The sequence below is a fragment of the Vigna unguiculata genome, chromosome 7 (assembly GCF_004118075.2).
Source record: "Vigna unguiculata cultivar IT97K-499-35 chromosome 7, ASM411807v1, whole genome shotgun sequence".
NCBI lineage: Eukaryota > Viridiplantae > Streptophyta > Magnoliopsida > Fabales > Fabaceae > Vigna > Vigna unguiculata.
Window position 1 is genome coordinate 8,152,704 of NC_040285.1, and position 72,089 is coordinate 8,224,792.

The 72,089-nt window shown below is 30.3% G+C and overlaps 3 protein-coding genes across 3 annotated transcripts; 1 reads left to right on the forward strand and 2 right to left on the reverse strand.

Annotated features, from left to right (window-relative positions):
* Positions 1-6,305: 6,305 nt before the first annotated feature.
* On the forward strand, positions 6,306-7,605 carry LOC114192703 (ethylene-responsive transcription factor ERF024-like). The gene is made up of 2 exons (XM_028082489.1): positions 6,306-6,570; positions 7,033-7,605. Exons 1-2 carry the CDS (start codon positions 6,372-6,374, stop codon positions 7,380-7,382), a joined length of 549 nt encoding a protein of 182 aa, XP_027938290.1. The 5' UTR covers positions 6,306-6,371; the 3' UTR covers positions 7,383-7,605.
* A 39,936-nt stretch (positions 7,606-47,541) lies between these two features.
* Positions 47,542-48,379, reverse strand: LOC114192600 (dehydration-responsive element-binding protein 1B-like). The gene has a single exon (XM_028082377.1). It carries the CDS (start codon positions 48,265-48,267, stop codon positions 47,692-47,694), a length of 576 nt encoding a protein of 191 aa, XP_027938178.1. The 5' UTR covers positions 48,268-48,379; the 3' UTR covers positions 47,542-47,691.
* A 16,094-nt stretch (positions 48,380-64,473) lies between these two features.
* On the reverse strand, positions 64,474-68,326 carry LOC114192820. Its single transcript, XM_028082642.1, has 3 exons — positions 67,361-68,326; positions 65,906-66,065; positions 64,474-65,155 (listed from the first exon to the last, which is right to left on the reverse strand). Exons 1-3 carry the CDS (start codon positions 68,054-68,056, stop codon positions 64,686-64,688), a joined length of 1,326 nt encoding a protein of 441 aa, XP_027938443.1. The 5' UTR covers positions 68,057-68,326; the 3' UTR covers positions 64,474-64,685.
* Positions 68,327-72,089: the final 3,763 nt, after the last annotated feature.

A 72,089-nucleotide genomic window follows, 5' to 3' on the forward strand; every position in this document is an offset into this window, starting at 1 on the left:
GGGTGTTCTAACTCTCGCACGATCCATTGAACGTATCCACTTGTTTCTTCAAAGATAGTTAACAACTCAATTAAATTCCTCCTATCGCTTTCAGCAGCAAAATTCCCTGTCTAATGTAGCTAAAACACAAAAAGAAGAAAAAAAAAACACTTCCTTAGTGTAAAACTAGTAATGATGCGAAATAAAATCGCACATAGAAATCCCTAATATAAAAAATCTAGACAAACTTAAACCATACACGAAAATTTGTGGAGAAGCTAATAATTTGGTATTGATTTCCATGTTGCTGACGAAACAAAACTAGCCTCGTACTGTGCTGTCTCTGAACGAAAATTATACTCATGGATGATCACTTGCGACAACATCAGAAAACCCTACCTAATCAAATGGTTGGAGAATAAAACATGTCTTCTCGTAAATTTGATGGGAGAGAATCTACGTCAGTAATAATCCTATGTGCTATCTCCAACACATGTCACTGCTGCTGCACAACACTGCATAAATAAGAAGAAATATCCATGTTTTATGTTCTCGAAAATCATTGTTGGAAATAATTGAAAAAGGAAAACAGGGTTTTAGTGATGTTGTACACTATTGACAAAGTGCACTATCACTGTGGACAAAATTTGATGTTGGATAAGTTATGCGAATTTGATGGGGAAAACAACAACAAACAATATACCAGAGAATGCAGCGGATATAATTTCCCCTAACTTGCAAGAATCTATGAGGAGCAATAATCAAAGAGCAGCAATAATAAATCACCAAAAGCACAAATAAAGGCACCAAGATTTTTAACGTGGAAAACCCCTCAAATCAAGGGTAAAAACCACGAGTCGTCCAGACCAAAGAAATAGCTTCACTATGATCAACAAGAGTACAAAAGAGTCTTAATCAATAGCACAAATTAGTGCCAACACCCAACCAAATAACAAAGCAACAAAGCTTTCAAATAGAGAAGAACAAGAGAGGAAAACCTCTACAAATCACTGCTGCAGTGCGAAATTAATATCTCCCAACTCAGACCTCGTATCAAAGATCCGACCGGTCAGAATGAAGAGCAATGAGTTCCGAACCTGCTGTAAAAATTTCAGCCCGATCCAACGGTGAACGAATCCGCAGCGCCGAATTTACTGCGACAGCTCTATGAAAAACGTGAACAGAATTTTCCCTCTACCTCTCCCTCTATGTGTTAGGGCTTTCAGTGTATTCTGACTCTATTGTTCTGCCTCTCTCTTTATTTTATAGCCTCCTCTCCACTAGGTTTAAGTGAGACATGGGCCTCTCAAATTTTGGGCCTTTTCTCCACATAGGAAGGGAGCCCAATACCCAACAAATCTCCCCCTCACAACTATGTGGAGATAACCGCCAAACCGGCGATCTCACAACAAACTTCAAACTTTCCTCTTGGCAATGCTTTAGTCATCATATCAGCACCATTATCATCTGTATGAACCTTTTTCAACTCCAACAACTTAGCATCCAAAGCATCACGTATCCAATGATACCTCACATCAATATGTTTGGATCTAGAATGAAAAGTTGGATTCTTACCAAGATGGATAGCACTTTGGCTATCAACAAACAATGAATAGTTATCTTGCCTAAAACCAAGCTCCTGCAAGAATTTCTTCAACCATAACACCTCCTTGCATGCTTCAGTAATAGCAATGAACTCTGCTTCTGTAGTAGACAACGCTACACACCTTTGTAGTCTTGATTGCCAAGCCACAGCTCCCCCTGCAAACTTTATCAAATAGCCCGAAGTGGACTTTCTGGAATCAATATCCCCAGCCAAATCTGAGTCTGAGTAACCCATCAAAGTAGGTTTATCACCTCCAAAACAAAGCTTCATATCAACTGTACCATGAAGATACCTCAAAATCCATTTCACAGCATTCCAATGCTCTCTACCTGGGTTTGACAAAAATCGACTAACTGTACCAACAGCATGTGCAATATCTGGTCTTGTACACACCATCGCATACATCAAACTGCCCACCGCAGATGCATAAGGAACTCTACTCATATTGGTCTTCTCAACTTCATTTGAAGGACTCTGTTTAACACTCAGTTTAAAATGAGTAGCAAGAGGAGTACTCACAGCTTTAGCATTTTCCATCTGGAATCTCTGCAACACCTTCCTAATGTATTGCTCTTGTGATAGATAAATCTTCTTTTCTCTCCTATCACGTGAGATATGTATGCCAAGAATCCTTTTAGCAGCTCCCAAGTCTTTCATGGCAAAAGACTCGCCAAGTGTCTTCTTTAACCTGTCAATTCTGGAAATATCTTTCCCAACAATAAGCATGTCATCAACATATAATAACAGGATAATAAAGTCATCATTAGAAAACCTTTTAACAAAGACACAATGATCAGAAGTAGTCTTCATGTAACCCTGCTCACACATAAAAGACTCAAACTTCTTATACCACTGCCTTGGAGCCTGCTTCAAACCGTATAGACTCTTTCTTAGTCTACACACATAATCTTCCTTGCCTTTAACAAGAAAACCATCAGGTTGCTTCATGTATATCTCTTCCTCCAAATTACCATGAAGGAAAGCTGTCTTCACATCCATCTGCTCAACCTCCAAATCAAGAGTAGCAGCTAAACTTAGCACAGTTCTGATGGATGACATTTTCACCACAGGTGAGAAAATCTCATTGAAATCAACACCCTTTTTCTGTCTGAAACCTTTCACCACTAATCTGGCCTTGTACCTTGGAAGTGTAGAATTTGAATCTTGTTTCACCCTGAAAATCCACCTAGTTTCCAATGCCCTTTTGCCCTTAGGCAATTTCACCAAGTCGTAAGTGTGATTATCATGCAAAGATTTCATCTCATCTTGCATTGCATCCAGCCACTGTTTCTTCTCTTCACTATCCAAAGCCTCTTCAAAACACTCAGGTTCTCCACCGTCAGTCAAGGTTATGTACTCATCACAGGAATACCTTGTAGAAGGTTGTTTTTGTCTATTAGACCTCCTGAGTTGGACTTGAGGTGATTCAGGTATATCACCAAGATCGTCATCATCATCATGTTCCTCTTGAGCATCATCAATTGGAACCTCTACTCCACTTCCAAACTGTTGATCATCAACATCACCATGTTGCTCATTGTCTTGAGCTTCCGTTTCAACATTCTCCAAATTGTGAGTGGGCAACCTCATCGGATTACCATCAGTGAGATTACTGTCTTTCTCGGGTGTGGTCTTCTTCACCTTATCAATGTCTTCAATGGTCTGGTCTTCCATGAATTGTACATCACGACTTCTAACAAGCTTCTTCTCAACAGGATCATAAAACCTGTAGCCAAATTCATCCTCACCATAGCCAATAAAGATACATTGCCTTGTCTTTTTATCTAACTTGGATCTTTCATCCTTAGGAACATGAACAAATGCCCTGCAACCAAAGACACGCAAATGATCATAGCTAACATTCTTACCAAACCAAATTTTGTCTGGCACCTCAGTATTCAAAGCAACTGCGGGACTGAGATTAATAACATGCACAGCTGCAAGCAATGCCTCTCCCCAAAAGTGCTTAGGCAACTTTGCTTCTGAAAGCATACATGTAACCCTTTCAGCCAAGGTCCTGTTCATCCTCTCCGCTAGACCATTCAACTGAGGAGTTTTAGGAGGAGTCTTCTCGTGTCTAATACCATGCTGCCTGCAATAAACATCAAAAGGTCCACGGTACTCACCACCATTATCACTACGGATGCATTTCAGCTTCTTACCTGATTGCCTCTCAACCATAGCATGAAATTCCTTGAACTTTTCAAGTACTTGACCTTTCCGCTGAAGAGCATAGACCCATAGCTTCCTGGAACAATCATCAATAAAAGTAACAAAGTAAAGTGCACCACTAAATGACTTTACCTTTAATGGGCCACAAACGTCAGAATGCACCAATTCAAGCAATTCTGACTTCCTTGAGGGAGGATGCTTCTTAAAAGATACTCTGGTTTGTTTACCAGCCATGCAATGAGAACATTTCTCCAATTCTGCATTTCTCAATCCCATAAGCACATCCTTTTTAGCTAAGCAGTTAAGCCCTTTCTCACTTATATGACCAAGCCTCCGGTGCCACAAAGATGCCTCCATATACATAGCATTCACACTGTCTTTAGCAACCAAAGCTTTAGTCCAATACAATTTAGATTGTCTCTCCCCTCTGGCCATAACCAAGTTACCTTTAGTGAGCTTCCATTTACTAGAACCAAAGTGATTGTCATAACCACAATCATCAAGCAACTGCACAGAGATTAAATTAAAACGAACATCTGGAGCATGTTTGACTCCTTTAAGCAACAACTGCACTCCCATGTTGGTTTGCAGGCAAACATCACCAACACCAATCACTTTAGACTCACCATCATTACCCATCTTCAACACTCCAAAATCACCAGAAGTGTAAGATGTGAAGAACTCCTTCCTAGGTGTAACATGCAGTGTAGCACCACTATCAATAATCCACATGCTCTCATCAGATACAAGATTAACGGACTCAAAGTCACGAAGAAGAACAAGATCACCATCTGTAGCAGTAGTGACACGATCATCATCATCATGATCATTCTCTCTCTGTTTGCCCTTCTTGTCTTTGTTCTCCTTTTTCCACTTAAAACAGTATTTCTGAATGTGTCCAGTTTTATGACAAAAATGGCACTCTAAATTCTTGTATCTTGACTTGGACTTGCTCCTACTCTTCTCTCTACCACCTTTATGTTCCTTTTTCTGACTTCTCCCCCTAGCTTCTGTAACAAGCATCTCAGACTGAGATGAAGAACCATGTGCCTTCCTTCTCATCTCTTCATTAAGAGCACCGCTCTTTGCCATCTGAAAAGAAACAACACCGTTCGAGGCAGAGTTCGTAATTGAAACCCGAAATACCTCCCAAGACTCTGGTAGAGTATTAAGCAACCATAATCCCATAACTTCGTCATCAAACTTTATGCTCATTCCTGACAATTGATCTAGGAGCCCTTGAAACTCATTTAAGTGATCAGAAATAGAAGAATTCTCCATGTACCTCAAATTCATCAAGCAATTTAACAAATACAATTTATTATTGCCCGACTTAGAAGCATACAAAGACTCAATCTTCTCCCACAAAGCTCTGGCATGTGTCTCATTAGCAATATGATTATAAACATTATCTTCAACATATTGCCGAATAAAACCACATACCTGTTGGTGCTCAAAGTCCCATTCTTCTTCAGACATAGAATCTGGCTTCTGTGTAGCAAAGACCGGAAGATGCAATTTCTTGACAAATAATAAATCTTTCATCTTGCCCTTCCACAAATGATAATTTGTACCATTCAAAGCAACCATCTTTGCATTTGCCTCCATCATTCAAGCAAGTAAATATAGCCCAACCAAGAGCTCTGATGCCACTCTGATGGGGAAAACAACAACAAACAATATACCAGAGAATGCAGCGGATATAATTTCCCCTAACTTGCAAGAATCTATGAGGAGCAATAATCAAAGAGCAGCAATAATAAATCACCAAAAGCACAAATAAAGGCACCAAGATTTTTAACGTGGAAAACCCCTCAAATCAAGGGTAAAAACCACGAGTCGTCCAGACCAAAGAAATAGCTTCACTATGATCAACAAGAGTACAAAAGAGTCTTAATCAATAGCACAAATTAGTGCCAACACCCAACCAAATAACAAAGCAACAAAGCTTTCAAATAGAGAAGAACAAGAGAGGAAAACCTCTACAAATCACTGCTGCAGTGCGAAATTAATATCTCCCAACTCAGACCTCGTATCAAAGATCCGACCGGTCAGAATGAAGAGCAATGAGTTCCGAACCTGCTGTAAAAATTTCAGCCCGATCCAACGGTGAACGAATCCGCAGCGCCGAATTTACTGCGACAGCTCTATGAAAAACGTGAACAGAATTTTCCCTCTACCTCTCCCTCTATGTGTTAGGGCTTTCAGTGTATTCTGACTCTATTGTTCTGCCTCTCTCTTTATTTTATAGCCTCCTCTCCACTAGGTTTAAGTGAGACATGGGCCTCTCAAATTTTGGGCCTTTTCTCCACATAGGAAGGGAGCCCAATACCCAACAGAATTGAATTCATTTATTTTTTTTTTCTTTTTGAGTTTTTATTTTGTAACAGAACACGCTCTCCGACCCAGATATGAATCGTTGGCAAAGCCAAGCTGGATTACACCCCAACCATTCAAAGGCCGCAATTCAGAAACAACTGGTTTGCACTTTCCTTCGCTACTTCTCCTCCCGCCTTCGTTAAACTCACCTCCATAAATGGCTTCACTCAATTGCCATCCATTTTCACTCACAACACACGCCTTCACACACCACATAGACACCGCCACCGCCGTCATGTATTCTGATAATGCAACCGGCAGCAGCAGAGCCTCTTCCGGAACCGGCCGCTACCGCGGAGTGCGCCGGAGGAGCAACGGAAAATGGGTGTCTGAGATCCGTGAACCGAGAAAGCCTAGCAGGATTTGGTTAGGCACATTCCCTACACCTGAAATGGCCGCAGTGGCTTATGACGTGGCTGCTTATGCTCTCAAGGGTAAGAATTTTTGAAAGGAAAAAGTGTTTTTTTTTTCTTGTATATATCTTTTCGTACTTAATTTTGGTATCAGTATAATTCAGATTAAATAGTTTTTTAAGTTTTTTTTGAAATTATCTAAAATTAGTTATTAAAATAAATATTACGTTGACACGAAAAAGAAGAAGTCTAAATAATAAAGGAATAACATATTTCGATTCATTACATTGTCCGTACATGACATCAATATTTCATATGATACTCCTTTGAAAAAAATAGTATTATCCGGAAAATACGAAAAATTTGTTTATTAATTGAACTAATAAAACATAATCTCAACTAAAAAATGAGACTTATATTTATAATAATAAAAGTAGTAATAGTTTATAATTTTTACTTTTGTTTTCGTTAATATCAATGTATATCCGTATGTGATATGGTATCTGATATAAATATACACGTGTGTATGATATCTGATAATAGGTAAGGACGCTGAGCTGAATTTCCCTGACTCCGCTTCTTCCCTTCCTGTCCCCGATTCACTCTCGGCGCGTGACATTCAGGTGGCGGCAGCCGCTGCGGCGGCGGCTGCCGGAGCTGCGAAGGATGCTATGCAGATGCCAACAGGGAATAATAACTCTTCAGGGGTACAAGGGAATCAAACAGGGACGAGTAACGAGTTCGTGGACGAGGATTTGATCTTTGACATGCCCAATGTTCTGGTGAATATGGCACAGGGAATGCTGCTTAGTCCTCCTCCTTTTGACATTGGTGTTGAACCCAATAGCCCAGAAAACATCGAACATGAGACAAGCCTGTGGAATTTCCCTTAAGACAAATACTAATTAAACCCTTTTGTTAATTAAATTCAGCACTAGTACTTAAGTTATAACTACATATTAACGCTTTATATGGTGAAGAAAAGGAAAAAGAGAGCAGAAAAGGTATCCTGTTATGAATTATATGGGCGAACTCTCACGTCAAACCTTTTTGCTTGGCCATGACGAAATTAATGTAATGTGTGGCAAGAAGAGTAGTGCCATTATTTTCCTTGTCTTTTGGTTCTATTTTTCTTACTGTTCCCTTATGTATAGGTACAACTAGCACTGTCTACGTTAACGTAGGTTTGCTAGCTCCTAGGTTGCTTTTATGTTTTTCTTGTCCTTTATATATATATATATATATATATATATATATATATATATATATATATATATATGTGATTTGTGATGTGTAGAACAATCTTTTTGGCCATATATTGATGCTGGTTTATGAATCTATATAACTTGGAGTGTTTATTAAAACTCTAAAATCCCGAAATCTTGGAACCAACTCGTTTGAATAGATTCAGGTGCTGCCCTAGTGTTCTATTGTATACCTTTGATTCAGTTCTGAAGTTCTTCACTGTGATTAGGTCTTGGTTAGCATAAAATTGATTAAAGGAGGGGAATAATGAAAAGAAAAACATTTTATGTCATTCGCGCAAGTTGCAACAAAGTTTATAATTACTACGTTGAATGTTGGGGTGTTTGGTTTCCTAATCATGTTCCAACCTACTTTTCCCTTGATATCACAAGAATGAAGGGTCAACTAACTTGTGTGTTCAGTGCTATAAGCGAATATATATAGAGATGAAGTTTGTGGTCCACCTTTCCCCTTGTTAACGTGTCATTCTCAAGAGGTTTTGGGATTCTTACAGAAGAGGTTTCAACAGTGAAAAACAGATACTGATTGTGAATCTTAAAAGCACAATAAGGGATGTGGCTGAATTTCTCTCTTTTTAATAACATATGAAATTGAATAGAAATGTTAATTGACACTTCTGTTGATCTGAGTTGTGGTGAGAATTAAGTTCCAGAGAGAATTATGGAATGATATTTTCAGTTTCAGATATTACCAAAATCAGAAATAATATCTTTTAATATTACTTCAGCTTCCTATGATGGCAATTGTTGTGTACCATGTCATGCATGAGTGTAAAATTAGCATAAAGTATTATATTATTGGAGTATAGGCTTGTGCATGTTTTTTGAGCGAATCTAGCAAATCCTGAAAATGGATGTCTGTTACAAGACAGCACATACTGTATTATATGAAAGATCTATCTTCTGTTTCAATAAATCTTTCTGTATATGTGAAGTGAGACAAGAAATAACAAAATAAATTGAGTTTCTCTGTGCTGAAAATAACTTCTAGATTTTCTATTTGACGAAGTTAGACGAAAACAAGTTTCATTAATAGTAAGTATCTTGATTCATCTTAATTTATATTATATTTTAAAATAAAAATACTCTATTATTAATATTGATGGGTGCAGTTTAGAAAACATGATGTTTGTATTTCATATGTGTTATTACAATGACACAAATAAGTATATTTGTCATGATGGCTTGCAATATTTTATTTATGTAGCAAATGTTTCGAAACACTTTCTATGTTTTTTCTTTTAAAAATTAAAAAATAATTTAGTTTTAAATAAATTTATCCAAATAGTAGGTATTTAATATTTAAATTTTTTAAGGTACATAGAAATTTCTTGACGTTATGCGTATTAATAAATAACATATTACAATTTGTTGAAAAAAAGAAGAAGATAAAGTATCTTGTATGTATTTTTCAGTGTATTCATAGTTTTATTTGTACAGATAATTTGTTGCTCAACAATTTTTATTTTGTGAAGAGAAATTTGAATTATGAATAGTACTATTTTGCATTGGTTATTGTTTAACATATTTGGAGTCACTTTCTGACCTGGATTGGCTAAAATAAAATATGATATAAAAACTGGATAAAAAGAAGAATAATATAAATTCCTATATTTGATGAACAAAGATGTTATACTGTATATATGTCTTATGTTTTCTGGTGGATACAAATAAAATTATGTATAGCATGATTAATAGGAGAAAGATAAAAAAAATCATAATAAAGGTGTATATGTATAAGATACTACAACAAAATCATGAAAAAAGTGTAGCAAGAAAACGTTCTCAAACGGATGAAAGTCGTCTCTTACATCTCTTTGAGCGTCGGATTAGTATGAGAATTAAGTTCATCCTTATACCAAGGTGGCTAATTGGCACGAGCAAGGACCGACACAATCGTCTCATCAAAATAATGGTTTAAATTCACTCTTCACTCCTTAACATTGACATTTTATTTTTAAAATAATATTAGTGTTAGTAAGGGCTAAGCCCTTGTTAAAGTTTTACTTATTAAAAGAATATTAGTACTAGTGAGGGTCAAACCCTTCCAAAAGTTTATTTTAAAAATAATAATAATAATTCGTAGGTTAAGCCCTTGTTAAAATTTATATTTTAAAAAATTGTTGTGCCTTGGGTGGGTTAAGCTCGTGCTTTATATATAATTTATAAAAATATTGATCATGTACGTCACACTAAAAAAACTCGTATTTCCTATCAATTTTGTTTTGAAATTTTTTTTATAGGAAATACTTACAAATTTTGTTGTGAAAAATTTTTTGCAATAAATTGCTATCAATTTTCTTGCAAAATATTTTGTATGAAACACTTTTCACAACAAATTTTGTAGGAAATACTTGCAAATTTTATAATTTTGTAAGAAATGATTACCCACAAAGGAATTACTTGCCAATTAAAATTTCTAGAAAAAATGGCAGAAAAAAAAGTCTTTTCTTTCACATTTTTTTAACAAATTTGCAAGAAAACCCCCGTATAATATGAGAATTTTTAGCAGTGTCAATTCAACCCTTTGTAAGAATTTATTTTTTAAAATAATATGTCTTCTAGTGTGGGTTGGACCCTTGCTATACACAATTAAATAATTTACATTTTAATATATGATTTATAGTAGTCTGGGTTAAGCCCTCTTTTTAACTAGAAAATTTTCGAGTCCAATGGTATGTAATGTGGCTTTAACCCTCTCTTTCAATTAAAATTTAAATAAATTCATCCTATAGGCCGACGCTTGTTTGAAGGAAAAATTGAAATGTTTGGTTTGTTTACTGCTCAAAACCATAATTAGCAAATCTGATTCAAAAAACACATATTTCAATATATATTTCAATTTCAATGTCTAGATAAACTCATATCAATTAAAATTTATATCCAAATATAAATCACATTTTCAAATACCAATAAAGTATTAATATATAATTTAAGTTTTGTCTAAAATTGAAATTGGAACAAAGATGTAGTGTCATTGTCTTCATATCTACATTTCATTTACATGAAATAACTAAAAAGTAAATCTTAGACAACAAAGCAACATAAACATAACATTTCATTTACATAAAATAAGCAAAACAAGTGGATCCTCCACGACAAAAAATGTGGATCTTGCACTACAAAAAATGTGGATCTTCCATGACAGAGAAAAAGCGGATCCTTCATCACAGTTCTTTCTTTATAAGGTTAAATAGCTTCAAAAGCAAAGAAATAATTAAATTAAATACAATACACAAAATGTAATATAATATTCGAATTCTTAACAAAATTATCTAAATAAAGAATAATTTATCTTACATTAAAGATGCACTTCAAAAAAGCGATTAGTCATCGGCATCGTTGGCACAGTCAGGGTGGACTTGACTCATACTTGTTGAAGTATCACGAAGATTTTGCTCCATCATGATGGCCATTTGTTGTTGCATCAACTTCAATGTTTCCTCCACTTGGAAGTACTTTTGAATTATAACATCATATTTTTTATTAGCCTAACGAGCTTGTTCTTTTGCTTCTTTGACCTCTTGACGAAGTTGTTCATTCTCAACACCATAGTCAGTGTAGTTAGTGGCAACATCTAATAAGGAGGGTTGAGTGAGGGATGACACTCTGAGTCAAATGTTGGCAACCAAGTCTGCGATTCCATAAACTCTACCTTTGGTCTCTCCGACAACATCCTTCCAACATTGAATCTTTGTTGTTGATGGAATTTACTAGAGATCAGAACTTGAACCTTCGGAAGCGACTGCTTGCATGGCCCTCAACCGCTCATGGTACTTTTCCTAATAAATTAGTAAAAATACCAATTGTTATTAATTAAAATTAAAGAAATAAGTAAAGTAACTAAATTATAACAATAACTTACATAAATCTCACGTGCACGACCATCTACCCAACTACCGTCCTTCTTGGTGTGAGTGGCAAGAAATAGTTCATCCTACTCAATAAGTCAACCATATTTATGTTCCTAGAAAAAATTGTATAGTTAAGAATAATATATCTTGAAATATCATAATTTTTTAGTGATACTTTGTTATATTCTGAAGCAAAAATACAAAATATCACAATTTTAAACTATATTTTTAGGTTTTTTAAAATTACTTCAAGACTTAACGATAAAAGTTGAAAGAAATACTCTAGGAATATTTAATGTTATTTTGAATTGTAAAATTATGATTATCCTATTTATATATTTTAGAATGTCGATTAAAGGAAATCCAAGGAACTATCAACTCTATCAATCTCTATTGCAAAAAAATAAGGAAGAAATAGTAAGGTGAAAATGAAGCCACTTATTTTTCGTGGGTAGATTATGTTTAATAAATTTTGTCCTTTGTAGGCAAAAATACAAATATCACTATTTTCGTGAAGTATTTTAAACTTGCTTTAAGATTTAAGGGTAATTTTGTCAAAAATAAGCTAGACAAATAAGAGTTGAAAGAAATACTCTAAAAAAATTACCACTATTTTGAATTGCAAAATTATGAGTACCCCGTTTATATATTCGAGAATGTCAAAGGGGGAAATCTAAGAAAATTCAACATTGTCAAAACGTTCCAATAAAAAAAAGGAAAAGGATAGTGAAATAGAAAGGAAGTCACCTATTCTTCGAAGGTACAACATATTTGATAAAATCTGACCTTAATGCTTTTCCACTTTTCTATTCATTCTTTGAAATGTGATAATTGATATTGTCATATTTTTTATTATGTTTTTTTTTATCTTTATTTCGTATTTTTATTATTATTTTTTAAATAATTAAGGATTTATTAAATAATTTTAGAAAATGATAAGTATTTTATCTTTCTTTTAGATAATTAAGGTTTTATTTTATAATTTAGAAAAGATAAGTATTTAGTTTATAATTTTGCAGATAAGTGGAAACCAATGAAGATTTAAGAATATATTGACAAAATAAACTATGAACAAATTTGGTTACTTCAGTTGCAAATTCAAGTACAAATTCTAGGACCATTCACCCAACGAGGAGAAGTTTGGTCGCCCAATAAGTGTAGTTCACCTAACAAACGATGTGTTCTAAAAATCCTTAAACATAGGGCTTTACAGAGTTTTAAAAATACTTTCGTACATAGGGAACTTAATCTAAAAGGAGAGAAAGTAGATACTCATTATGGAGGTTGGAGGCATTCATCATTATTCTTTTCTAGTGTTTAGAACTTATAGGAGTACCTAACTCCTTTATTCACGGGGTTAGGCGTAATGTATCTAAACTCTTTGTGATTTCTGATATTCAATATATTTCTTTTCAATTACTCTTGTGTTCTATTATTGTTCTTAATTGTATGATAATTGATTGATTACATATTTATTGGTATCTGATTATTGGACACGATGTTAGAACCTAAACTAGCATAGAACAACTAATACGTTCAACTTCAGACATGGAGGTTTAATCATTGCTCATTCTAGACATCTGAACTTAATGCTCAATGCGAATTTGTGGTAAAAATATCTAAGAGATTAGAATTTTTATTATTAAGGTTTAGACTTGTTTCTAGGAAATTAAGGTTTGTTAAATAGTGGTGTGAATGCTAGAGTAGAAATTAATGGTATATTGTTTATGTTTTCATATTGATTTGGTTCATGAAATCTAACCCCGATGAAGTTTGTACCATATAGTTATTTTCAAAAATTTACTTGCTTTCTAGAATTCAGATTTTTATCAAAACAATCATTACTTTTCATTATCTTAAAAGTTCTCACTACATAAAATTGAAGTAAATATTGCAGTTTTAATATGGCAGTTATGAAAAACCGTCATAATTTGCTTCATAATACGACAATTCTATAACTGCCACATTTTGTATGCAAAATATGACATTTGTAAACGTCATTATACTCTCATTACATCTCCGCCTTTTCCAGTGGTGCCATTTTTCCCTCCATAATACTCTTTTTCATTTACTTCTCATTTAATTCTATATTTTTATTACATAGAAAATTAAATTTTAATGAGACAAATAGGTAAACAAGACACAAACCCTATAAACCCAACCTTTGACGAAGATAAATCCTGCAAACCCCCAACCCTACAAAACCCAAGTTTGATGAAGACAAGCTCTGACGGTTTCCACACTCCTCGCCGTTTCCACCCTCCTCATCGCACCACCATGTGAAGATAAAACTCCATCGCAACTTCACACTCGGATTGCGACCCAACAACGCTTCGGTACTCCACCTTTCCAACACCACCACACCGTTCTTGCTATCGATTTCCTCGTCGGAGATCTCGTAACTCGTCACTGCAAGTGGAGATTACCAAGTCGCCGAAGATCGTGACTTGCTTCGCCACACTGATTGGGAACCAAGTCTCCACGAGCATTCGCTTTGCCTTTCCTCATTTCTGGCAAACCCGTTATTGTCACGGACAAGGTCATTCCAATTCTTTCCCTCTATTACGATTTCCTTTTTGGTTGGTTTGCACTTTCCTTTGATTATTGGGTTAATTATAGTGTGCTCTATTATTGGGTTAATTATAGTGTGCTTTGTTGCATTTGGCTGAGATTGAAAATATCAATTGGGAAGTTTAATTTTTGTATTCTGTTATTGCAATCCCCGATTCTTGCTTATTTGGTTATGGAAGGGATAAGGAGATTCTTGCTTATTCGGTTATGGAAGGGATAGGGAGAACGCTGAAAGGGAGGGACATGCATCTTACATACTATAACTTCTTGGATGATTTAATGCATCTATCTTCCTAGGGTTGAGTGTGGTTTATTTCTCTACTTTAAACACATGAACATGGAATTGTTCTTTGCTAGTTGGTTGAACAAATGCATAATGTTATTTTGAAATACCATATTCAAGTTTAACTGTGATATGTATATGGTTTTGGGTCTGGGTATATGAAACATAAAAAAGGGATGGTGTGGGCAAAGGAGGATGACAATTTTGAACAACTGTTGTGTGAGTATAGTGTCTGCAAGTGTCTAAATAATTAGAAGCTCAAAATGGTTGGTCCTGTCAAGGGATTATGCTCTGAGTTCTTACCCACTTCATGAACCTTTCAATTGAATATTCACAAAAGCGATTTGGTGGCGAAACCATTATTGTTCAGTCCACATTGTTTTCTTCTCTTCTTGATGGCACTTCTTACCCAACCTGCTTCCATTTCTCTTCTTTTTCATTTATAATCTGCAACATAAATTAAATATAGATGGTGGCCATCTCCTTTTTTATTCATTTGTCTTCTTAATGTTGGTTTGGAATGTTGAAAATGTGAATTAGTTTAAGGAGTGAAACTAGGTATATGCATGGCGTGGTGAAGGGATAAGTAATGATGTGTGTAACAATGTTGTGTTGGAGGTAATGGATAGATTGGAGATTTGTCTGTAAAGACAATACATTTTTGTCCACGAATATGTATTGGCTGAAGAGAAGAGAGATTCGAAAAGTTCAAACTCTAGTAGTGGAATTCAGCATTGAAGTACGTAATGGCTAATGTTTTACATGTTTATTTATATCATAACAACTTGAACATTAGAGGAAAAATGAGAAACAAGGTAAAAGCCTCATCATCCTTAGTTTTTTAAAAAAAATGACCAACCATATAAAAAACCTTGGTCATCGGAGAGGGCTTTGTGTCTGTTTGTGGTGTGTGTTCTTTTTACAAGATACTGTTATTTTGTTTATACAAGAACAAATTTCTTGAGACTAAAAAGAAAGAAAGCAACACTAGCTAGTGGTCATGTCATGGTGTCATATGCTTTTTTAGTTTAGGAATTTAGAACTTAGAAATGCATCTTCTGTGACATGTAGTAGTGCGCTATTTCTTTTGCTTAGTCTCGTTTTTCCAAACTTTTTTGTTCTACTAAGTCTTTTTTTTATCATTTTTTTGCAGTAGAACTTGGTCTACTAAGTCTTTTTTATTCACAAGTTATAAGTTTTTTTTATTCCAGGTACCCGATGTTGGAAGTGGTGCTCCATCACCTATTGGTGTAAGAAGATCAAGCGAGGCAGAATAGACAAGTTAGGAACATAGCTCTAGAAATTTAGAAAAATGTATTATAATAATGTTTTAGATCTTTTTCTAGCTTTTGTTTTCAATGTGAAAACTTTTGTATGGTGTTTTGATATCAACTTTTTTAATATGAAATATGATTTATGAATGAAAGTATTAATGATCAAGATGTTCTCTATCATTTTTTTAATTTTATGCAAAACAAGTTCAATAATAATGGAAAGCAGGTTAGATAAAAATAATATAAAAAATCACATTCAAATTATGGCAGTTGAAACGTCGTATAACGCATTCGTACAATGCAAATAATGAAATTTCTAGATGTTGTATTTCGCATGATAATTCTTTAAAAATAAACAAATTAAGACGGTTTTCACTGTCATTATTTGCGCACAAAATATGGCGGTTCGAACTGCCATTATTTGCGCAATGCATTTAATGGCGGGTGTTGCGACGTTTCGTCCAAGACCGCCATATTATTCATTGTGGCTTCATTGTGGCGGTAGGATATATGGCGGTACCCGTATCCGCCATACACGCAAAATATGGCAGTCAAAATCACCATTTTATACCCCAAATAACCGCCGTATTTAACGAATTATTTTGTAGTGTCTTTACCTTAATTAATAAATAAGCATAGATTTTTTTTTCTAACAACATGAGTCTCTTGGGAAAATAATAGTTGGACTTATCAACTTTATTACTTGTACGATTTGATACACTTGTCAATATTTATAACAAAATGTCAGTTGGGGTGAGAAAGGAAATTTGGAATATTCAAAGGAAGTTTTATGTGTTGGGGCAATAAAGGGTGAAATTTAGCCTGTGTAAAATGGGAAAACAATATGTAAATTGAATAAAGATGGAAGCTTAAAAGTAAAAAGCTTTAAAATATTTAGTGATGTGCTTTTAGCCAAAGGGAGGTGGAAACTAACAAAAGAAAGAAAATTCTTGTGTAAAGACATTGGATTCCAAATATGGGTCATGGAGAATTTTAAATGAGAGGAGTGAATCAACATTGAATTATGGTGATGAAGGATTTAAGGAAGGTGTGTGGGAGAAGAGAAAAAGGAAATTACACAACGATTAGATTTTGGTATGATAGGTGGACGAGAGTGATATCATTCAAGCAAGGTCCTTAAACTATATGGTAACTTAAATTTCAAAAGCGCGACAGTAGAGGAGTTAGGTATATGCAATGAGAATACTTGGAAATGGGGTTATGATTGGAGAATATTTTGGTTGGAATGGGAAGGTGTACCTCAAGTATCTCTCATAGTATGTCAATAGATATTAGTAAACCCACATTATAGGTCGGGAGAGGATGAATGGATTTATATCAAATATAGAAACAGACAAAGTCTAAAACTACAAAGATACATGATCAAGTTAGCATGTGATAGTTCAAAGGATAATTTGATAGGGGAAGAAACTGAATGTTACATTTTGTTCTAGAATATTAAAGCCTTAACATCAGTCAAACCTTTAACATAAATTTATGTTGAATAAAGTGGCTATTAAGGACAACTTTTAATATAAAGGAGTACTGATGGGTAGTAATAATCTATGTCTAGTGTGTGTGTGTGTCGAGGGGTTGAGAGAAGATAATAAATTTTGTTTGTAATAAATGAGACATATATAGTCATCCTCCAACATAACCTACAACAATTGACCTCAATGGAACTGAATAGTAAAGGAAATTAGGTTTGGTCAAATTGTCGCCCATGTCCAGAAACTTGTATTAAGTTCATATAATTGACAATTTTGGTGGGAAAATTGTAGCATGTTCGAAACTGTGATACTGGTTATCTAGGCAATTCTAAGTTTGGTTAATTGCTTTACACGTTTGGACCCATTGATTCCAAGTACTAATAAATTGCATAAAGGGTAGCATTAGGAACTAACATTAAAAGGAGTTGTAATATGTTCGATTGAGTGCTTACTACTAGGCCAAAGTTATAATTGATAATCAAGTTCTAACTTTTTCTACTTAAGAGCTTAGCAACTTAAGCACTATGATTTGATTGTAACTTGACCCACATAACCTTTGTCACAAAAGAATTAATATCACTTGCCACAATTTTTGTCTCAACGATTGCCTCATTGAGTGATTGCCATTGAAAACCAAACTCATGACCTTGACTCTAATGCTAATTGTTGGATCAAACTTTTAACACTAGACCAAAAGCTATATTTAAGAATGTAGCAGTTCAAGCTACAAAAATCAATTATGATTGATCTACAAGACAATTGATGTCACTTAATTATGTAGAAAATGTAAGTGGTAATATTAGGTTCTAAAACAAGAAATAAGCCAAGCAATGCAAACATCACCAAAACAAACAACTTACAGGATTGATGATAATGAAAAGACCTGGATAATGGTTTACACTCACGAACTAGTTGTTATGCATAAATATAATCTATGCAAAATATATTATAAGGAGAAAACCTTTCCAGTTTTACACAAGTGAAAAAAAAGGATAAAGTTTTTATAAACCTGAATTACATTATATATAAGGATAACAAGCTTGAGTGATAATCCTATTTATAGGTAAGTTTTGTTTAAATTGCAGTAATAACATCTTTGGCTATTAAGTTTAGTCGTAATTAGGCATTTGTGATAATTTCAAATGGGTTAAATCTAATGTTTGTACTCTCTATAGTGCAATTATATATAATCTTCTATCTACACAAATTTTTCTTTTAATTGTATATAGATTGGATACCCCAAGTGTCCTCTAGAATATCTTATACCAAAATTTATTATTCCTCTCAAAATTACAAATCAAATAAGTCATATTTTACCAAGACCTATAAATAGAGACGAGGTCATAATTAAAGTCGATAATAAAAAACTGAAATAACTAGTGATAGTAAGCATATAGAAACTAAATGAAATATGTTCGTTCTTTTTATACATGTGTTTATAGGGCACTTCCCTAAATTTCCATTTTTGAGAGAAAAAAGAAGATAAAAAATCCTACTTGAAAGATACAATTCAAAATTGGCGATTCTCAATAAATTATTAGATACGAATAAAAAGAAATAGAGTAACATAATTTAGAAATAAATTCCTCATTTATTACATCTACCCATCTTGTAATTTAAAATCAATAGACTTCTTAATCAACTCAAGAGTTAAGTAACACTAGTGCAAAATGGTCATATTAAATCAGTTTTGGAGAGTGTATTAGATCGGTTCTGGAACCGATCTAATATTAGCCAATGTAATATGTCTTTCACGTATTAGATTGGTTGTAATAAATCGATCTAATAATTACGTATTAGATCAGTTTTAGATAACCGATCTAAAGATGCCCACAAAGAAACATCAGATAAGTTATATTAGATCGGTTAATGACAAAACCAATCTAATATAACTGAGATCACTTAAAGAAGAAACATGCAATATTAGATCGGTTGTAACCTTAACCGATCTAATAAAGCACATATTAGATCGGTTAAGGTTACAACCAATCTAATATTGCCTATTTTCTTTTAAGTTTGCTTCGTATTTGCAGATAACCAAAACCTATTGCATTCAAAATCAGAACCAGATAGCACAAGCATTTTATACAGTACAAAATTAAACATCATTCAAATCCAACAATGGATTTGACCAAAATATTTCCTAAGTCAAACACATCTATCCAACAAAGAAAAAGAAACCTATCAACTAATTTTTATACTGGAAGAAGTACTTGACCCATTTATAAATTGATCTAATGAAAATATTTAGTATTATTCTATAGATATCCAATAAAATTCTCTTTATATTGGAAAAAGAAAAGGAAAATTATGAATATTCAAATAAAGAATAATAACTCTTTTATTTCATTTTATTTCACTCTGAATTAATGTGGAAGAAAATAGAAAAAAATATCTTCAACAACCACACAAAATATATATATATATATATATATATATATATATATATATATATATATATATATATATATATATATATAAATAAGTATAAGTATCATACCATGAATGTATTTCTCATAATGGTAGAATTATTGAAACGAAATTTTTAACATTTTTGCAAAGATCTTGAAATACTTTAGTCTAAAATGTATTATCTGATGAAGTCTCTTTTGAGTGTGCAAATCTTAAGTCCAAAACCCAAATTCTATGTGGTGAGAACAAGAATCTGAAACAAAATCTTGACTTTTAAAACATGTAGAATGAAAGACTTATAAAGGAATTATTTCTCAACAAGAAAATATATACTCTAAAAGACATGTAAAGATCGAGGACAAAAATGCATTAGACAATCTTATTTCTAAAAGATATACTCTTAGAAAAAATTTATTCCAATCAAATATAAGTAGGAAATTTTTTTATCTTTTAATCAAGAATTCAAGGAAATCTCATGACAAATCAGGTATAAGACATGAAAAAGAAAATGTTTTCAAATCCAAACCAAACCCATTCTCTTATAGTTTATCTACTAGTGCATTTGACTAGTGTTCCTTGAAACAGAAACTATAATGGAAGAATAATCCTAAAGAACCTAGAAAAGTATGGTTACTTAAAGACAAAATAATTCATCTTTGAAATATCCTTAATTCAACCAAGAAGACACATGTCTTAGTACTTGGACAATGGTTGCTCATGACACATGACAAAAGAAAGGTCTATGTTCCAAGATCTAAAGGTCAAGAAAGGAGGAAAGGTAATTTTTGGAGGGGATCAACATAGAAGGATAATTGGTATTAGCTAGGTAAGTCTAAAATCTTCATTTTTGTATTAAAAAATTCTTTTAGTTAATGGTCTAAAGCATAACCTACTTATCATTAGCCTGTTGTGTGACAGTGGGTACAATGTTATGATTAACACAAACCAATGTGTAGTAAATAATAGTGATGGAACCAAATTGTTTAATGCTTATAGATAATGAAATGTTTACATAATTGATATGGAGGAGTTATTCGCTCAAAGGTTTATTGTCTCATAATAATCAAAGAAGATCATTGGTTGTGACTTACATAATTTGGACATTCAAGTTTGAGATTACTTTTGAAATTGCAACAATATAGCCTTGTAAGGGATTTGTCAATGATGTCATTCAAAGACAATCTTCTTCGTGAGTCATGTATGAAAGGCAAACACATTAAAAGTTCTTTTAAAAATGTAAATGATATTTCTACTCAAAGACCTATTGAGCTAATACACCTTGTTCCTTTTGGACCCACAAGAATAATATCTATCAGTGGCAAAAGATATGGCTTAGTCATTGTAGATAACTATACTAGATAGACATAGTTTAAATTCTTAAGACATATAGAGTATATAACCCTAAAACATCTATGGTAGAAGAAGTAATTCATGTAAGATTCAATAACCACAAACATGATAAGAAATTATCATAACAAGTTGAATCTCTTGGTTTTGATATGCATGTACAACCACTAAGCATATCAAAACAATCACAAAACGATATAATGCATGCATCAAACAACATGCCATACGAAACAACAAAAGTAAGTCAACCCACTGTAGGAAAGTAAACTCTTATAAAAAAATTCATCAAGTTGATGTTATCATTGGAAATCCACAAGAAGGCGTGACAACAAGATCTAGGATTAAGGACCCAACAATTATGATGTCTTAGATCGAAGTAAGGAATATGAATGAAGCCTTAAAAGATGAAAATTGGGTCAAAGTTATAAAAGAAAAACTTGATCAATTTGTCAAGACTAAAGTCTGAATGCTTGTGAGTCCTCTCAAGCATAAAGCTATGATTGGAGCAAAATGAATCCATAAACAAGTTCGATGAAAAATGTAAGGTTGTGAGAAAAAAAAAAGGCTAGACTAGTGGTCAAATAATACTTACAACAAAAAGGTGTAAATTATATTGAAACTTGTGCACTTGTAGCATATTTATAATCTATTTGTATTTTATTATCATTTGTTCCTTTTAGTAATATGAAATTCTATCAAATGAATATTAAAAATGTTTTTCTTAATATATTCATAAAAAAAAAGTCTATGTAGAATAATCCCTCGTTTTAAGGATGATACTTTTCCTAATCATGATTTTAAACTAAAAATAGTTCTTTATGGACTAAAACAAGCTCTAAGAACTTGATACGAATGTTTGAGCACTCTCTTAATTGAAAAGGGTTTCATAAAAGGAAAAGTATACATGACTCTATTTTTGAAAGATTATTAAAATAATTTCATTATAGTTCACATGTATGTTAATGATATGATTTTAAGCTTTTAATTGATTAGTTACTATGTTAAATTAGATAAATTAAAATAATTATTATATACATGTTAAATTATTCTATCATAACTAATAATTGAAACTTAATTTGTAAGTGTTAATGATTTAAATTGCATACTTACATCTTTATAAAAAAATATAATATAAAGATTTAATCTTTTTAATTATTTTTATTTTATTTTTAATTTAAAAATAAAAAAAAATATAAAAGAAAAACAAAACGGATCCCCGGGTTAAGAACGGACTGACTCATCTTTAATCTGCTAATTTGGTAGACTAGACAAGACAAACCAAAACAAGTTAAACAGACCGACTATTCCACATTATCATCCCTAATGTTTAAAGACGGTATGTGAACCACAACCATTTTAACACCCTTAGTCAAATCAAAACTGACTATAAAAAACAAGCAAATTAAATAAAACAAACATCTTCAAAGATAATAATTAACGTTTAATATCCAGGACACAGTCTTTCCTTTTCTTGAAAAAAATCCGTTCTCATCTCCCTTTTGGTATCCACTTCCGTTCCGATTAAACCATTATGGAGGCCATTTTCCAAGAAAATAGTAATCACCCCTATCAACTTGTAAGTTCGAGAAACCGGGCACGTAATATAATGAAGGAAATAAGGAAAAAATTATTTACAATAGATGTGTCCCAAAACTACGATATGTCCAATCACAATAAGTGAGTTTAGGTACAAAATGATTGTAGCAAATAATTTACCACTAATTAAGTGGCTTATGTTATGATACAGTTGTAAAATGGGTTGTAGAAATCTAAGAAAAGGAACTTGTCATTCGGGCCATGAAAGGAAAGCACAAATAATCATATCAATAGTCAATAATGGAAGGATGATATAATTAACGTTAAGTTGGTGCTTAAACCATTGGTTATTACCTAATAATTACATCCTTTGACTGTGTCCATTATTTTCCATCCACTATTCATCTTCCAAAAAAGAATTTTGATAATATATACAGCATATATTCTCAAGGTTTTTAAGTCGACGCACTAACTCCATCAGTTCATGAAAATTAATGATCAACTTTCACTTCCTTTAGTGATGTCTAATTAATTATTAAATTTATGTATTTGATTTTATAACTTATGTTTCTCAAAATAGTTGAATTGTTTAGCTTTTAGGCATAATTAGACACATCCAACACTATTATAAACAAGGTAATTAAAATGGAGATTTTATTAAGATCATAAAAAAAATTTATAATGATAAATCGTGAGATATCATAACACAGATAATATATTTTATTTTTTTATAAAAATAATATATATCATTAAACACATAAATGGAACTAAAATCAATCCCTATATTAATATTTAATCAAACTAGCTTTACAAAACTAATAACTTTCACAATACTTCAAACTTAGTTGATCTAATATAAATCATTCAAATTTAAACAAAAACTAAAGGAGTTAAATGTATCTTTAGTATTTGAATATTTTCATTCAGATAGATAAGAAGAAATAATGGTAGAGTTTTTAGTCCTTGAGTGGTAATAAAGTAAATAATGTTCTACTAATAAAATAATTATTAGATTTTAATCAAAATAAAAATTAATCAAATTTTATCTTTTAAGATTTTAAATAACATGTATGAAAATAATTAATTTAATAAAATATGTTAATAAAATATGAAAATATGAAAATAATTAAAGTAAAATAACAAAGGATAAATGAATTACAGTAACTTATTATTTTTTTGCATATATTAAAATTTAATAAACTATATTCATAATTCTAAAAAAATTTAAGAGAAAAATATACCAAAAAAGCAATCTGCTATTAATTCAAAAGAAATATTAATATATACTTCTTTATATAAGAAATAATAAGTAGCAATATTATTATGTTTCTTTATATGATAATTAATAAATAGTAACATTATAATTAATAAATATTAATGATATTATGTTTTGCCTCTATACAAAATTATGGCTACCAAATTAAAAAATTATAATTGTTTCATTTGGATAGTGTTTTGTAGTGTCTTTCAGCTAGATTTTAGTTGTATTAATTTCTAATTGAGAAATACATTTTTATTGTATTAATATTTTATTTAAATAGGTGAAAGGTGATTGTGTAACTCACAATAGATATAACAATGTCAATTTTTAATTACTTTAGTTTTTAGTTAAGTTTAGGTTTAATTTAAGCTAAATTTATTTACTAAATAATATGAACAGGTAGTGCATCAAAAAATTTGAAAAAAAAAGTAATTTTACACGATTTTACGATTTTGGTCGATGATCCTACCGATCCAACAATATTACGATCACTACAACAAAATTGCAAATTAGCGAGGAAATTAGAGTGGGATTATATTTCTCACTAATTAGCGAGGAATCCGCGACAAAATGATTTTTAAGCTAATTTGCGATGAAAATTAGCGAGGAAATATATTTCTCACCAATTTCTCGCTATTTAGCGAGGGACCGGCGACAAAAATATTTCATAGCAAATTTGTGAAAGAAATTAATGAGAGAAATTATTTCTCATTAATTTCTCGCTATTTGGCGAGGGATTAGCGACAAAAAATTATGTAGCTAATTTGCGAGGAAAATTAGTTCTCATTAATTTCTCGTTATTTAGCGAGGGATTAACGACAAAAAAAATTCTTAGATGATTTAAAGCTAATTAGTTATACATCAAGAGAGGTAGGCCATTTTATCGTTGTTTCCTTACAAAATTCCAATTTACTTAGTAATATTTTTTTTTGTCAGAAATACATTAAAGAATAAAATATTTATTAGCGAGGAAATAATATACAACACATTAATTTATTTATCACTATTTAAATTTTTAAAAAAAAAAAGTAAATTTATTACACATTTTTTAATCTATCAATATTTTAATAAATTATCAAAAAAATTATTATTATATAAATTAACAACTTTATTATACTTTTATATGTTAGTTTATTCAATATATATATATATATATATATATATATATATATTAATTTATATTATTATATATTAGTAGAAAAATATATTTTACTTAAAACATTTTTCTAGGAATTTGCTACAACTATTTTGTCAGGAATTTGCTACAAAAATTTTGTTAGGGATTAACTACAACTAGTTTATTAGGAATTAGTTAGGGATTAGCTACGGAATAATTTTCTCGCTAATTAGCTACTTATATTTTAGCTACGATTCAATGTCCTTGTTGTTTTCTCGTTAAATCGTTTTGCGAAAGATCAGTGAGGGATTAGCTAGGAATTTTTCTCTCGCAAATCTAGAATTTTGTTGTAGTGGACTATGCGTGGGATCTGACTCATAAATATCATGTAAGATTATAGGATCTTACAATTTTACGATCTAAATCTCGATTTTGACTATCTTGATAATAAGCAAATTAATTTTAATAACATTTAAAAAATATTGTTAAAGTCTAAAAAAAATGTTGTCATTTGCAAAGACAATATTTTTATATATGTGTATAGCGCATGTTACCAAAAAGTTGTAACAACATTTTTATATATATAATTAGTATCATTTTCAAAATTATTTTCGATTAGCATCATTACTTTCATAACAAAAATGTTGTGAATTTAATTTTTTTAACACTTGAAAAATGTTACCTATACATTTTCTAATAAATGATAAAAAATGTATGGATAAAATTTTCTAATAAATGTTAAAAACTATACAGTTTTTAATTTCTTTCCATTAAAATTATCTTATAACAATAAGAGTAGTTATAAATAAAGTATAAATTATTTATTTAAAAAAAACCATCATTATGAAAGAATTTTATACTTTAAATTGATTGTAATTATCATATAGGACTTAAGCCTCATATTTTTTATTTTGTTAAAATAAATGTATCCTATATCATATAACACTTGGATAAGTCTAGTAAAAGTAATACCAATTTCGAATCATAGTTATAACGGATGAGAATGATCCTATTAGGTTGCAAAATAGTTCAAGAGTCTATATTGATTATAGAAGACTCAATCAAATAACCAAAAAGGATCATTTTTTACTTCTTTTCATTTTGAAGTGTTTAGCAGGTAAGTCCCATTAAATGGATTTTTTATTTGTTACTTTCATATATGCATAACATCCAAGAATTAGAAAATCTCACTTTTACATGTTCTTTTGGTAATTTTGCTTATTTGAAGATGTCTTTTGATCTTGTAATGCCCCTAGTACTTTTTAGAGATGCATGATGAGTATACTTTCTATAGTGCTTGATAGATGTATCGAGACTAACCTTATTCTAAATTATGAGAATTGTCATTTTATGGTAGAGTAAGACACATTCTAAAACAATATTGTCTCTAAGAAACGAATAGAAGTAGACTCAACAAAATTGGATGTTATATCACACTTGTTTTGCCCTTCCTTTTGTGTAAGATGTTTGTGTTTTTTCTTGGACATGCAAGTTTCTACTGTAGGTTTATCCAGAAATTCAGTAGGCGCTTCTCCATTGTCTAGTTTGTTGCAAAAGAATGTTATATTTGAATTTAGAGAGTAGTGCAAAAAAGGGATTTGATTACTTAAAGAAAGCTCTCACCATCATCCCTATTATTCAGCCACCAAAATAGATGCTTCCATTTGATCTAATGTGTGATTCATCAAACTATACATTAGATGCTTTTCTACACATAGACTGGGTAATTTGTATTGTGTTATTTACTATACCTCTAAGACCTTTAATGCAACAAAAGTAAACTACACCAACATCAAAAAAGAGTTGTTAGTTATTGTTTTTTTCTTGGATAAATTCAAATCCTATTTACTCGGTTCACATGTAGTTGTTTTCACCAACCACGATTCTCTGAAGTTCCTTTTAAAAAGACAAATTTCGAATACATGTTGATAGTGGGTGGTACGACTCCATGAATTTTATTTGAAAATTCATGACAGGAGTGGTGTATTGATTTTATTGGACCATTTCCTGTTTGCTTTGGTTTTATATACATATTACCTATTGTGGACTATGTCTCCAAGTGGTTGGAGACTATAGCCACAACATTTAATGATACTCAAACTGTTTTGAATTTTATCATGTCTAATATATTTTTCAAATTTAGAGTACCTTAAACTATTGCCAGTGATTAGAGAAATCATGTTTGTAATAGGCCTATGGAAGTCTTACTAAAGAAGTATGGGATGGTGAATAAAGTTTCTAATGGCATACTAATGGGCAAGTTAAGATCTCCAATAAAGAAATCAAGAGAATTTTGAAGAATATAGTGAAATCTAACAAAAAGATTAGACCAGATGCCTTGATGATACTCTCTAGACTCATAGGACTACTTACAAAGAACCTATTGGGATGCCTATAATAAGAGTTATTTTTGGGAAGGCATGTCACTTATTTTTGAAGCATGTATCATGGACAATGATTGGGTAGGACAATGGTGAAATCTTCGGCTATAAGAAATTAATGAGATATGAATGAAGGCCTGTGAAAACTCAATTTTACAAGAAGAAGACTAATAAATTTCATGATCAATCTATTACTAGAAAAGAGCTTGTTGCAGTCCAGAAAGTCTTATTATTTAATTCTAGACTTGAGCTCATGTCTGGTAAGCTTCATTCCCATTGGATTCGACCCTTTCTTATTACTCATATATACCTTTATGAAGTTGTAGAATTATAAATTGAGTCCTCTAACAAGACTTTCAAGGTTAATGGTAAATGTCTCAAGCTTTTCCATGAGAATCTGGTTTTACTACAAGATACGGTTGAAGAAATAAGCCTGTAGCTACCCACGTTCCCTTAAGTTTGATAACAAATCCATCTTTCCACCTTTTGTGTTACACTTCATCTCTTGAATTTTTTACATGGGAATAATGTGTGGTTTAAGTGTAGGGTTAGGATTGTTAAAAACTTATTCTTTTAATTGTTTATTTTTTTCTTATAAATAATTTTTTAACATATTTTTATTTTATTTTTAATAAAATTTGTTTTAGTGATGGCCATTTTTGAATTTATTGAAAAGGTGGTTTCTTGATTAGTGTTGTTTGGCTTATTTGTAGATTGCTAATTAAGTTGGCCTTGAGAAATTTTAGGTTGAATATTTAGTGATAGAATTGTTACTACCGAGACTTTGAGCATTATTGTTGGATGGATTATTTTATGTGATAACTTATCTTTTTTTTGAGTGATCTTGCTCATGTTTGCTTATGCTTTAAAACTTAGGTTGATTCTCTATCTTGCAGTTTTGTTTTACATGCATAAATTGAAATAATTGAGACATTTTTTTTGACCCACTAGTCATATTTGTCTACCTTGATGATAATCCACTTTTTATCCCCTTTGAGTCGGTGGACTTTTTTATTGCTTCTAAAAACTCATTAGAAGCCTTAAAATAGAAAATCGATGATTATCCTTACCTTAAAGGATAAAGGAGTTTTAGAATCATTTTAAGAATGAATTCTTATATAAGTGTGGAGATCTGCATTATTTCTTTAGTTTATCTCCTCATGTGAATGATTCATAGTTGGCAAAGAACAAAATGTATAAAAATGAAAGAAATAAATGAATAAATAATTGCTCATGAAGTTAATAAATAAAAAGTTAAATTACTCTTTTAGTCCTTGTTTTTGTCAAAAAGTTTCAAATTGGTCCTCTAGTTTTTTTTGTCTCAATTTGGTCCTGGTTTTTTTAAAAAATAATGCAATTTGGTCATTTTCATTAGTTTGACCAAACGATGTTAAAATCAATGTCATGTGTCAATTTGTGGATTCTTTTTCTTTTTCAATTTTTCATTTTTTTTTGCACATGTCACTACATAGTTGTGTCACGTGTCAAGAAGTCTTAATTTGGTCCCTATATTTGTTTTTAATTCAATTTAGTCCCAATTTTTGTAAAATAAAGCAATATTGTCCCTCTTTAAATTGAGACTATTAAATTTTTGTATAAATCTTATACTGATATTATTACTAAAATTGACATTTTTATTAAATATTTTTAGAAATATTTTTAGACAAACTTTAAAATCTATGCAAAATATTTAGGACAACTCGTATGGGTGAATTGATATGGATGTAATACTTGAATCTTAAGAATTATACTATTCAACTTACTAATTTTAATTTGTTCATGTATTTTTTGGTTGCATGATTTGTGTTCTATTTCACGTTAGATTTAATAATTACATTCAAACTCTAACTAACATGATTTCAAACATGTATTTCATATAGGTTTTAAAATTAATTTAAAAATATTCCCCAAAATATTTAATAAAAATGTTAATTTTAGTAAGAATATTACCATAAGATTTATACAAAAAGTAAATTGAGTCTCAATTTAAAGAGGGACAATATTGCTCCACTTTTACAAATATAGGTACCAATTTGAGACTTCTTGACACATGACCCAATTATGAAGTGACACATGTAAAAAAAATAAAAATTTTAAAAAAACACAAATTGACATGTGACACTAACTTTAATACCTTTTGGTCAAACTAACGGAAAGCACCAAATTGAATCATTTTTAAAAAACTAGAACCAAATTGAGACAAAAAAAAATGAAGCACCAATTTGAAACTTCTTAATTACAAGGACCAAAAGAGTAATTTAACCTAAATAAAAAGTGTTGAAGAGACATTGAGTCAAAAGGTACAAAAGAGGAGTTCAATTGTAATCTTAAAGTTGCATATTACTTGCATTTATTTTGAATTTGTTCCTCATTGCTCATGTATTCTCTTATGTTTTAAGATTTTAGTCACTAAATTTACCTATCTTTTCCTCTTTCGCATTTCATCCCTTATGAAGTTCTCTTGATCTTTGCTTGCATGTTATTCAATGGTTGCAAATATTATATTCTTGATAAGTTATGACAATTTTTGCTTCCATGAGTTCTTTGAATGTGTATCAAAATCTAAACACTTGAGATTTTAAAAGTTTGTCCTGAGAAGACTTTATCATCTTTGATTCACCTTTTTCATTCAATTTACCTTCTTATTTTCTAACATAAGGAATTTCATTCACATTTTTCATGATTCCTTGATTACTTTGAATGTTTTACTTTGCCTACCTTATGCATTCTTTTAGTTTGTTGTTGAACATGTTTTTGCATGTTCCTTTTATCATTCTTGAATTTCATAAGAGCTTTTCTCGGAATGGAAAAGAGCAAGTGTTAGAGAATTTGATGATCATATTTTCATTCATTTTAAAAATTTTAAAATTAACATTCTTAGATTATAATTGAGGTAACTAAGCTTCAACTAAAATCATTGATAAAAACAAGTTTATAAGGCCTAACAAATGGTAGGAGATCTAGTTAGATGAGTCTCATAAGAAGGTATAGTCTACTAAGTTTTACTGGACAATTTGATGTATCGTATATGTCACTAGTGCATCAGAGGCTTTCTATGATAGTCATAATAGGCTTTCTGTGACAGTCCTAGACCTGTCATATATACAATCGAAATAGAGAGTTTACCCTTTATATGGTAGGTCCAAAACCAACAAAGAAAGTTCACTTTTTTATGTTGTTGATGAAGTTGACAAGAACGCCATGACAACGATGTTCAAGTCCCAACATAGTCACATCAACTTCTTCTTCGAACACATTGACCACTCCCAAACCCTAACCTTCACGCATTCCCTCCTTAACGTCACATGGTTGTCTTCTTCACTAGCGTCGGCAAGTCGGAGTTTGTCGCCCATAAAATCTTGCAAACGCTCATCTTGCTTGGCATTCGCTCCATCTTCCTATCAATGGTCGACGCACTCCATGATGACATCAAGATCCTCACCAACTGGGACGTATGATGTATAATGATATATGATGTATTAATTGTATGAATAGGGTTATTAAAATGCTTTAGATTATATATATGAGATGAAGGGTGACTTGATACGAGTTGTGTGATGTATGAATTGTGTGGATGATGAGTGTATAATAACTTCTAGGGAGAGACTGATATACCAAGTTGAGTTTAAGGCATATTGAATGGGGACTTGAAGAGATTATCCTGACATTGCTTGTATCCTACTCACATAGAAGAAGATATCTACTTGTGAAAGTCGAAGGAGCTTCCTATGATCTGGTGGTTTGGTATGAAACATGATTGAACCTACATGTATAAGAAATTTACTTTGTCATACTTGAGAGTGAAAATTAGTCCTAGTTTATTGATGTGATTGAGTGGGCTCTTAGAGAGCATGAGATAGTATGATAGGTGTAGAATCTCTAAGTCTACTCCTGTCATATTTTATATTGTTGATCATGATTTTACAAAATCATATAATGTTTTAATTAGTAGTGTGACCATACTAATTTGAAGTATTACATGTGACACAGATTTCGCCAATCAACCTTTTCATAGGACATGCTCACACGGTTTGTCATCTTCCTTAAATTAATCTCTAAAATAGATTAAAAGCAACTAAGAACTATGCTTTTAATTATATTTTAATAGATACTAAACATTTATCTATAAATCAATGAATATCTCTTTTATGACCATTAATGATTAAAAATATAATTTTTAATTATGTTATAAGTTTTTATTGATATAAAAACTATTTTAAATATCACAAATTTTTAATTTATAGAATAATATCTAATTTAGTTAATACTAGTGAAAATACATACATTAGATGTATGTATGTTGACTTTTTTATGATAATAAAAAATATAAAAATAAATAATTAAATTTTACTTTACAATAGTTTTTTGTTTATTTTGTAAATAATTTTTTATTATGAATAATTATTTTAATTTTAAAAGAAATGTTTACTTCTTAAAAAATAATCAAATAAAAATATTTTTAAATTAAAAAATGTTAAGAAATGAAATTGTGGACACCACAAAGAATTCACTTTATATAATGACGATGATATAGATAATGAATTATTTTATCTTTAAATCAGTTGGCATTTAATAAAAAAATTTATAGTGATATTTTAATAATATTTTTTTTCAAAAAAGTAAAATACCTTGCACTTTTGAAGGAATTGAAGATTGAATTTTTTTTAAATGGAAAAAGAAAATGAAAACCACACATAAGAAAAAAAACATTGTCCTTTATGTGGACGGTGAGACTGTTAATTGGGAAATATCAAGTGATAACGATAGTGGGCTTGATCCAGAATCTAGGCCCAACCTGATGCCTACAGCAATGATTAAGAGTTGTGGGGGCAATGCCAAATTGGATCCTTTTGTAGTGGTTCTCTAGTATTGCTATGTTTGTGGGATCCAAAAAAGGAAAACTTAAATTAAGTTATTTTATCAGTTTTTTTTTTCAATTATATTGTATAAATTGTTATTGTTGGAAACAGTGATCAATATTATCTGAGTTCTAATGCTATTATTCTCCTACCAACATAGTTTAATTTACGTTTATGGTAACACCACTCTAAATCAAATCCTAAATCATAAGATTAAGAAACACATGTCACTATTTATAATGTGAATATTAGTAATTAAAAAAACAGATTATATACTCTTTTATTATAAAAAATTAATCTAAAATCTCAACATTTTAATTTGGATTAACCCTCTTATAACGAAATAAGACATCCCTTGCGAATGGTAATAGACTCAACAAAATGGCATTTTCTGTGAAAGGGAAATGTTTATGCCTCTTGATGTTTTGTGGGGGCCTGAGAGCTGAGGCATGATCTCACTATTTCAATAATTGCTCGTAAAGTTGAACTTACATTTGATATACAATAATAAATAACAAATTTATAGGTCTAAAAATTTTAAAAATTTATTAGTTTCATAATATTGAATTAGGTTTAAAATTCAACTTTTAAGTTTTTAAGATAGTTTACCGTCATGTAAAAATCATCTTATCAATATTTCTTGAGTGTATTACCATATTCATTATTGGACCATTATTAATGTCTAGCACAATAATGTATATAGATTAATGTGAGGAGGTGTGTTATAAATCTTACATTAACCGGAGAGAGGTAAGATAAATTTATAATATATTAGTGAGTATAAACCTTATTTTAAAAGTTAATTTTATAATATTGAATTAAATTTAAAGTCTACTTCTTAAAGAATTTTTATTGAAAGCTTGATTATTTGACGGTTAAATATATTTTTAGTCTTTAAATGTTAGTCACAAACACCATTTAACAAGCCAACAAAAATCAATATCATTAGGTTATTCATTTTAAAAGTTTTGGAACCAAAATGTATCAAAATTTAGCACATGGACAAATTCCAATTTAGCATCAAAGTTTAGGGATTAAAAATACATTTAACCCTATTATAATTTTTATTCTTATATACAAAATACGCTTGTGTAAATTGTGTCCAATAACATAAATTTACCGATTTTAGCTTATAGATTGATATATTTTGGTATACTTTGAAAGGGTCATATTTATTGCTTGGATTAAAAATCTACGCTTTAAATTTTCATAAAACTCTTTGTAATGAGATATAGTGACTTAACATAATATTTTCTCATTTTTATTCGGTATGAGACTTAGACTCATACTTAAATTTTTGACATAAATACAAATTGTTTAGATCTAATTTGATTTTATGTAATATTTGGGAAAGTTAATCAAAATAGAAAATTTTAATGATTTTGAAATTTTAAAAATTCTAAAAATGTACGAAAATAATTTGAATACTTCAAATTTAAGAATTTTAAATTTAGTTTAAAAGATAAGAAATTGAATTTGTTATATTTTTTTTCTTTTTAACATCAATGTCTTTATTTTCTTTTAACATCAATGTTTTTATTTTCTTTGGTTTTTTTTAGTTGATACATTTTTATTTCCACATAAATTGAGATATTATTAACTTGATCAAGGATAAACAATGTCGATATTCGATGTCATTTCTCTTTACTTACGTTTGACAAAATTTGTTTTAGGTTCAAATTAACTGAGGTTACTTTTCTATTGCCATTGTTAATTTTTTTTTTCAAATAGATTAATATTATTTCTTAATTAACATTAGTTAAGATTTTTATTCATTAGTGCAAAAAGAGTATATAATGTTGTAAAGCCCACTATTTTTTTATTCTGCCTTAAACTAAAAGGGTTGTCCCATGTGAGTTGGACCTAGGGCTGGCCCATAGGGAGCCAAACACCCTAATCTGACTTAACCTCACTCATCTATCTCATTTCAGAAAAACAGATCTCCATACTCCTCTCTTGAGCAGTTGCGAACCTCTGCTAGGGTTTTGCTTCCACTTTTATGTTGAGCTAGAAGGACTCCGTTGTTCCACGTAAGTTAACCTCCCAATTTTTTCCCCTATTCTAGCTATGATGTCTTGCTTTCAACTGAAGTTTCCCTTATCGATCCAATTTGCCCTTTGTTCCACTAATCTCCAGTTCACTAAGCTAGCCTCGAAGTTGCTGTGTTCGCTAGTTTTGGTTTAGAAGTCTTGTGCTAGCTTATTTTCAAGTAAGGGAAGCTAGGGTTCATGCTTTTATTATGTTTTTCTGCTTGAGCCACTATTATTTCACTATGGTATGCCTTGTGTATTGATGTGAACTTGTGAGATGCACTATTGGACTGCTTGGATCCTGTTGTGTGACTGTTGCACGAGAGAACAGTGGTGAGCACTGGTTTTCTCGCCCAAGCGAGCATGTCTTGCCTAGGCGATATTAACAGAGGCTCGCCCAAGGTATTTTACGCGAGTAGTCGCTTAGGCGAGAGGGGTCTTGCCTAAGCGATAATGCGCGTAAGGTCACTGTTTCCCTTTTTGAGCCCTCGCCTAGGCGAAGGGGGCTCGCTTGAGCGAGAGGACTTTCTCGCCTGAGCGAGACCCTTCTGCATGAGCGAGGAGCTGGGCGAGGAGTGTGTTTGTGTTGTGGTTTCCTTGTTTGGGGATGTTAGTCATATGTTTGGACTGATTATACATTTTAAAGCATAAATTAAGTGATTTTGTATGAGTAAGATGAATTATGGTTTGTGGCTTATGAGTTTAACATGAATTTGAGTATGATGTATGTATGGAATGATTCATGGGCTAAAGATGGTGAATTGTGACATGGTTTTGGAATGGAAATTTATTGGAGGTTGGTTATAAATGTTGGCATGAGATTCATATGCATGGCCAGTACATATTGGATGGTTAAACATGATTTGTATGTGGTTAGGACATAATTCCTTGAAATCTCTAGGTGAGATTTCAAGGTGGTGCCTCAGTTGGCCGGGACGTAATTCCATGACCCCTGTTAGTGGGAGTTCATGGTGGTGCCCCATTTATATAATTTAGTAAGGATTCAAGGTAAGGTTGCATCCTGACGCTCTAAGAAGTCAGTTAGTCTCACATAGAGCGGACTGACTCTTATGGTGAGAGTAGAGATGACAACGGGGCGGGGCGGACACGAGTTTCGCTATCCCATACCCATCCTCGTAAAAAAATTCATTTCCATCCCCATACCCAAACCCAACGGGTATCAAACTTTTGTCTCATACCCATCCCCACCGGGTAACGGGTATAATCTCGTACCCATACCCATACCCATTTTCTTAGTACTTCAATATTAATTTTAATTAATTTTTATAAAATAATAAAAAATTGTGGTAAAAGAACATAATATTATCAAATATTCAATATTAGAAGGATTGTGGTTTCTTCGATATCAAATACTTTAAAATAAATTATAATCGTTTACATTTTAGATTATAATACCAAATAAAATTTCATGAGAACCAACACATTTATTAAATTTGCAAATATTAATGAAACATAGTTGATAAAATTTAAAAATATTTTTTAAAACATATAAAAGGAAAACAAATATTCAAATTAAAATATATTTTAAATGTTTGTTTGCTTCAATCTTTTAAATTTTAATGAATCTATTTTTTATACACTAATAAAAGTTATAATACATCATTTGATCAAAATGATACAAAGAACAAATACTAATCATAATAAAAGTTTAAAATAAATTATAATTGTTTACATTTTAGATTATAATATCAAATAAAATTTCATAAGAACCAACACATTTATTAAATTTGCAAATATTAATGAAACATAGTTGATAAAATTTAAAAATATTTTTTAAAACATATAAAAGGAAAACAAATATTGAAATTAAAATATATTTTAAAAGTTTGTTTACTTCAATCTTTTAAATTCTAATGAATCTATTTTTTATACACTAATAAAAATTATAATACACCATTTTATCAAAATGATACATGTAACATCTCGGTCGGATATTACTAATTTAAGTAATAAAAATTAAGAAATATGATGAAAACATCATTTATTATACTTCGCTTCCCAAAAACGCGGGAAATTTTAAAACATTTATTAATCGGATGTTATCCAAAAAATCCATAATTTATGAAACTCCAATATAGTATCCAAATTCACAAATCAGTAAGACACTATTTACAAATTTCATAAAAACAATAACGGTAAAACTCCAGTAAAAGCTTTTCCCAGTTAACCCTCTCTTCGATGCTATGCCTCATCAACACCACCTGCAACATCATCTGCTCCCGTGTAATATTACACGATCATCGCCAAACACAAGCAGATAGGGTGAGCTCATAAATAATTAACATATAAGTTAATAAAAAAAAAGTCAAGATACACTCATCTATTTTATTCTAGTTAATTCTTGGCCCAGACCTTAATCCCCAAGGCTTTTCAACCTTCACAACACATAAATAATTAACCTCGGATTCAGGGTTTATGATGCACACACGAACCTGCCCGCTCGTGGTCCTGCCTCTACGAACCTCCCGCTCGTAGTCCTGCTCTACGGACCTACCCGCCCGTAGTCCAACACACGTGATCCACAGCTACGTACCTCCCCGCACGCGCAGCATCTCTCAAGTGTGAGCACGGAACATACGAACCTACCTCGCTCGTATCCCCACACGAGAGTAACATGATATGAACCTCCCCGCTCATATCATCACGTGTTCACCACCATCCATGAACCTACCCGCTCATGGCACAGCATCCCCTGATCCAAGTTTCACAACACAACATGATAAAGAAAACAAGCAAAGCACACCACCCTACACAAGGTATATACTCAAGCTAGTCTTAGGGATTCCAATGCTTCCACGAACCTGCCCGCTCGTGGTCCAACTCTACGAACCTCCCCGCTCATAGTCCAACACACATGATCCACCAGCTACGTACCTCCCCGCACGCAGCATCTCTCAAGTGTGAGCACGGAACATACGAACCTACCTCACTCGTATCCCCACACGAGAGTAATAGAATATGAACCTCCCCGCTCATATCATCACGTGTTCATCACCAGTCATGAACCTACCCGCTCATGACAACATCAAGCATATCCCAGACCAGGACCCACACCACAAACCATGCAAAACATATCATAATGCACCCTACCACTACACCACTGCCTAGCGTAGCCTAAGCGTCGCTAGGCGAAATGGCAGTACAGACCGCCTGGCGGTTCCACATCATCGTCGGGCGCCACAACTTATAAAACATTCCTGTTTCATACTATCGCCTAGCGGTTCAGTCTACACCGCTAGGCGCTACACCAGTAATGTGACACTACTGATTTTAGGTACTCTAATTCATTTCCTACAATTCAACCATTTAATTCTCAAACATCCAGAAATCAACATACACATTCATATATTCCAAATTACAACATCACAACACATATGCATCTTTCAAGTATAAGCACACATTCCTCTCTTTTATAATTCATATATACTTACCTCTTAAATCAATTCCAGCACACATTTTATTTTCCCCTTCTCATTTTTCCCAACCCTTTGCATGCTTACAATTCCATTACATTTAAAGTATGATTATCATGTTCCCATACTTTTCCAAAACCCGTCATGATCATGCAACACTCGGTCATAGTGATATCATCAATTGTGGCCTTATTCCCACACTTATAACATCTTACGTTCGAGCTAACATATATAGGTTCATATATTCAACATGTCTCAACAAGCACTACCAAAAACATACTCATCAATCATGCATCAATATATTTATATATATACATTCACCAATCAAGGCCATACCAGCACTTGATCACACTTAATCATCCATTTGTAATCATACTATTAGGGAATTCAACAACCAATCATGAGTGACGTATATCTCCCTCTTCAGACATCCAATTTGAATCTCCGCTGTTCAAAGTGAAGAACAACATGTTGTGAAACACCTTACAAAATTTCACCCAAATCCGACGGTTAACGAAGCGGGAAATGCAGTTTTACGAAAACTGCGCAGACTAGAAAAATCGGTGGCGCCTGGCGGCATGAACTAGCGACGGGCGGTTCCTGTTTCACGAAAAGTACGAAAAACAGTGTTTTTCATGAATCAGACACCACGCTTCACTGATATGGCGCCTGGCGGTAACCAACGTGTCGCCAGGCGGTTCCTGCTATTCCAGGAACCCCAACATTTTTTCTTTGCACCTGCGAATCTCAACCCTTTCAGAACAACTCTGAGTTCAACCAATTTATGACTATATAGGATACGATTCCATCTTTTAGGATTACAGTTCATTCTCTAACACTTCCCATACCCGAATTCATTCACCCTTTCCATTTAGATTAGTGTCGTTTTCTAAATCCCCAATTCATCAACCCTAAGATAACCTTCATGCAATCTTCTTCTCAATTAAACCCCAATTCCAAGAATTTCCAATGAAATACTATGTTTAATCATTCATAAATATTAGAAAGCAATTTCTCCTTGATTACAAACCTCCCAGAACCTGTGAAACATCAAAATCGAGCCAAAAGTGGCTCGCGTCGCCTAACGGGTATTCGTCACCGCTAGGCTCTTCATAAAACCCAAAAAATTGGGTACTCTAACATGCACCGCCTGGCGGTTAAGCCCGTGCCGCCAGGCGGTTCCGTCTCTAGAACCCCCAATTACCCAAAAATAAGATGAGTCGCCTGGCGGTGATTCATCACCCGCCAGGCGATTTCTGGAAAATTGCAGAAAATACGAAAATACATGAAATAGCAGAGTACATGCATTCAAATTCTCATACATTTCATACAAATAAAAACAAGAAATAAAAGATTCAGTTCCAGCTCCCCTAACCTCTGATCCTCGCTCCAAACACGGATTGCACGTGACTTTTAATTCAAACTAACCCTTGCTCTTGCCTCACTCTTCCACAACGGTTTCCCACTCCAATTCTCCTCTACAATTCGTGCCAATCGCCCAGAAGTCTGTGATTCCGTATGCACTCCAATTCTCCTTCTTGGCTACTAGGTTTTTCAAACCTTTTCACATTCACGCCAAAGGAAACATTGGCAAAAAAAATTATTTAATTCTCAACAAGGTTTAAACCCACACCCATGCACATACCAAACTAAGGCCAAACCATTCAACCAATCCAGATTTCATGATAACTCCTACAATTCTAGGAATTTATCATCACCCCATGCATTCAATATATAAACACACAAAAACACATAATTTAAATAACACCCAAATGGCACACATAGGACTCAAACCCAAGTCCTCACACACAATAAAGTACTCTCAACCACTTGAACTAATACTTTTCCATGTCATAATTCCTCACATTAATTGCTTTAAATGTTTCTATTACCCGCCATAATTAAATAATTATTTAAATAACTATTTAATTTTCTTGGGTCTTACAATACAAAGAACAAATAATAATCATAATAAAAGTTTAAAATAAATTATAATTGTTTACATTTTATATTATAATACCAAATAAAATTTCATGAGAACCAACACATTTATTAAATTTGCAAACATTAATGAAACCTAGTTGATAAAATTTAAAAATATTTTTTTAAAAATATAAAAGGAAAACAAATATTCAAATTAAAATATATTTTTAATATTTGTTTAATTCAATCTTTCAAATTCTAATGAATTTCTTTTTTATACACTAATAAAAGTTATAATACATTACTTATCAAAATGATACAAAGAACAAATAATAATCATAATAATAAAATTTTAACTAGATCTTGTATTTTTTGAACTTCAATTATGTTAGATAGTGATAAAAAAATATTCATGACAATTACATTAAATTTTTATATTGCAGTAAATAAAATTTACTTATACAATTATAGTGAAAAAATTACAGTATGATTGATAATGAGTTAGAAAATAAAAAATAATTAGATAAAATATATCGAAATAGTATTGTACATAATGAAAATAAATAACAAATAAAAATATTAAAAAATTAACAAATGTTTACAAACAATTTGAGAGACTATTAAAAGAAATCGCACAAAGAAAAATAAATGTATAATTAAGAGTATGATAAGTTGTAAAATATCTTAGAGATCTAAGAAAACTTTTCAAATATCAATATATATACTCAATAGTTGAGAAATACCAAAAATTATTTTAGCGAAACAAAAGAGTTCTTCAAATGAAACAAATAATAATAATAATAATAATAAGTAATTTTTTTATATTACCTAGTAAACGAAAGGTTTGTGCTATGAAATACTTAAATTGAGAGTATTAAACATTCTCATGTGAAAGGAAAATATATAATAAATAAAATATTAAAAAATAATAGAAATATTCAAATGTGAGACATAAAAAAATTTTAATTGACATACATTTTTTTAACATAATTACATAAAAGTTATGATAAGATGAAAAATATAATTGAGATGCGAATGAGTTCAATGACAAACCAAATAATTAGAAAAAACAAAAAATAATATATACAAAAATAAGTAATATATATATATATATATATATATATATATATATATGATTACTTAATTAATTGTGAATATTTTAATAATTTAAACAGGGACGGGTATTATGGCGGGGATATGTACATTCCCATACCCATCCCCATGCCCAGTTAAAAAAGTCGGGGATTCCCCATACCCATACTCATACCCAGTCAATGCGGGGATTCCCCATCAAAACGGGGACGAGTTCGGGCAATACCCGCGGGAGCAGGTTTATTTGCCATTTCTAGGTGAGAGTAGCAGGAGGCCTGAAACTCATTAAGGGCTAACCTTGTGTGGGGGATTGAGACATTGTAACACTTAGCTCGGGGGTGAGTAGGGAAATCCACCACAAGTGCAAGCATCCGCTGAATCTGACTAATTTATACGTATCCGGATGAGTCGTATCTTAGTCGTAGTGTATTATCTGAAAGGTCATAACATGTTTGGTTGACATTTACTGCCTAGACTGTGAAATAACATGTAACTGTGTGATAAACTGTTTTATACTCTAGCTTACCCTTTTGCTTGTTTGGTTGCTTTGTATGTGGTTCTTCTCCTTTTGCGATAATCATCAATTTATTGATGTGAGCAAATGCGAGAGGTAAGGAATGGATGATTCTGCTACATAGTCTACCTGGACTGAACTTCTTTTTATTTGGGCTTTTCCCTAGGGCTATGGCCCATGTACTGTTTTGTCCTTTAGCACATTATCATCTACTGTTAAATTCTTGAACTTATTTCGGTATTGATATCTTGGTGTGCCTTTTTCCCTTTCGAGTATTTTGGATAATTATGTGGAGTGACGTTATACTCCGAATCTTCCTCTCTTATATTATTTGTGTGACATGTCATTTAATTAAAGTATTTATTTAAATGAGGTGTTACAAATGTCACCAATTGCATGTTACATGGAACAAAATTTGACATTGAAAATGTAGTGATATTTTTGTAAATATTCCATCCAAATTGATGTTGGAATCTCTCACAATAATAGAAAAGTAACAGGTTGAGATACATTTGGTTCATCAATTAGTAGAAAAGTCAATTAAAAAAATCATGATTAATATCTTGATTTACACGAGTTAGTTCGTCATGAGTTGAGCTAAAAACAAGTTAATTTAATTAGTTCACTCTCTTTGATGAGTCAAAATATTTATAACTCATACTAGATTTACCACAAGTTAATGGATTAAGTGAATTGTCTCATGTAAGCATATTTTCTTCTCTTATTTATATTTATTGAAGTACAATCAAAGTGGATTGGCTTCATCCACCGACCTATAGCAGTACAAGATGTTCACCTATTTTACTAAATTACAACTAGAAATTGATATTGTAAACAAAAAGTAAAAATCAAATTATAAAATTAGATAAACAAATAAATTAATCATTCAAACTATTCAAAAATTAAACAACATTCTAATATTAAAATAATCCAAAGTATCCATTTACATGACTAAAAGCAACATCCAATTACAATAAAAAATATTTAATTAACCTATAAGTTAAATGAATCAAGTTAAATTTGATTCACATTTAAAAAAAAATTATATATTTTTCAACTAATCCTTACTCAAGTCATTTTAATTGATTCACGAGTTTAAACCTAACACCCTATCGACAATGTTGAAAAAGTAATGTTGGATAATATTAGCAAAACTAAGATCAACATTATTTCCAAACAACCTTAATTGACGTAAATAAAGAAAATTTGTTGTTGACGTTGGTTTTGTCACCTAAATGACTGAAACAAATTTATAACATGTAAAACATTTAAAACTTGGGGTTTAACCTAGGTCCTGATGAAAACCAAAAAATGTCTTAGATTAAAGAAGCAATTGGAGAAGATATTTTGAAGGGACTCCATCGACCTTTGCTTGTCATCAAATATGACAATCAACATAGGCAGCTTTAAGAAGATAAAGAAAACACTTTCTTTATTTAGTTTGATCAAAGAGAAGAAATTAAAGGATGATAAAAATGCATGAAATATTTAGTTCATGCATTATTTGAGAATTTTTAGTTCATGTTTGTGGTCATAAAGCAAATGGGCAGAAGCTACTCTCTCAGTGTGCTAGGAACTTTGTTTTACATTGTTTAACGGGAACACATAGTATAAACATAATATTTATTAAGTCTTAGAATAATAGAAAGGAATCATAACATTATTACTCTTGAAAAGTATTAAAATTGGTTTAGTTTGTTATAAATACTATTGAAGATTTTTTTAATTATATTTTTTTTTGTATAAAACTAATATTAGGTATTATTGTGTATTATGGCATCTCATCTTAAAGCATACTAATAATTTATTATCGCATAAAAAATATTATTAGAAAAATAATCATAAAAAATATGAGAACCAAATCAAATTCATACACAAAAAATATATAATAAATTATCTTTAAGAAGTTAAACAATTTTACCCATAAAACAAATATATCTATAATATAAAAAAAATTATGAATAATCTTATATAATATAATTTATGATTTTTTTATCAGCAATAAAAAATATATAAATAAAAAATATTTGGGGTGCTCCAACCTTTTTACTCGTAACAAAAAATAACAAAGAACAAAATCAAATAAAACTAAAAAAGAAAGCAACATCTATAACCTATCAAAAGGAGATATAACAATTTAAGATAACTATTCTACAAGCAAAACAAAACATATTTCTGAAGACAAAGAAACAAAAGAATGTTAAAGATTTCACAGGCTCAAGAAAAAATCATTGTCTTAGTCAATTTTTTGACAAGATTTCTCTTTTATTTTCTATGTATGTTCATCCGATCCATAAGCTCACACTTTATGTTCTGCAAAAGAAATCTCAAAGCTATATAGTCTGAGTCTAGATGACACATTAGATGAAAACAAGCAAATAGTAGTGTAAGAGTGTGACTTCAAAAATATATCACAAACAATGTACATCTCAAAACACTTAAGAAACAAGCATCATGTGATGTATGTTTGTTTTCTGATAACTTATGATAACTTTGACAACTTTTATTTTCTAATCATTATAATAAATAATTATAATTTTATTGAAAATATTAGTTTTAATTAACAAATAATTTATAAGCATATTTTTACATTGTTTGCTAATTAAAAATAGTATTTTCAGTAAATATATAACTATTTACTGTATTAAATGATATGATAAGAATGACATAATATTTTTATCAAATTAAAAGTATTCTTTATTAAAAAAAATTAGATTCTCATACCTTTCCCGATAACAGCTTGTGAGAAACTCAGGTCGGAAAACATTTCTAGAATAATATTTCGTAATAAATTTAGTCTTCAAAATATAAATCAAACACAATAAAGGACATACAATTCACATTTTAATTGTTTTTAAGAAATGTATGAAGCTTATCATAAAATCCTTCTAACTGTTTGTATACCCGCATCAACTAACCGTAAGACCAAACGGTGCGAGTTTAATCCGAGAGTGAGTCAGCGTTATAGAAAGTGGGGTTAAGAATTCATACCAAGTAAGAACAAAAATCAAATTTGTATATAAAAAAAACTTAATTCAATTATTGTTTTAATTTATTTTTTAAAATCAAGTCATTCATAAATAAAATTATATATTTAAAACAAATTGATTTATAACTTATGATATTTAAATAATTTAGTCCAAACAATTAACAGAATAATTCATCTAAATAATCGTATGGTTTAATTTTATTTTATAAAACTATTCTTAAAATTTATTTTAATTTTATAATAATTTAATTCATCTAAAACTGAAAACTAAAGACTAATGTGAATTGTCTTCAAACTATTTCCCATGGAAAATGACATATCCAATTACGTCATTAGGTCGCCAAGTGTAAATGATAAGTGCCGTCTTTCATACGTGTTTTTCTTTTGGTAGCTGATTTTTCAGCAAGAATGTGATATAAGCATTTAATTCCTTAAACTTTTCTAAGAATATTTATAATGAAAAATATATAAATAAAAGCAAGTAATTTCTTTAATAAGGTTTGTGTATCTGAATTCTAATTTTGCATTCAAATTTAAAAACTAAAATATATTTAATTTTTTTATGATTTTATTATTATATATACGTTTATGTAAATTGTGTCTAATAACATACTGTACATACACCTATTTTAGCTAATATATTGATATATTTGGGAATTTTGAAAGGGTAATACTTATTGTTTGGATTGAAAATTCATGCTTTAAATTTTCATAAAACTTTGTATAATAAGATGTGATAGCTTAACACACACAAGAAGACATTTTTTTAATATATATAACATTTAAGGAGAGATCTATATTTTTTATTTTTATATCACTAATGAGTGTTTTGAGAGAGTTCTTCTTGCGAAATGAAACATCAAGGAGATAAGAGTTATACTCATACATAAGATAATGAATTTATAAGTTTTTATCATCTTAAATTTTTTTACTTTACTTGATGTGAGACTTAAATTCATATTTTGATTTTTAAAACTTTTTAAATGTAAATTATTTAGATCTAATTTGTTTTTATATAATATTTGGGGAAGTTGATCAAATATATAATTTGGATATAAAATTTTCGAGATTTTGAAATTCTAAAAATTTACGAAAGTAATTGGAATACTTCAAATTTAAAAATTTTAAATTTAGTTTAAAAGATAAGAAATTGAATTTGTTATATTTTAATACTATCTTTGGTTTGGTTGATACATTGTTACTTCCATAGAAATTGAGATCTTATTAACTTGATTAAGGATAAGCATTGTGATTGGATGCATTTTTCTTTCCTGACGTTGACAACATTTCTTTTAGGTTGAAATTAATTGTGGTTTCTTTTCCATTGACATTGTTATTTTTTTACCATGTATATTAATATTATTTTTTAATTAACATTAATTGAGATTTTTTGTCAATATGAACACTACTTTTTGAGTGGCACGATTTTTTTTGGTTGTTGTCCAATGAATTATTTTCAGTTGGTGTCAATTAAGTTTATTTGTCAGCCAACATAAAAAAGAGTTTGCTAGGTAGCATTAATATTTATTTCGATCAATGTTAAAAATATATTTTTATTGATATTAGTGGAGCTATTTTCCACCGGATATTTAGTCAAGGTTTTCGGTTTGCATTATTAAGATTATTTTTTATTAATGTAAGCTAAGGTTATTGATGTTATTTTTTATTAAAAAAAATTAGATTCTCATACCTTTCCCAATAACAGCTTGTGAGAACTCAGTTCAGGAAACATTTCTAGGAATAATATTTCCTAATAAATTTATTTTTTAAAATATAAATCAAACATAAAGGACATACAATTCACATCTTAATTGTTTTTAAGAAATGTATGAAGGTTATCATAAAATCCTTCTATAGCTGTTTTTATACCTTGTTGTATAATTTCATCACAAATATTATGAGGTCACCGGCATCAATTAACTGTAAGGCCAAATATACAAGAGTGAGTCATCATTATAGAAAGTGGGGTTAACAGCATTAGAATGAATCAGGCTTAGATTGGTTCATGCTCGTACCAAATTGAATTATGTAAAAAGAAAAAAAAACCTAAATTTTTATAAAAAAAAATAGTTAAATTATTGTTTTATTTATTTTTAAAAATTACATCATTAATAAATAAAATTTATATTTAAAATAAATTGATTTATAACTTATGATATTTAAATAATTTAGTCCAAACAATTAAAAGAATAATTCATCTAAATAATTATATGATTTTATTTTATTTTATTAAACTATTTTTAAAATTTAGTTTAATTTTATAATCCAAAACAGAAAAGTAAAGACTAACGTGAATTATCTTCAAACAATTTCCTGTGGAAAATGACATATCCAATTACGTCATTGGGTCAGCCAAGTGTAAAAGATAAGTTTCGTTTTCATACCTGTTTTTCTTTTGGTAGCTGGTTTTGAAGCAAGATAAATTAAGTGACGGATAATTGATATTTGTAGATATGTGTAGATATTTGTTATCTGTCAGTGGTAGAATGTGGATATTTTAACACTTATTTATAAATATATTTGGTACAAATATTATATTATCTGTATTTGTAGATATTTATTATTTGTAAAAAATTAAAATTAAAATTAAATTTATATTTTATTAAGTTAAATTTAATTTAATTTTAATTTTAATTTATATTTTATTAAATCTGATTTAATTTAAATTTAAATGTAATTCATATTTAATTTTACATTTTTTTATAATTTTATTTAAATTTAATTTTAAATATTTATATAATATATTTTTTAAAATATGTATGATTATATGGATACTGGTAGATTTTAAAATATTTGTGAATATTTTTTAAACAGATTCTCACACGGGTAGCAAGACGAATAATGGGTGAATTTTTTTATTATCGATAGTATTCTGTTGTCATCTCTAAAACTGTGATATAAGTATTTAATTCCACAAACTTTTCTAAAAACAAGTATGATGAAAAATAAATAAATAAAAACAAGTAATTTCTTTAAAAAAAAGTTTAAATTGTTATAATTTTTTAAAATAAGCAAATACAAAATACTTCTATAAATTATTTTAAAAATAAAATAATTTAAATAATAGAAATATCGTTTTATTTATTATTGTTTTACTTTTGAATTTCTTTTATGCAAGCATGTCCTACATCCAAGAGAATCTTCCATTGAAGAAATGAATTTAGACTCTAAACTTATCTTGGTAGTTTCTTTGTAATCACCTAAAATCTAACGTATAATTAATTTCTACTTTGATAACAAACCCCAACATTTAAAATTCAAATTGGATTATACCTTAAAATTCTTTTAGTCAATCCAATTACTTTTCTATTCACACAAAAATCTCCCATTTTTATTTGAAAAAATATCTTTTGAAATGATTAAACAATATTAATTACTTGAAGCTAACAACTAAACAACTTATATACAGAATTCTAAAGAACTCAGTATTCATTAATAATATTTTGAAGTTATTTTGAAAGATATCACATTCTCAATCTATTGCAAAAATATGGTACATCAAAGATTGTTTCTTTTGAACAAATCTCAACCTTCCATAATCTTCTGAATTTACCCAAGTGGTCATGAGTTTCACCACAGAGTCAAATCTACAGTGGTTTCCCCACCAACCCAATTGAATCCTTTTTGTAAAGCAGGGGGTGTAATGATCAACGCTTCGGCCATGCTATTCAACAACTCCGGCATGTTAAACACTTCCTCCTCATCCCAAAAGAACTTTCTAGAACCTTCTTCCGACGACAGCTCCGAAGAATCCTCATCCCAAGAGAAGCTTCCAGAACCTCCCTCCGAAGAAACATCGTCCCCCAGCTTTTGAAGCTCGGCGCAAGAAAAGTGCTTCTCCGCTGCTTGTGTGGCGGCAAACTGAATCGCCTGGACAGAGGAGGTAGCCGAGTTGAGACGCGGCAATGAAGAAATCGCGTCGGGGAAGTTCAAGGAAGCGCGATCACCCTTGAAAGCCAAAGCAGCAACGTCGTAAGCAACAGCGGCCATGTCGGGGCGTGCGAAGGTTCCAAGCCACACACGTGCGTTTTTGTTATTAGGTTGTCGTAACTCAGACACCCATTTCCCGTTCCTCTGTCTCACACCTTTGTACACAGGGTGACGTGTCTCATGGAACTTCTTCCTCCCTGCTTTTCGTTTCTGCATTTGTGCACAGTGTTAATCCAAAAGTTGGCACTGTAATTGTAAGGGATTACGTTTAGTAGGTTTAGTGACAGTAGAGAAGTGTTGGATGAGGGTAGTTTTATACTAGGAGGGAAAAAAATTAGTGAAGTGGGAACTTGAGGGAACTTGTGTGGTATGTTGTTACGGCACCAAGATGACACCGTTGGCACGGAACGTGACAGAACTACAGCGACATGTCATTGTAGCACCAGGATGGTGTGAGAAGCGTGCGGAAATTGTTTGGACCAGTATATTTTATGATGCACGTGGCTGACTCTGAACTTTGGTGCACACAAACACGTGGAGAAACTAAATAAAAAATAAAAAATGTTGGTTATGTTGTTGTGTTTTAAAAAGAGATTTCAGACTACTGGAGTCTATTGCAAACTTTTTTATTTGAGTCTTCTCAAAATGTTTTCTTATTTAAACAAAGTCTATTCAATTCATTATCTTTACATTAATCTTTTTAGGTGTTTCTTAAAGTAAAAAAATTAGATCAGTCGTGCCATATATACCTATCATATACTCTTCTCATCTTAAATTTCACTAAATCTCGATATACTAATAAATATATATTCACTTCATTTAAATTTAAATGTATGAAAAAATAACCGTAAACATTTTAACTTAATAATAAATCCTAAAATCAATTAGGAATATTATTTTTTATTTTTATTTTAAATTAAATTGTCATATATCATAATATAGTTGAGTCACGTAGTAGTGATTATTTTTAATTTAGTTTGTCTATTTAAATTTTTTATTCAATTTAGTTCATATATTTTTTTAAATTATTTAATTTGGTCATTTTTAATTTGAGACTAATTAATATATATATATATATATATATATATATATATATATAAATATATGTATGTGTGTATTAAAATACTTTTTTTAAAATTTGTAATTAAATTATTCCATCTAAATACTCAAATTATCTAATTTTTACATTTTTATGAAATTTTTTACACTTAAAATTTGTTACACATATAAAAAATAAAATAATTTGAATATTCAGGTGAAGTGATTTGATGTATAAATTTTTTAAAATTTATTTAAATATTTACATAAGTTGTAATTAAGTTTAATTACTAATTTGGTCACAAATTAGAGAAAATCAAATTGGATCAATTTACAAAATAGAGAGACTAAATTGAATCAAAAATTTAAATAAAGAGAATAAATTGAAAAAAAATCACTATCATTGGCTTGTGACACAACCATAATCTGACATGTGACCATTTAACTTTTTAAAAATTAAAAAATAAAATAAAATAAAATTTTACAAATTAACATGTGACATGTACGAACACAATGTACTTTTCTCAATTCCAATCGAGTAGACGTATTGTGTCGATTCTTGTTAGTAATCTATCTAGAAATACCGATAAATTTCTTATTTTGACTCTTTTTATCACAACCAGTACCTTCCAAAATAACACTTACTCAGATATCCCTATACCCTTGGACATAACCCTCATTTAGGTTTTTAATTCACTTATAACTCTTCAGATTCAAAACTAAGAAAAAGATGAAAACAACTAACTAAAATAGAATAATTCAAAAAATTATGAAAGATTTTGTTCTAATTTACTAGTACAAAAAAGACAACACAAAAGAAATACATGGATCTAGCGTCAACTTAGCGAAAATGTCCAAATTGAACTTTTTAAAAAAATTAAAAGTCTAAATTGAACAAAAAAAAAATAAGGAAACTAAAATGAAGCAAACCAACAAATTAGATTACTAAATCAACAATTATAACATAAAATTTTCAACTTTTATAAACTATTTATTTATTTTATATGCTACATCAGGGATTTGATCTTAATAAATTAATAATATTTATATAAAAGGTAATAATCACGGTTTCAAGTTCGGTTTGTCTGCTGCATAAAAAGTTATTGAGTCTCTGCTGGTTTAGTGCAGTTGTGTCGTTTCAATTTTTTTAATTTAATAAAAGTTATTTAGTTTAAAAATTTATTTAAACGCGGTGTTTTGTTTCACTTTTTTTTTATCTTTGCAATGTGCAATAATGGTATGAATTGGGAAAAAAGCAAACCCTACCATCAAGAGGAACAACCGCAACTTCTACGAATGGAGGGCCACTGGTGGTTTTCGGGACTGAGTGTAGTCATGGTAGTGTGAGGGGTCATTCAATAGTGGGGCTTCTTCGTCTTCACAAATCCAAGCGTCGCGTCTTGCTTCTGCCACCGGCATTTCTATGATGCAAACAGAAACATCATCGAATGGCCACACTGGTACAATCGTCGCCTTTACCCTTGGGCAAGGTTTGTTCTCTGTACAATTGGTTTCTCTTTCTGGCAAACATTCACGACATTGTACTCACGATTAGACTGACACATTATTTTGTATTGGCTTTTTTTGCTTAATTACAGGGAAGCATTTGGGAAATGTGGCTTTCCAACCATTTGTTAATAAATAAAACTTCTTTTAATTATGTTTATTGATTCCTTTCAATGTTTCCAAATTCTCTAGAAAAGGTATTGGCATTCAACTACACTTATGGGAGATAGCTTTGAATTTACATTTGTAGCATTTGTCTTCCATATTTTCAATAGAATATAAATGTTTCGGAATCTAGTATTGGAGAAAAAAGAAACCATTACTTGTGTTTTGTTGGAAGCTGACAAATAGATTTGGTGAACATTTTTTTGTCTTTTACTTATATGAGAAATTTTGATCTAAAATGAGATTTTTGTCTATAATAATTTTCTTTGCAAGATTGAAGAAGAATTGTAGCAGGTTATTACTAGTTATTAATAAAGGTGGACTTGAACTTCGAGACATTACTTTTGAGTTCTGATGGTGTGCACTTGAACTTGAATAGTATTCTTTGGCAATTGTGGTCTTTCCTTTGTAGGGTTTTATCCTTATCTTTCCAATTGATGTTTCCATCCAAAGAATTCCTATGTTTGGACTGGTTTCTTCGTTGGGTTCTTGCAGACCATATCAAGGCCTAACTACTTGACTGCCTTGGCTCCAGTTTTAATCCTCAAGGATCAACTCCATATTGAAGTTATTCAACTTGGGGCACTGCTGAATTTAGATAGCGATGAATGTATTTTGATACAGAGCTTCCTAATGTATTATCTAGTTTATCTTTTGAAGCACAACTTCCTATTATAATATGTAGATTATCTTTTGAAGCAAAAGTTCCTGTTGTAATATCTAGTTTATTTGTATTGTAATAATGTATAATTTAATTGATCTAATAAAAAGTTGTTGATGAAATTACTTCTTTTCCTTCTTGTTTCTTGTTTATACAATACATGTTGCAAAGTTGACCACACAAACACATCAAATTTCATAATAATAAAACATTCACTTAGTCATATCATAAAAACAACTAATCATGAGCTACCTCAATAAAATGTTGGAATGATACAACATCTAAAGTAGTCTAACTAAATTCTACTTATTGCAGCCATCTCGAAACAAGCCATCTTGAAACATCCTAAAATAATAGAATAAGATGAGTGTTAGTAACTTCAATAAAATATTTTGTTGTAAGGTATTGTCACATTCTAAAATAAGTGTACATACCATAAGCATTCTAGTGAAGCTCATTTGATAAGGTTGAGACAAAGAAGGTACTGATTGTGATTCCAATGGACCTAAAGTTGATGACCCTATTAAAGGTTGACTTGAATGAAGTTGTGAAGGTTTTACTTTTCTTCTTTTTTGTTTTAATTCATCAACCCAACTCTTCAAACGTTTATACTTTTTTGTTTTGGACCGTCTTTCTTCTTAAAGGTAATACCTTTGGATGCTGAAGGTTCAACAACATGTTCTGGGAGAAGCTTGATATCCTTACAAAATAATATTCTCAATGAATGATAACACAATATTCCACATTGTTCAAACTTTCTACAACTACAAGTAATTGTCCACTCTCCATTCTCTTGTAATGACTGATGTGAAACTCTCCATTCTCCTTTTACATCCACCATTGTTATGACATAGTCACAACTTGAATTTGTTTCTTTCCTTTCAATTATGTTTGTTGCAGTTACTAGATCCCATTCTCGTTGGAACAAGTTGAACATAGGAGGAGTGTATACTTGTGAAAGTTGTCGAAATAAGGGTGAACTTTGTACTATCATTCTTGGTATCTTTTGGCGCATCTCATAATCTTGTTGTAACTCATTGTATCTTTTTTCTTGAACAATCCGTTCAAATTGATTAAAAAATTGGTTGATATTCAAATTAGGTCTAGTGCAACTCTTTATATTTGAATTGATGTTTTCACTTAGTTGTGTGCTCCTCATGCCAAGCATAAAAGCATTCTTCATATAAGATGCTGCCCATTTCTCTTTTTTTCTGATATATGGAATTCAACCATGTGTTTCCCTCCACATTATATTTCACCAATAAATCTCTCCATGAGTTTTCAAAGTCTATTTCTTCTTCATAATCATGCATACACTTCTTGAAATCTCGTAAAAAATGTGAGCCATCCTTCATTAAATTTTTGAGATGCTTTACTCCATTCCTCATTATATGCCATGTGCATAAATAATGCTTTGTCAATGGCATAATCTCCTCTAATGCTCTTTTCATGGCTTGGTCTTGATCAGTAAAAACTGTTTGTGAATTTTTTTGATTGTGTGCTTGTAAAAAGGTTTGAAATAACCATTTGAAAGACTCAATAGTCTCATCATACAATAAGGCTGCCTCAAATATCACCCCTCCTCTATAATGATTAAATCTTGAGAAAATTCCAAGGGGCCTATGATCTCCATTTGTACAATATGTTATATCCAACGAAACGACATCTCCAAAACAATGATATTCAAATAACATTCTTGCATCAGCCAGAATATGGTTGTTATTTTTTCTTCCAAATCCATTTGGTAGGCATGAAAAAATGAAGGATTATCTATTAGTTGTTGTTGGAAATATTGTAACAAGCTTCCAGCTTTACCATATGCCATATCTCTCCGCCTCTTTGAGTTCAAATAGTTCTTTGTATCTTCTCTTGTATAGCCTAAATTCTCTCTACCTCCCACATATTTACTCATCAAATCAAATTATGCATTTTGTTGAATCCCTGCCTGTTCTACCATTTCAAGATCATATGCTTGACAATTTGTTATTTTTCGTTGAGAAGGTAATAAATGAACTGTTTCTGGTGGATGAAGTGGGTGATAATGATCATCATTCATTCTTGCAGCATATCCTGTTCTTGTCTCAAGTCGAGGATTATTGGTCTTAAAGTCTCTTTTATCTGGTTTTCGCATACCTTCCTTGCAACAAACATATATGTAAGAAGTAATACACCCATCTTTTTTTATTCTTGCTAGGATAGTGTTTTCTAACTCCAAAACCTTTACTTCCACCATAATTAACCCAAAATTTCCATGCATCTTCTAGGTTATCAAATTCAAGACCAAGTTTGAGACTCAAACTTGTATCCATCAAATACTCCTATAAAAAGCATGAATAAAACTAAAATAATTTATCAAATACATCATAAAACATAAATGAATCATGGCAGGAATATATATTTATACATTTAAATGTACTGAAAAAAAAAACCAAAGAAAAACGAAAAAAAAATACCTGAAACCTTGAACGCAAAACTTTAAACATGAAGAGCAGCTGCAAAACATTATTACATTTGAATAGGATTTTTACAACAGTAAAAACAGAGAAGTAAAACATTGTTGTTTAAATGCATTAGTTAAACTAAATAGTTTTTAAAGTAAATAACTTTTATTAAATTAAAAAAGTTGAAATGACACTGTTGCACTAAACCAACAGAGACTCAATAACTTCTTACACAACAGACAAACCGATCTCCACGGTTTCTAATTACATTACACTACTTTTCTTATGAGTTTTAAAAGACGGCTAAAAAGTGAAATAAATAGTAAAGAAGAACATTTAATATTTATAATGATTCATCCAAGTTTATGTTATCCTTTTGCAATTATAAAGAATTTTATTAATCAATAAATAATTACAAATATTTTTTTTATCATTTCTAATTTACAATAAATATGCACAAAGTTACTATTGACTATCTCTTTTATCATTAAAAACATTTTAAAGTTTGGTTTTGCAAATATCACCTTCGAAATGTTAATTACATATTAATAACACATAAGTTAAAAAATAGAATAAGGGATAAGAGAGATTTATATAATGTATTTTATACTGGTTCGTTTGATAATCTTAAACTACATCCAGTTCTTGATCAAGTTTCACTATAACAAACTATTGCCGTAAGATATAAGACAAGTGCTATTTGGACCCAATCACTAGCTAAACTACAAGTATTATTTGAAAACAATTGCTCCTTGTTAAACATGAGTATTATTTGAAATACAACTACTCATGGCTAAGTTTGAATATTCTTTAGATTTTAGTCGCTCCTGACTAAGCCTGAATATTAATAGAGGATGTGGTGTACAATGCTAAATGTTGCTAATTAAAAGAGGGTCACGTCCTAATATGGATACAATATAAGGTACACTTTTCCAGGTTCCTATGGAACACGAATAATGTTTCTTCCTCATAAATAGAGTGCTACTAATTGCTTAACATTACAAGAGTCTATTCTTGCTCTTTCGCGTTCTTGAAAGAGATTAATCATCATTTTGTCTTCACATAAATCTTATTTATATAGAGTTGTAAATAAAAAAGTTGTTGTGAATCACTTTTAATTCGTTGTGAGGTTTATGAGACTTTAATCCTTGTCAACTATCATTTGACCAACTTCAAGCACATATGCATATTAAATACTTTTCATGTAACATTAATAACATTTGATTTCTTTACAAAACATATCTAAACACGAAATGCTTTATCAAGCTTGGGAAAGTATCTTATTTCTTCGTTAGCAAAAAGCACAAGTCTTGACACAATAAAAGACACTATAGCGTGACATTTTTCTTTTTCAGATAAGTTGTTTATGTGGATCAATTTTAAGCACGCTCTTCAAGAGTTCTTAATGATGAAATAATGTTATATGATTCGTTTGAGAGAAAAGAAGAAATGAATATTTCTTGCATAGACAATAAGTACTTATAAGTCTTCAATGTGTATAAAGAATGCTCAAGGCCTATCATCTACTAGATGAAATATACTTATCTTTTTCCACGAAGAAAGCTTATCAAATGAAGTGTACATGTTTATGTATATTTAAGCAAAAGCTTATTAGATGAAGGACATAAACAAATTGTCAGTGTATATTCAACCATATTACCTACTTCTATTAGGCTAAACAAGGAACATATGTTTGATAAGACCTAATGCTTATGAAGACAAGTTTTACACTTTATTGTTTAAGCACAAATTCAAAACCAAGCAAAGGGTATGTTGAACTTTGACCTAACAATCTCCCCTTTTTTTATGGTGCTTAAAAAAATAAAGTTTAAACATATAATTTTCTAAAAGAAAATTCATCAAGTTAAATTTTCATATATGATTTTTCAAGAAATACAACAAGAAGCATGGTGTAGAAGAAACAAAGGAAAATAAAAGTCTTTGTTTCTATCTTCTTCTTGTTTGCTCCAAAAAAACATCTTTTGTTAAACTTCTTTTTCCACCTCCTCTTCTTCTTTTTCCATTTTCTTATTTTTCTTCTTTTTCTCATCTTTTCCTCCTCCTCTTCCTCTCCTTCTCACCCTCCTTCCTTTCCATCGTCATAGTCGTTGTCACCTCAACTCCTTTTCGTCTTCCTCCTCCTTCTTTATGGTAATATAAATTTTAATTTACCAATAGATTTAACCAACAAATTTTACAAATGAATTCATTAATGACGATTATTTTTGTCAATAATTTAAATTGCAAAATTCATCAATAAATTTGATTATACCAACATATTAATTTTCATCGATAATTACAAAAATTCTTATTATGAATAATATTGTAAGAATAACTTTCACTAAGCAGTGATTTGAAGAGCTTTTGTAATGTATAGAAGAATTTTTGTAAAAAAAAAAAGATAAATAGAGAATTAATATCTTAATTAATTATATTTGACATCGATTACTGTGACATCCCATTTAATAGATAAATTCTAGTAAATAAAACATCACATATTATAATATAAAGTAAAGCAAGCTCTAGAAGGAAAGATCAAGGGCATAGAACAATGCCATAAATGTGTTTCTTAAAACAAAATAGTCTAGCCAAAGATTGCTCACAGAGTAAGGAATTTAAAATAAAATTTGTTCTTCAAAGGAGGCTCAACAATGAACAAGATCCATCATCACCTAACTAAACAACAGTATCTCCATCACCATGGTGATCACCATGGGTTTCCACATATGCTCACACCAACATTTGGTGATCATTGCAAAAAAGGAAAACCAAACAAGAAACAAACACATAGAAAATAGAAGGGTAAGCTAGAGAAAAATAATTATTTTTTTTATAAATAGTAGTAAGCACACAAAGCATGTGATAACAAACAATAGAAGACCCTCTAACACAGTTATCCGGATACATGTAGTGAAATCGGATTCACTGGATGCTTGCACTTATGATGGCCTCTACTGCTCTCTAGAGCCATTGCCAATGGGTTTCACCCTACCACTCACAAGGTCAGTCCATGATCATCTAAGGCCATTATCCTACTAGGACCTCCTGTTACTCTCACCACTTGAATCAGTCTACTATATGTGAGTCTGACTAATTCATTAGAGCATCAAGATGCAACCTTGCTTGAATCCTTATTTCATTACTTACACTACAATAACACCACCATAAAGTCCTCCCAAGAGACTCATGGAATTGCGTCAAGCACATACCATATACATATTCTCACGCATCCAATATCATTTCACACCGAGCACAACACATTTCAGTTCAACATACCACATCATACATGCATTGTCACAGGTTCATGCTTCTAAGAGTAATTAAATAAACCATAAGTGAAATCAGAGAGTTTAAAACCAATCTATCTCATTCTCATTCAAGCTAAGAGGCCTCACTAAAGGGATAGGGTCCCCTCGCTTAAGCTAGAATCTCCTCGTTTGGGCAAGAACTCAAACAAAGGGTACAATGCACATCTACGAGTTCTCGCTTAAGCTAGAAGTTCTCGCTTAAAAGAGACTGCTCTCGCTTGGGTGAGAATTTTCGCTTGAGCGACAACTCGTGCAAACACAAAGGAGAGTTCTCTGTTACTCTTGCTTAGGCTAGAGGGTTCTTGCCTGGGCAAGATTAGCAGTTTCTCTCTTACTCCTGCATGCAATACTAGAAATCCAGCCAGAAACACAAGAAGTATATTTTTACACAATCACAAGCATCATCCAAGCATTAAGAACGTGAAATAGAACCAAAAATAAGATATTTAAAAAAAAAATTAGCTTCCTTTACCTAGAAACTGAAAGCATAACTGCAAGGAAGAGCCCTTACAGAAAGAGCACCACAACTCCAAAAACAAACTAGAGGACTGAAAAATGTGAACACAAGGACGAGAATGAGGTTCTAAAGAAGAACCCATGACAAAACCAATGCAATAGAGTTGGAAAAGGAGAAAAATGGAAGTTTGAACTTAACTTACATGGAGAAAAAAACATTCTGTTAGCTGGGATGAGGGTTTCCCAACTGTCCTAGTTCAGCTTTTGTTTCAAAAAGGGAAAAAAGGAAATGAATTGTTTTGGAAAAATGAGACAAAATGGGAGTAAGTAAGTAGCTGGAAGAAGTCCTAGGAAGACAAGTGAGTTGGCATCGGGCCCTTAGAATAAATCAAGCCCAAAATAAATTTAAAACAGAAATGGGCCTCCACAATTACTGAATCAAGTAATATTTCTCTATTTTATCTATAGCATTGATTGCTCTTGTAATTAACAAACAAAAAATACTACATCAATGTTTTGTTCAAAATGGTGTATCTTGTAGTAACTCTGTTCTCTATTAAGTACAAGAACAATATAAAATGCAGATTCAGTATTTATAAAGATGCTACTGCATTATTTTTCACCTCTTTTCCATTAAGTAACATATCAAGTGTGATGTAAAAATGTGTTTTGTGCATTTGGCATATTTAATTCATTGTTAAGGAAGTGTTGATTATGGGTAGGTTTGGTGTCATTATTGTTAGTTAAATATATTACTAAAAGTAGTATTATAAAATATACTATAAGATTGGTGGATTAAGCGAGACTTGGACTTGGACTTATTGTGTGGAGTTTAAAATACCAGAAAAGAGTAGAAAAGTTTAGTTGATGATGTAGACCCACCTTTAGGGTCACTTTAAATGTAAAACCAAAGTGTGAAAAAGCTTTACTTTCTTACTCCTTTTTGAAATAGGAACGATTTTTTTTTTTTAAAAGAAAAATATGTAAAACACAATTCATTAGATTAATGCCTAGTATTTAGTTTTAATAATTTTAAAGCATTTAATTTTTCAAAATAAAAACCTACTCTTAATAAATATGACAAATTTAAGTTTTTTGCAACAAAAATAGACTTTAGCTTCAAATAACCTCTGCATTCCACCACACAGACCATAGCTGATCCTTTCTTCTTTGGGTTAAATATGTTTTTGGTCCCTCAAGTTTTAGTGAATTTTGGAATTAGTCCCTCATCAAAACTTTATACCAATTTAGTCCTTCATCTTTCAAGATGCGTGAATTTAGTCCTTTTAACCAAATTTTGTTAAGTTTATCTGACGTTTCAAATACATTTCACGATAGTATTTAAGTTAACATTGAAGAAAAATGTGTCAAACAATGTAAATATTTTAAATATTATCATGAAATGCGCTTGAAACATCAGATAAACTTAACAAAATTTGATTAAAATGACTAAATTCACGTAGTTTGAAAGATGAAGGACTAAATTGGTCAAAAGTTCTGATGAGGGACTAATTCCAAATTTCGCTGAAACTTGAGGGATCAAAAACATATTTAACCCTTGTTCTGTTTATATAAACCTATGAACCATAAGGTTCATTTATATTATTTTAAACCACCCTGGATTTTTGTTGAGTGAAATGTTATTATTTTATAAATTTTAAATTTTTTTGGCAATTTTATTAATGGGCTCAACCATTAAATTAAATAATATATATATATATATATATATATATATATATATATATATATATATATATAACAATAGTAATAAATAAGACCCATGTAAAAGAAATTAAGTTTATAAAAATCGATCGAATTAATAAACAATAAATATATTTAAGCTTTAATATTATAATATTATAAATGTTTTTCGACGCGAAAGTTGCTTAAATTAATATGTTTTGATGTTTGAAATATAGTTATAATTTCTTTTTTCATTTTTAGTCCTGTAAAATAGTCATGAAAAAAATTCCGGGTACTAAAACCAAAAATCAACATCTTAATTAAAACAAAATAACAAAGATTAAAATAAAAAAAAGGACAGAAATTAAAAGTGATGTATAATAAATTTAGCGATTAAAAATAAAATGTAACAATGTTTAGAGATTAAATAATTTAATGTATCTAAAATTTATAGCTATTAAAATTGTAAGACTATATCGAATTAGAATATATTTTAAAACTTATTACTTTTTATTAAATTGCATAATAATATATTAAATTTCTTATATTTTGTTGTATTAAAGTGCGTCTATTTCTAAATAAGTTATTCTTATTACAAAGATATTTAACTTAACCTCTGGTTAATTTTTTAATGATATATTTTCATCAATTAAAAATTATAATATAACATATTTAAAAAGATTTATTCAACTTTAACGTGCTACCAAACATGGAGTATTTCTTTCCAATATGATGTCATATCTGACGTTGGTGGTAGCAACAATTATGTTGCCCACACGTGCTATTATTTATTTTAGTGTCTTTTTTTCTCTAATTTTTTAATCATTCACACACTTTCTTTTGTTTTGCTTTGGGGACCCTGTGGTTCCCACTCGGTAATAAGATTTTCATAAGCTACTAAACTTAATTTGTAGTTTGATTATTAAAATTCAAGATTAATAGATATTTTTTCAAGAATGAAAAAAAAAAGAGAGTCTACATCGAGTTTATATATATCTAAATTAATTAAGGGGGCTCGTCGCGTCAAGTTATTCAATAATCTAATTTGATTCAACTCAATTTAATTTAATTTAGTTGAGTTTCATTTATAAATTTATAATTGGTTCAAACACGATTCAATATAAATTAATCTAATCTTATAGAGTTAGGAGATGAATTTTGTATTAGAGAAAACACAATCTTATACTATACTGAGGACAAATTGTACTATATTTTTTGTCTTGACTTAATTTGAACAAATATATGATTTTACTTATTGATTTACTTAAAACATTGAATGAAAACTAGTTCTCGTAAAAATTATAATATTTTTTAATTATATTAATATTTAAAATTTATAACTTAATAAAAAATAAAATATTTTAATGTATTGACTCTATAACTCTATTGCAAAAAGACTTATAACGTCATCGGATGTCGTATGTAACAAATTCCGTTAAAAACATGTGGTAACATTTTGTAAATAATTCATCTAAGCGTTATCTTAATCTATTTTCAATGTCAACGAACTCCTAATTTGATATTAAATTATCGTTTAGTATCTGTCATTTGTGATGTCTAACGTTAAGTTGTTTTAAAAAATCACAAGAAAGAATAAGAGCCTCATGAAAAAAATAAAGAAACTGAAATCTAGTACAACAATATTTTCTTAGTGTACTCTGAGTTTACTAATTATGTAATGTAATTATAAAATCCTTTTTACTTTACAAACAAGTAAAAAAATAGATTATTTATATAACATTTTTAAGATTGCTATTATAAAATGAACAAAATTACTATTTATATAATTTGTAATTATAGTGTAAAAATGTTATATACCATAATATCTTTTATATATAATCGGAAGTCGATTTTCGGAAGTCAAAATATATAACCGGAAGTCAACTTGCGAAAGTCAAAATATATTACTGGAAGTCAACTTCCGGAAGTTAAAATATATAATCGAAAGTCGACTTCCGGAAGTCAAAATATATTACTGGAAATCGACTTCCGAAAGTCAAAATATATTACCGGAAGTCGACTTCCGAAAATAAAAATATATTACCAGAAGTCGACTGTCGGAAATCAAGATATATGATCAGAAGTCGACTTTCGAAAGTTAAAATATTATTTTTAATTTTTATCTTTTAGTTTAATTATTTTTAATACATTATATAATATATATATATATATATATATATATATATATATATATATATTAAAAATACTTAAGAAATAAAATAAATTAAAAATACTTAAAATTTATATTAAAAAAATATTAATTCGGCTTTAACTATTTTTAATTTTATTTAAAGTTTATGTTTTCTAAATTTTAAATATTTTTTTATTTTTTATTTTATTTATTTATTATGTTTTCATACTTCTTAATATATATTTGAAAAATAAAATAAAATATTAATATCTATGTATATAATTTTATTTTTATTTAATGTACTGAAAAATAAATATAAATATAAAAATAAATAAAACAAAAATATTATTAAACTTTAAATAAAATAAAAAAACAGAAAATGAATTTTTTTTTTGACTTCTGGAAGTTGACTTCCAGTAATATATTTTGACTTCCGAAAGTCGACTTCGGGTAGTATATTTTTACTTATGAAGGTCGATATTTTGACTTTCGGAAGTGAACTTTCAATCATATATTTTGACTTCCGGGAGTTGACTTCTGGTGATATATTTTAACTTCCGATAATATATTTTGAATTTCGGAAATCGACTTCCGGTTATATATTTTGACTTCCGGAAGTATTCTACACCGGAAGTTGACATCCGAAAACAATTTTGGGAGTGTGATCTATGTGGCTTCACTTAAATGGTCAATGAGTATTTTTGGAGGTGCAAAAGAAATACTTGGAGGTGCAGGAAAAAAGCCGCTCTTAAATTTACTTGGATCGGGTGGACAATAGGCCGAAATAAATGTTGAACTGATTCAACAGGTTTCTTCTTGCACCCCAAGATTTCTTGCTGCATTCCCAACTGTACGGATTCAAGATGCATAGTTATATGATATATGTACTTTGGAACGAGATTCATTAGACAAAAGAGGGTACATCATAAAATCTATTGAAAAAGGAGCTAAAGCTCCCTAAACTAAGTATTGCTAACTTTGGAAAAATTGTCCACTTAATATACATTTTTCATTAAAAGTAAAAGTGAATATCACTTTTTGTTAAAAAATATAGAAGAAATGAATATCATTTTATTTAAAATATAACAAGATGGGTGCATTTATTTTTTTTAATTAAATATATAATAATTTTAACTTTCCACATTTTTTTATTACATTCAACTTCAAGCAAACTCCACCTCCTATTTTTTTTTTTTTTTAACTTTTTTCTATTTTAATTTATTTTTAAACTTATTTTTAAGCAGACACCACCAATAAAAGAAAGAACTTTTGGTGTGCTTCTTACAAAGCACATATTATCAAATCCAAACTTAGAAAGAAAATTGTTCACAATAATATTAGCTACATAATGGATTTTTTGAAAGAAAACTTTCTCTAGTATGATTCTTATGTGTAAAAGTTATTTCTTCTAGATGTTCTGTGCAATATAATATATCTGCATAAAACTCCACATTTGCAAATATTTATCACATTATTAGTGTGTTGTTATCGATTCAAACCATTTGAATAACATAAAATACTTTTTTAATCGTTTTTTTAGTACTTTTCTTTTTTCTAGAAACAAACATGTCTAACACATGATTATATATATTTTATTTCAATAAACTAAATTGAATTTTATTTTATTATAATTTGAAAGTGAAATTATTTTATTTGATTTCACAATTTATTTTATACTTATTTATATAAGTTTTTTTTGTTATAAAGACTTACAAAAGAAAAAAAATTTAAAAATTAAATTAAATTAAATTTTCCATAAACTAAAAGTGATATGCAAATTTATAAAAAGGTTATATGAGTGTGTTTTTAAATTATGGAGAACTCGTCTCAATTGGAGAAATCTGTCTAAACAAACTTTTATGTCTTTAAAAAAGTATGAAAATCCAAGAATGCAAATGAGTTATTTTCAAAATAGTTTGAGAAGATATAACTAAAGATAACCATTCAAATCTTAAGGTAATTGTTCCCAGAATGGTTAAATTATGTTATTTCTTTTGTACTTAAATATATGAAAACAAATAATCACTAGAAATAAATATAAGAAAATCACAATTAATTCAGTTCTATTTAATATTTATCAAATATCTTTGTATAACATTAAATGAACTCTACTCTCCTTTTTTTTCAGAAAAATTAAACTTTAATAATTGAAAATTAATTGAATTTTGCTAATAATAATAGAAGATAATGTAGATATTACATCCATCCTAATCATCTCTAATTTAATAACTTTTACCGATTAAGACTAGCCCCAAATATATGTTTTTCTATCTGAGTTTAATAAAATAGTCTAGTTCTTTGGATTTACTATTGAATATTTGTATTTACCATTGAATAATTACTATGATAGTGAGTTGAATAATTAATTAACACATGGATATATACAGTACTTAAAGCAATTCATCTGAAGATAAATTAATATTACCTAAAATTATAAATAATTTGAAAAACAAATTAACATGTGAGTTTAGCAAGTGTGGACACATAGTTAATAAAACATCTCGAAAAAAGAAAAAGTAAAAATCAAGAACGAACAAAGTAAGCTTGTCAATTACTACACCAGGAGTTCTCGGGAAAGAAAATTAATACGACAAAAACAGAGATTAACCTCATTAGTCGTTTTCAAAATGCTCGTGTGACAAGATCGTCTAACAACATCATTGGCTCTACAATGAATGTTACAGTCACTTTTCTCACCACACACTTTTTTACACTCTCTTTATCTTTAATTTCGAACACAAATTTCACCATTTCAATCCTATACTATATTATTAGTTCAAATATTTCATAAATCTCCATTGTACTTTTTTTTATTAATAATTAAAATTTCAATTACAGGGTATTATTATTATCATTACCACTTTTTTAATTATCCTAAACATGTGTATTATTTGTTTCTTTCAATTATTGAGATTTTAAATATATATATTTGATTTTAATGTTTCTTTTTATCATTTGTTAAGGTTGTTTGTGAAGATAAATTATGAATGGTAGTTACTTACTAGGTAGAGTAATGGGTGAGGAAAGGATGAATAAGTGCAAAAATGATAGTATTCTTAACTACTAAAGGTGATTTACATACACCAATCATCATGTACATATCCCTCATCCAAATTATCCTTTTGGGTCTCTTCTTATCTAACTAGCCTATTCAAATAAGGTGCAAGTTAGATTGTAACCTAGTGAAAAAGAATAAACATAATCATTCATTCTAAATTCTTCAGCTGCTTCAAAATTTTCTCACACTAACAACATACTAGTTCCTCTGAAAGTTCTTCCATTAGATAGCAAAAGATTGCAAACTCAACTTCCTGAACTAGCTCCCCTCTGTGCTCACCATTTTTCTTCCACCTACCTTCTTCTCTGCAGAAATCCTCTTCAATCATCATATCAATGGTGTTGCACTCCACTTCCTTCCATAACTCCAACCTCCTGCAAACCCTTCTCATCACCACTGTGTTCCTTTCTTCTGAGCAATTCACTCCTGTCTCTTCCTCCATTATCAGATCATAAACCAGCCTCTTAAGGTCCTCACCTGCTTCCTGCGAATCACTCAGGATTTCGACCACACTTTCCCCGACAACCTTTTTTTCATCATCCTCTTCCATAAATGTTTCATCTTCTTGCTCCAACATCCTCTTCTCAAGCTCCACCGGATCTAGCTCCGCAAGCTTCTCAAATCTACGAAGCCTGTCTAGTAGATTCTGCGTAGTTCCTGAAAATTTAATACAAACATGAGAAATCAATATATACATCTTCGTTGTTCAGTTAATTTTGTAAAAGTGGTTGTAGACATTCATTGCAAACATTGCAAACAGAACAGAACATATTCCAGCAATCTCTTTTTTTGTACAGAACTGACAACACCTTTTACATCCATTTCAAGTTCACTGTTTAAAGTAACTCAGCATGGATAAACAGATAAACAGAAATAAGTACAAGCAGAAAAGTTTTAGCAGCTATTTGAAGCATATAAAGCATAGGATGCCTAAATTGGTGTTGAAGCACAGGTACTGAGACAAACAAAAATGCTCTCTTCATGTACACATTAGATAAAACAATGAATCATACTATAATGTGTGACAAAATGTTTGGTTTTCAGTAGATTAAAATTATTACACTTGAATGGTGTTGGGTTGCAGAGACATTACACAGCACATTGAATGGAAGTATCAGGTCTTTCTGACAGGAAAAAATTAGTGGGACATGTTGAAATTTATAAAGGAGAGTGTGTAGTTGTGAAGAAAGAGTAGGGCAATTTGAAATTGAATGCCAAAGCATGTTGGGGATGGAACCCACAAAGATAGGTGGCATTGGGAGAAATGATATGAAGAACATAGCCCCCCTTATGGTATTTTGTAACAGACAATGAATTGTGTACGATGGCATGTTGGTGGAAAACGACCATACAACATCAAATGGTGAAAAAAAAAAAGCAAGAAAATATATTAAAACAATAACGTACTTTGAACATTGGCATAGCTACAGTCCAAATCAAAGGCATCATCGTCGTCGAAGGGTGGGTCTAAAACAGACACTGGACTGCATTGTTCTTTATCTTCTTCTTCCTCTTCTTTCCCAGGTTGGAATTTGTTGACGCCATCACCACTACTAACTTTGTTGTCCTGTGGAAAAAATTCACAACCACCATGTTTAGAATATTGTCGTAATTGGGTAGTTAACATAATTCCCTAATCATTCTCATAATGCCCATGGATTTAGACTCATAATTGGGTTGTTGACTTCGTTTTTTTCTTTTTTATGATTTGGTACCCACTCCACTATTAATGTTGTAATCGAAAATCCAAACAAGAAACTATTTTTCTAGAAAACCGAATGTCGGGGGTCCAATAATTCATCCCAATAGAACAAACAAAAACAAGATTCGTCTTCTTTTTAAAGGGTTTTTCTTTTTTACCGAATAACCCCAAAAAGTAAAAGGAAAAATCGAGAAGGTTGCATGGCAGACACCTGGACGAAAAATACAACACACAAAATCCAAATTAAATTAACCTACGCCGTGACCCTCTGCTTCACGAAATATTTAACAAAATTTAGGAAAAATGGCGGGGTAAAAGCGTCTTTGTAGGAAAAGTTCCGGCAATATTCGCAGACCCCGAATGCAGATCCTATTTGCCGACAAAAAAAACACCACGAACTATCACGGTTAATTCACGAGCACAACTCGGTGCTCCAACTCACCACACCACCGAGTCAAACCAGTGAGTTGAACCAACAGCCATTAAAACCAGTTCAATTCCTTATTATTATTATTATTATTATTATTATTATTATTATTATTATTATTATTATTATAGTTTAATTAAAATGTTCTGAATTCTTCTAAAAATTTATCAGTAGTAGTAAATTTAATTAAAATATAAATTATGATATATGATCATATATTTGAGATAGTATCGAGAAAGTATCAAGCCTATATTTTTGGACTGTAATCTAAATATAAGTATTTTATAAGGTAAATATGCAGATTTTTTTTTTATGGAAAAAAATCTACTATCTGAAAAAAGTCCTTTTAATAACATAAGTAATAATTTGGTGCAAAACCTTTTACAGTGAATGCATGTATTTGAAACACTTTTATTAAAAATTAAAATTATTTTATTCTAAATTTAAAAAATCACGAGTTACAAAACTCTGCAACATCGATTCGAGTTAAATAAGAAGTACTTCCATTCTAAAACATGTCTTGCATTTTTATAAACTACTTTTCATATAATTAGAATAAATGAATACCATATGGTTTACATTGAGCATAGACTGAGTACAATATAGTTGAAAAATCGGTGGTATTTTTTTACACATAAGTTGAGTGAAGAATAAAAAAATAAGAATTTTTATTATTTGAGAGAAAAGGATGTTTAAAGCATTTGGCAGAAGAATAATGTGAAAAAGGAGAAACCTGAGTGGTGTGGCGACGGGGAGAGGCGAGCGGCGAAGAGAATTCCGGAGTGCGGCGGGGGGAGTAGTCGGGGCTGTGGCGGAGCGAGAAACGGAAAGGGGTTTGGCAGAAGAAGAGATCATGAGAGTTGAGTTTGCGAGTGTTGAGGAACTGAATCTCTTGTTCGACGGAGTCATCGAAGGAGTGGGCACTGCTACAAGTTTCCATGTCCAAAGACTTGTCCTCGTTGCTCTCCGACCACACGCCACTACTGCTGGGTCTGCCCTCACAGGATCCCACCACCCCAACGGCAGCAACGACATCATCGTTTATCTGTCCCCTCTTCCGCTGGGTCCTGAGTTTCTTGAAGAGCGAGCCGAAGATGCCGAAGGCCCTGTTGGGCTTGGGTTTGGTGTGCTTGTGGATTCTGAGGGCGGCTTCAAGGAGGAGTGTGGCGGTTTTGGCGTTGGAGGGCCTGAGGGGGGTGTGGTTCTTGGTGGGTGGCGCGAATTCCGAGAGTGGAGATTTGGTAGCGTTGTGGAAGGAGAGGAGGCATTTGTTAAGTGGGAAGTTTGAGTTTGAGTTTGAGGTGTTTTTGGTTAAGGTGGTGTTTGGGGAAGCTGTTTTGAGGAGGCTACGTCGTTCTGAAATGTAGTGTTTGAGGAGGAATGGCTCTTGGTCCTCCAGAAGTAGCTCCCGCAAGTGCTTCTCCGCCATGATTAAGAAAGCTAGGTTTGGGGCTTGGGAAGCGCGTTTGGTAGAAACAAGAGAGAGAGTGAGAGAGATTCAAATGTAGGGGCTGGAAGAAGAAGAAGGGGAGAGAGTGAAATGGCGATGAGTAAGGGTGTTGTTATTATTAAATAATAATGGAGGGAGAGATAATATGCTACTGCTACTGTTTCAGCTTTGCATTTGTTTTGTGTGGTTCTACTCTTTTGGTAACTTTCCTGTGGTTTCATATGAGAGTAATTTCAACTAGGAAAATAAGTCTCACTCCTACCCATGTCTATCATTTTGTTCTACGGTTTTAGAGTAATCCCACTCGGTTCAAATATAATTTCATCTTCAATTATTTTTCTATCTTAAAATAATCTCAATAAAAATAAATATTTTTTTTTTTGGCTGGCCCTGAGAGACGAAAAATGTAAAATGAAATGAAAATGGAAATTGTGAGTGTGAGGTGTATCTATGTACAGGGTAGGTGTAGGAGGAGGTTTCTTGGGAGATCAACTCTTTCATACATGCACATGTAATCTTATTTCTCCTCAGTTTATTTTTCACTGTAATTAATTGTATATAAATTGGATTCAAAATTATATAGAAATCATAGTTACGGTAAATTCTTAACAAATACATCCTTTATATATTAAAATTACTTGAAAATGTTACATTTACATGATGAATTATTCATATTTATTTTGAGATGTTCCCTTTATTTAGTATTTGAAATTAAAATCTTATACAAAATATATTTAGAGATGACAATTTATTCATAATTAAAACAGACTGAGACACTGACTTATCCTGCCAAATAAACAGGTTAATTGATTGGTTATATATATATATATATATATATATATATATATATATATATATATATATATATATATATATATATATATATATATATATATATATATATATATATATATATATATATATATATATATATATATATAAAATCATTAAATACCCTTTTAAGTCTAAATCAACTAATGTTCTTAATTTAATAAATAAATGAAAAATAATAGTTTATAAGTATTTATAGTTTAAATTATAATATAATTTTTTATATTAGAATCATAATAACAATACTACAGAACAATTATAATACTTTAAATTATAATCATTTTTACTTTTATAAGATATTTTAATATAAAAATAAAAAAAAACTCGTTACATGACAATTTATTAAAAATTAAAAAAATCATGAAAAATCACACTACATACAATATAACAGATTATACCTATTATGAGAAAAAACTATCTTAAAAAAACTAGGGGCGTCAAAATATTTTTTGTAAGTTTACACAAATTTTGTAAGTGTGAAATATATATAATAAATTAATATATATATATATATATATATATATATATATATATATATATATATATATATATATATATATATATATATATATATATATATATATATATATATATATATATATATATATATATATCAATTTATACATATAAATAAAAAATAAGGTCCAAGCCTCCTTTAGCTTTAAGAAATATCTGTCATTATTTGTTTGTTGTGACATATATAATGTTATAAGAAATAATTCTTCCTCTAATTCATCATTTACAATATTTTTGAGAGGTTGAAATTTACAATTTTTTTTACCAATCGATCATATTTGTGATATTCATCTGATCCCATTAATGCATACTTTTTATGTTAATAATCTTTTTCTTGCAATAGGGATAAGATGGAAAAACACGTGTGTTTTCGATTTGCTTATATTTCCTTCTTTTATAATTTTTGACTTTGAAAACACTTTTGTTAATATGAAGTAAAGTACCTTCTATCGTATGATCATCTTAATTAATCTCTGTTGCTCCTATGCTTATAAAACATAGATTTAGTGTTGGATGGAGAGCATTTAATATGATAAAAAGTGCAGAGTCCCACAATGACTCCAAAAGAATTTGTAAGGACTCTTTTATTCTCAATTCTATATATAAAAGATATATGTCAAGAAGAAAAGTTGATGACGATGCTTACCAAAATGCTCTTAATGCTTTTTAGTTTTCAAGCAATCTTTTAGCCTTCACTTTTTCACGAGGAAGAACATTGTGTGTTCATAACAATCTCAAAGAGTATATTTTAATTTGTATTCATCTTAGGATGTTAACTCTCTTTTAGTGAGCAAAATTTGTGATCATCTAATTCACATCCTTTGTGTAAACAAAGTTACTTAGTCAAGTGGTTGAGTTTAAAGAATACTCGTGCTTAGTCAAGATTAACTATATGTCTCAAGAATATTTGTTGTTTAGGTAGAAGAGGTAGTGTGCAAAAAATAGTTGTTGTTTAATTACGAGTGACTAGGTTCAAAGAATACTAAATCTTTGTTAGAAGTGACTGCATTCCAAATAATACTTATGTTTTTTTCTAGAAGTGGTTGGGTCTAAATAATATTTGTTTTGTATTTTGTATCATTGGTTTTCATTAATGAAACTTTGATCATGTTGGTAAAAAACAATACGTATTTCCAAATGAACCAATTTAAAAAGTAAATCTCTCTAATATCTTATATTTTTATATTGTATATATGAGTTAAATTTGTTTTTGGTACTTTTTAGTGAAAATTGAAATCCGTCCCTTGAAAATCTTGAACCTTAGTCTCTTATTTTTAAAAATACGTGAATTTTAGTCCTTTAAACCATTTTTTTAAGTTTATTTGACGTTTCATATACGTTTCCAAGTTAACATTGAAGTGAATATGTGCCAAACGGGGTAAACAAACTAAGATACTATAATGAAATGTATTTGAAATGTTGAATAAACTTAATAAAATTTGGTTAAAAAGACTAAACTAACGCAATTACACAGTTGGGGAACTAAATTAGTTTAAGATTTCAAGAAGAGACTAATTCCAATTTTCACTAAAATTTGAAAGATCAAAAACATATTTAAACCTTAAATGTATCTATCTATCTATCTCTCTCTCTCTCTCTCTCTCTCTATATATATATATATATATATATATATATATATATATGCATCTAATCAGAAAAATAATTTTAGACAATAATATCTATTATATTGAAGTTGCATCTGACGAGTTTTGTCAAACACATCTCTTAAGAAAAACATCTTGATACTGTTTTTATCTAGCTTGAACACAATTCAACAATTCCGTCTTGTATATTTGATCTATTTTCTCATTTGTACCTTCAATTCTTCAAATAATTCAAAGTATCTATTTCACTAAAAGGAAGTGGTATGCCTCTTTAGCACTCAAATTTACAAAATATATGGATGATATAAGTGCATAATAAATAAAAGAATACATAATTCATAAATGCTAACATATTTATAAGATTTTAATAAGTTATTTTTATCAAATTGTTTTAATGCTTGGTGCCTCATCAAGCAAGTAACAGCATAATATTGCTTGTGCCATTGATTTGAAAATATACACTACTAAAAAAAAGCATTTTAGCAACTATCTATTTTGGTCGCTTAAAAGGCTCAAAATCGGTCGCAAATCCTTTAGCGACTGAAATAGTGACCAAAAATATGTAGTTGTGAAAACCCTGGTGGCAAACCCATCAGCGACCGAATTGAAAAGTGATTGCTAAATAGCAACCAAAATTTCAGTCACTAATTCGTCACTAAAATTATTAGTCACCTTCTATTATGGAGACTAATTTAGCCACCAAAATTTCAGTAGCTAATTCAATCGCAAAATAAAACATTTTGCAACTCTTTTTTCGGTCACTAACATAAAAATATTTTATTAAATAAAAAAATATGATACCAAATTTGGTCGCAAAAGTCATAATATAGCGACTCATTTTTTGGTCGCTAATAGGTAAATCAGTAAAAATAAATAAAAACATTTAGCAACTAATATATTTTGGTCACTAAATCAATAACTACTTTTACATATAATTTTATTTGTTTTTATACAATATTGTGATATATTTATAAACAATTTTTTAACCTGCTTATAAATACTACAACATTAATTATGTTAAATAACAATCAACTCAAATATATAATATAATAAAAAATAAT

Excerpts from the sequence above, each read along its gene's own strand:
- LOC114192820 (XM_028082642.1), bottom strand. The coding sequence starts at position 68,056 with ATGGCGGAGAAGCACTTGCGGGAGCTACTTCTGGAGGACCAAGAGCCA. Across the intron at positions 66,066-67,360 it reads CCCGTCGCCACACCACTCAG|GACAACAAAGTTAGTAGTGG; the intron begins GTTTCTCCTTTT and ends TTTTTTCCACAG. Across the intron at positions 65,156-65,905 it reads TAGCTATGCCAATGTTCAAA|GAACTACGCAGAATCTACTA; the intron begins GTACGTTATTGT and ends TTAAATTTTCAG.
- LOC114192703 (XM_028082489.1), top strand. The coding sequence starts at position 6,372 with ATGTATTCTGATAATGCAACCGGCAGCAGCAGAGCCTCTTCCGGAACC. Across the intron at positions 6,571-7,032 it reads GGCTGCTTATGCTCTCAAGG|GTAAGGACGCTGAGCTGAAT; the intron begins GTAAGAATTTTT and ends ATCTGATAATAG.
- LOC114192600 (XM_028082377.1), bottom strand. The coding sequence starts at position 48,267 with ATGCAGAAACGAAAAGCAGGGAGGAAGAAGTTCCATGAGACACGTCAC.